General features: G+C 42.8%; 1 protein-coding gene and 1 non-coding gene across 2 annotated transcripts; both read left to right on the top strand.

The window, feature by feature from the left end:
• The first annotated feature begins 6,253 nt into the window (after positions 1 to 6,253).
• LOC147438635 (uncharacterized) lies at positions 6,254 to 29,034 on the top strand. The gene is made up of 9 exons (XM_086483909.1): positions 6,254 to 6,413; positions 8,298 to 8,311; positions 8,501 to 8,620; positions 8,929 to 8,996; positions 9,139 to 10,411; positions 10,917 to 11,203; positions 11,955 to 12,327; positions 28,543 to 28,615; positions 28,711 to 29,034. Exons 1-9 carry the CDS (start codon positions 6,254 to 6,256, stop codon positions 28,719 to 28,721), a joined length of 2,379 nt encoding a protein of 792 aa, XP_086340035.1. The 3' UTR covers positions 28,722 to 29,034.
• LOC147438636 (U6atac minor spliceosomal RNA) lies at positions 14,310 to 14,430 on the top strand. The gene has a single exon (XR_015184697.1). It is a non-coding gene; the product is annotated as a U6atac minor spliceosomal RNA (small nuclear RNA).
• Positions 29,035 to 72,089: the final 43,055 nt, after the last annotated feature.

A 72,089-nucleotide genomic window follows, 5' to 3' on the forward strand; every position in this document is an offset into this window, starting at 1 on the left:
AAGTGTCCATATCATCTTCCTCGTGCATAATCTTTGACTCTAGCTCTTTACGCAGCCATGCAATTTTAGCCTCATTGCGACTTGCATAAAGACCATCCAAAATATCCCAAGCCTGTTTTGCATATTTTGTTGAACGAATGCGCTTCACAGACAACGCAATCAATACATGAGCCTGCGCATCCTTTACATCCCAACGAGATTGTTCTGCCCCGTAGGCAAAACAACTCTAATAGAAGCAATTCTTGCAGCAAGACCTGCAACATCCTCAACATCGCCTGCATCCTTAGAACCAGGACGTACATCAATGCCCTGCACAATATTCTAGACGCCCTTTGACACAAGAACATGTTGCATCATGTAAGCCCACATAGGGTAATTGTCCCCATCCAATCTGTCCTCAGCAACAAACATCTTGAACACATCTATGTTGTTGTCAGCCATGATAAATGCTGCACCTGATGTGAAAACTGCTCGAAAAGAGAAGAAACAAAGCAGGAACAACACATGCTATATAGCACAAGCGGTAGTAGACTTTAAGGCACCCGTAATGCAAAAAAAGTTACTGACAAAAATTCGACACAAAATGATAAAATAGTCTATGCAGTACTGCATGTAGTGGAAACGGAGGCCGAAATGAGCCCGAATAAAAAATCTGAGCAGACTGAGCTCTACGAGTCTATCCGAAATTTTTGTCGACCTACGAATACTCGCCAAAGCTCACAAAAATTGGAGAAAGTGAGCAGGCGTGTGCTGGAGCTGCCGGCGACTAAGCCCGAGAGGACGCAACCTGCTCTGATACCAATTGTTGGAATTAGGGTTGCAGAGAAACGCACACAGCTTGGAGAAGACAAAGGAAGCTCAAGGCACACAACTGAGAGTGTGTTACTTAGTGTGCAATGGAAAGATTGATAGCCCTAGAGTGATGGCCGTATATACAATGCTTGGGGGTAAAAACCTCCTAAAGAGGAAAAAAAATGCCGTGACGGTCCTAGTGTGTTCACACAAATCACTACCACATGTATATGGTAACACAAATGTAGCCATTGTTGAGTCTTCTGTGAAAGGAGAATGTGATGCTTATGTTGATGCAGAATGGGCTTTTAGTGCAGAGTGCACTTATAATCCTGTTGTCCATGATGCATGCATGTCAGTTGTTGTAGATTCACATGTGTGGTATTTTGACAGTGGTGCTACAAATCACATTACCTCACATTGTGAATTGTTCACCTCTCTCGAGTCTATCCCTCATGGGAATTCAGTCACTTGTGCCAACAATGCCTCTTATCCGGTTCAGGGAGTTGGAAAGATTGTGCTTACTGCTGCAAATGGCAGTTCTTTCACACTTGTTGATGCACTTTATGTACCTGGGATCAAGAAGAATCTTTGTCTGTATCTGCACTTGCGAGACTTGGACTTGTAGTCAAATTTGTGGATGACAGATGTACAGTTCATGATCTTAGTTTTGGTGATGAGATTGTTGCATCTTGCCTTTTGTGCCATGGGCTGTATAAACTCACTTTGTATGACAAGTGTGGACAAAATTTTGCAAATGTAGGTGCAGATTAAGGGCTATTTCAGATGAAAAACTTTGGCATGCATGTTTTGATCATCTGAATTTTACCAGTTTGCTGCGTTTGCAAAAATCTGATATGGTTGCTTCTTTGCCACCTCTTGAAGCACCTGTCAAACATGTTTGTGAAGGCCGTATTTTGGGTAAAATGCAACGTTCTAAGTTTCCAAACGATGGTTCAATTAGGGCCACATGCAGGTTGTAGCTTGTGCATAGTGATGTTTGTGGGCCCATGCAAACTCTGTCCTTGGGCAATTACCTTTACTTCCTAACTTTCACTGACGATTACTCCAGGCATGCATGGGTATTTTTGCTTAAAGCGAAGTCCGAAGTTTTTATGTGCTTCAAACAATTTTTGGCTATGGCTGAAAATTTATCGAAATGTACTATGGACAACCTCCGTTTGGATAGAGGGGGTGTCTCATGAATTTAATGCATTTCTGGCTAGTCGTGGGATAAAACACCAATGTACAGTGCCTTATACACCTCAGCAAAATGGTGTTACTTGAGAGGAAAAACAAGCCACTTACGAAAATGGCACGATATATGGTCAAAAGTCAAGCTTTGCCGCATTCTTTTTGGCTTTAGGCCATCATGTATGCCACTTATGTACTGAACATGTGTCCTACGAAAGCTTTGCAGTCTATTACTCCATATGAAGCATGGTATGATAGAAAGCCTTCTATTGAGCACATGCGTGTTTTTGGCCATTTGGCATATGCTTTGGTGCCACAAACACGGTGCAGAAAATTGGATGATAAGGCTATCAAATGTATTTTTGTTGGTTATAGTGTTGAAAGCGAAGGTTACAGGTTGTATCATCCGCAAACAAACGTATTCTGGTTCCATGGGATGTAGTGTTTGTGGAATATTTTGTTCAGCCCTTGCTCTCATGTACTAGAGACAGTAATGTAAGCTCACAGGACATTTATGACACTTTGTTGCCTCTTTTCAGTGGTGTAAGTTCAACTGTAAATTCCAATGAGGCAAATGTACAATCTAGGGGGGTTTCTGAAAATGTTACAGATCAGCCTATTACTGATGCAGAGGTACATGATGTACTTGATGAGCAAAGGGCTGAAAATGAGCAGGCTAGAGGTATGCCAAAATGGCTGGTGCATACATTGCATGACAGTAAATTGGATGCACCTGTGTCTAGTCGTACTCGTTCAGGCTCTTGCCATGTATCTTATGCATCAGATTGTTATGCTTTGGCTGTGTCTAGCTTACATGATGTTGAGGAACCTTTGTCTTTTGGTGAAGCATAGAATTCAGACAATTGGATGGCTGCCATGCAATTAGAATATGATGCACTTATACAAAATGACACATGGACTTTATGTGATATGCCTCCTGGCAAAAAGGCCATTGGTACGAAGTGGGGATACAAGTTGAAACGCAAAACAGATGGTGAGATCGATTGTCATAAGGCTCGACTTGTTGCAAAGGGTTATGCACAACAAAAAGGCATAGATTATGAAGAGACTTTTGCTTCCACTTGTCGTATGACTACTGTGAATTTTCTATGTGCATTGGCATCTCATTTTGGTTGGGATGTACATCAATCAGACATTGTTACTGCTTCCTTGAATGGTGACATATTTGAGGAAGTTTATGTAACACAGTCTCGTGGTTTTGTCAGGAAAGGACAAGAGGACAAAGTGTGCAGATGTAAGAAGACTTTGTATGGGTTAAAGAAATCTCCTCGTGCTTGGTATGAGAAAGCTGACACTCATTTGGTCAAACAAGGCTTTCGTAACAGTCCAACAGAAAGCACATTGTATGTAAAGTGTGAGGGTGATGTACTTCTCATTGTGGTGCTTTACGTAGATGATTTGTTGATCACTGGACCAAATGAGAGACATATTGCTGAATTTAAGGTTGATTTGAACGCTACTTTCAAGATGAAAGATTTGGGGCTGTTGCATCATTACTCGGGTATATAGTTTAAGCAGTGTGATGGTGGTATTGCCTCGTGTCAGAAAAGTTACATAAAGACATTCCGATGTAAGTTTGGACTTGAGGATTGCAAACCTATTACCACTCCCATGGAGACAAGTTTGAAATTGAGTCTTCATGACGCTGGTGATCATGCTGATGTCACTCTTTACCAAACTGTTGTTGGATGCTTCATTTATGTATGCAACACGAGGCCGGATATTCAGTTTGCAGTCTCACAAATCAGTAGATTTATGCATAGCCCAGGGTCTAAGCATTGGCAGACTGTCAAGAGGATTTTCTGCTACCTTAGTGGCACTTTATATCTTGGCTTGTTTTCAAGGGGGGATCATTGCCGCCAAACTTACATGCTTTTTCAGACTCAGATTGGGCTAGTTGTTTTGACACGCAAGTGTTCACAAGTGGTTTCTGTTTCATGCTTGGCAGTTCATGTATATAATGGTCGAGCAAGAAGAAACCTACTGTGGTCACTTCGAGTTGTGAGGCTGAGTACAGAGCAGTCTTCATGCTCGCACAAAGCACATTGAGGTGCATTACCACTATGTCAAGGAGAGATCAACTTGGCTTATGTGCCAATAGCAGATCTTTACACAAAGGCATTGTCTCGTGAGAAGCTCGAAGCTTTCCGCAAAGCTTTGGGCTTACTCCCCTTTGTGGACTGATCATGTCCTGAGGGCATGGCACTTCCCTTTACTCATGTGCCAACTCTCGTTCACCGCATCACTCCAGGGGGGATTTGTTACCATATACATGTGGTAGTGATGTGTGTGAACACACTAGGACCGCAGGGGCATTTTTTCCCTCTTTAGGAGGTTTTTTCCCCCGTGCATTGTATATACACCCATCACTCTAGGGCTATCTATCGTTCCATTGCACACTAAGTAATATACTCTCAGTTCTGTGCCTTGAGCTTTCTTCATCTTCTCCAAGCTGTGTGTGTTTCTCTGCAACCCTAATTCCAATATGAATCTCTTTCGTGAGCAAAGCACTAGTAATATCACTAAAAACAAGCTTGCCCTTAGGGGCGGAGTTACTTATAGAAGTGTTAAATGTATCCTATGATGTAGGTAAAGAACATAGCAAGAAAATGGCTTTCATTTCCTCGTTGAAATTAAGCCCCTTAAATGTCAATTGAGTAAACACATTGTTAAACTCGTTCGGTGTAAATTGACACTGCTACCTTCTTTCATATTCAAACGCATAAGCTTCTTCATCAAAAACACTTTTTTTGATACACTCTTACTATCCCAAGCTGAGCATAATGACTCTTATAATTCCTTTTTGCATTAGTCTTGTCCATAATCGTAAAGAAAAATGACTCACTAAGGTGCAGGCGAATGGTCCCCATAGCACGAGCATCAAGCACCTCCCACTAATCATCAATGTCAACACCCTCTTTACACTCAATGGCATTGCATGTCCCTTATTGATCAAGACATCAAGCTTCCATATTGTAAAGTTTGTGCTATTAAACTTCTTGATATAATATTCTTCTCTCTGAAATTTCAGCCATGATTGACAATAGCAAATACAAGAGAGTGAGACTAGAAATTTATGGTAAAGTATGCTTTACACAGAGATACAAATCTCAACTAGAAATTTAACAAAAATCATTGCAATGTCGATGTAGAAGAGTGCTATAGGCAAACAAGAGGACTCACGAGAAAAATCCAACAGAGTCTCCTCTGTAGAGATCAAAATCTCAAGCAAAACTGAGCAAAAAACCATCATTTATGTTGATGTGCGCAACCTCAACCTATTCCCCTGAATTCCTTGGAGACATTTGTCTTCGTCTTGTGTAGTCCATGCAAAGGATGAGAGAGGGTAGAGAGAGAAGGGTAGAGGATGAGAGAAGGTAGAGAGAGAAGGGTAGAGTTTTGCCAATTCTACCAATTTTGATGTTCAATTTTGATAGGCAATGTTTACACTACTTAATGAAATTTTCCCATGCCAACAAAATGATGCAATACAATGTAAAACGTGCAAAAATATTACAAAGAAAATAAAGCTAACTTCATATGCTAGACAATTGTAAATTTGTTGCATGCTTTGTTTTCACCATTGCCAAGCAACGTGCAAAGATGCTACGGATGAGTACCTACTAAATGATATACTCTTGTTTATCGCCATTGAACGACTTCTTTTTCTCATTGTTGGATATTTTCTACCAAGGTAACTCTCCAAGATTAACCCATGGATCATGACCTTCAAGACTTATTGAAAACTAATCATAGGAACCAATTGCCAAATTGAAGGACTCAATGGGAATGATCATGAAGAGGAGGGGGTAGTAGGGGGCCTCCTCCTTTTTTCTAGTTTTAAACACGAGTGCGCGTGCGCACACACACACATACACAAAGTACATGCACCTTCATGTAAAGAGGGTGAAGAAGGGGCCAAGAAGGTTGGCTTCACATTGCCCAACCCATCGCACCTTTTTGCAATTCCAGCCAATCAAAGATGTCGCTGCTTGCCAAGCCATTCACATTGCACACAGAGCAAGTCACACTATGCCATTGTGGGAGGCTGACTCACGGCTAGCCTTGGAGTAGAACCTTTTGGCCTTCCCACCTCGTCCAAGCGTTGGACCATCCAGCTCCAACAAATCAGTGTTTTAAGGTGAGATTATCCCTCCATTCCAACTTTAGAACTGGACTCACTTGCTTTTATAAATTGACTTCTTGTCACCTTCACAAATGCCACTATAGCAGTTGGTTTTCGGGGATGTGTGTGAATCGCCAGGGCGAACTGCACTTGGACGCCTGCCCATGGTGGTGGAAGAGTGAGCTAGGGAAAGCTTGGGAGCTGGCGGCAGTCTGGACGCCCCGATATAGAGACAATAGTTTGGAATATGCTTGGAATGTTGCTTATGTGTCCTCTTGTGGTTTGCTAAAAAGTGTACTATTACTGGGCCTTGGGTGTTTCTAATCTCTCAAAAGCCTAGAAAATCGCATATTCCCAAATAGAGCACTCTGACGAAATTCAAAAAATATCAATCTTGGTATCATGTAGTTCGTCTTTTCACCACGGATGTGATCTAATCTTCACATTGCAAATTTGACTAGATTTGCAAAATCCCCTTCAAAATTACACATTTTGACTTAGGTGTCTCTATATTGGCCCCTTTACCCTACTCGTGTGGGATTGTTTTTGCAATGAACCTTTTCAGTGGACTAGAATGCTCTAGTTTACCAACTTGACTGCATAATTGAGATTGCCCCCTACCCCATGTGAGATAGTGACGAGGCCTTGTCGAACCCCTAGGGCCTACATTATGGCTGGGTTCAGGCGAGGCAGCAAAGGCAACCTTCCTCTCCTACCTCCGGTCTCCAATTCACAAGAGTTGGTGGTAATGCTCATTGCTATTGAAGACTAGGGAAATAGGCCAACGAATGGTGTCGAGCTCTCTCTTCTTGTGCACCTTTAAATCCTTTGAAAAAGATGGCTACGACGAGCAATTTTCAAGGAGGGGTCACTCAACTTATGGTGAGTCCGTGCGTATTTTTTTTCACCCAATGGCTGCAGTCCACAGAGAATGCACACTGTCCTTCCCCATCCCACCTCCGTCCCTGTTTGAACTTAGCCTATAATATCAGTGACTAAGGCCGGGTTCAGATGAATCAGGCCACAACTGCTATCTTTTTATTTGTCTCCGTTCTGCTTGGCCACAAGGGGCCGAGGCAGTATCTTACATAAAGATGATGCTTCACGAAGCAACGAATTAGTGAAAAGTTACAATTACAACTATTGGTTGCCATGCAACAAGCTGCAACGTTCGTGTTTCACACTGCAAAATGCACGACACACCTTCATTTTGGAAAGAGGGAGTGTCGCCCAAGAATTTGTGGGTCTCGAAGTGACGCTCTTTCTCTTCAACCAACCAACCAACGCCATCGTGGACGTTTGCTCTTTGTCGACGAGTCATCTACGCTTGCTCTATGTGGCCACGTAGTCTTAACCAGCCTAAAAGTGCCATTTGGTGGGATTCTTCAGTCTTTATAACATTGATTACAGAATGATCGGTCATCGAATGATGGTGAGGGCAATGAGAACCTTTTGGGCTTTTGCCTTGAAAAGCAAGAGCACAAAAGCCTGGCCGTTGCCCTCCCGCTGCATTTGCCAGACGCTGATGACAGAGAGAGAGAGGGAGATGATCAAAGAATGGAAGAGAGAGAAAATATGAAATTTTGATAAGGGTCGAGGAGATCGTGGAGGAAGGAGGGAGGGAGATAGCATCATGTAGAGAGAGAATTTTGAAATGGGTAGGAGCGCCTCAAGCAGAGTCAGCACTAAGCTGGACAGAAGTGAGTGGAAGCTTGAGGAGGGTCTTGACTCTTGATGCAGAGCGACGCAGAGAGAGTCCACAGCCTCATGCAGTGCGACGCACAGAGAGAGAGAGAGAGAGAGAGAGAGAGAGAGAGAGAGAGAGGTGGCCTGCCATGAGTGCAGGAGAGCACATGGAACGGAAAGCCCATATAATTTTTTAGTAAACATGCGACATGTCTTATGATCTATTTATAAAATAGTCCCCCATTTCAAACTCCATTTTTTACACACATAGTCAATTAGCCCATGTCCAGATTCACCCACAGTCTCTCTCTCCTCTCTCTCTCTCTCTCTTCTTTCTCTCCACATCCACATCCCCACCTGTTTGAAAGCTTCAAGGCAAAAACTAGAGCGGCAATGGCCAGCTTCATTGCTTGACTGGAAAGCCCCAAACAATTCAAGTCAAATTTCCTGCTATAAGCGTGACTCCTCATCTTTGAAGGACGGCAAGGCCGGGTAAGCACTCACAGTCTGAGAGAGAGAAGAGAGAAAGAGTTCGTGTCTGCACGTGTAATCAGCTCGAGAAGCAAGCAAATGGTGCCATCATGGCGCTCTTTTGCATAATTTCTGTGTGAAGGGGTGATGAGTCTGTTTGTGTGTGCAAGAGTGGAATCATAGTTGTCTCTTTCTTTGCGCTTTCTGCAGGAAGCCATATCGTGTCTAGGGTCCTGCATTTCCTTGCTTTTCCTAGACCTGAGCAACGGAGTCTGTTCAGCTTTTAGTGTTCTCCTCAAGGCAAAGGCTCGTCTCTCACAGCACAACCAGGCATTTTCGTCTTTCTCTCTGCTTTACGAACTCTCTAGGGGTTTTGAAGTACTCCATCGTTCTGCAGCAGCTTCTCTCTCTCTCTCTCTCTCTCTCTCTGTGCTTGCATGTTTGTATTTGTGATTGATTGATTGAGTAAGTGAATGTATGTGTGAGTACGTGTGTGTGTGTGTGTGTGTGTGTGTGTGTGAAATTTGAATCTTCTTAGGTTGCTTTTGTGATGCTCAAAACTTCTAGAAGGTGCTCGCCTTCCCTGTCTCTGAGTTTCTCTCTGCCCCTTTCCTTTGCTTTTGTTTCTGGATATCCAGGGCAAACATCTGAATGGTGAAACTTGCTCAACACATAGAGTGGTCTTCACCGATTCCTCTGAGGACAGGTGAAGTACTAACCCCTGCTGAGAGGAGGAAGGGGGACCGTGTCGTTGGAGAGCGCGCAACCTCCATTGAGAGGAGGAAAGGGGACCGAGTCTCAGCGAATGGCAAGCCAAGGAAGACACTTGCTGAGTTGTTTGAATCAAGGGCTGCTTCATCATCATCATCGTCAGCATCACTGCTATCATCAGCACCATCATCATCATCGGCAACAGCAACAACATCAACTACTCCAATATCAGTAAGAACGGGATCTTCATTATCAACATCTTCATCTGCGTCATCAACGACAGTTTCGTCAGCAGCAGCTATAACACCACCACCACCACCACCACCACCAAAGACACCATCATCATCATCTTCTTCTTCAACGACGCCGCGGCCTTCAGCACAAACTCCATCATCGTCATCAACCCATGCCCATGTCACTTTCGTTGAGAACCGTTCCGAGAAGTGTCACAAGCATGCACACACCTCTGCAGCCCATCAAAGCTCAGAGCTGACTGAAGGCATCAGAAGGAGCTCCTCTGCCCGAAAAATTGCTGATTCAAGCAGACATGAGGGCGCTCTTTTACGTTCTAATGGCACTGCTAAAAGATTAAGCAAATCAGGGCCACTTGGCCGAACAGAGCCCTTACCGAGGAGCCCATTAGCAAATGCTAGCAATGCAGAACCCAGCCATGGGATTTCACCAGCAAAGCCCATCAATCGGCACAATGGAAGGCCCAGTGAAAACCTACCAACAAAGAGGCCGATTTTTGGGCAGGAAAAGGTATCTCCATCATCAGCTGCAACGAATGTTAGCAATGTAGAGCACAGAAATAGAAGTCCTTTTCCCAAATTTCTCATCCAGGAGCACAACCAAAACAATTTCTTACTGAAGTCCATTGATACAGTGGAAAGTCTGCAAAATTTAAGCAGATTTAGGCAGAAAGAAACTGACCCATTTTTTGACAGGAGGTTAAATGTGGAGCCTGGGGTCCACGGCACCCCAAGAAAAGAAAAGAAGGTGAGGAAAGGGTTGTTTGGGTTATTGGCAGATTCAGGCACAGCAAAGGATTCGGGTGGGGAGGCAAAGGGGGCAGATGCCTCAACGTGGAAGTTTTCAGGAAACCTGGGGAAGGTTGCAAACACACAGCATGCAGGTGGTAGGGTGAGGGATTCAAAGAGTCCGCCAGTAGGGCCTCCGGTTAAAGTCATGAGTAAGATAAAGCACATGGATGTTGAAATGCAAAATAACCAACATGTGGGAAGCAAGGTGTCTGGACTTTTGGGCACATCAAAAGAATGTACAGAATCCACCACCTTAACAGTCGAGATTCCAGACAAGATGGTGGGTTTAGCGTGGGTTGGTGCAGAGCCACGCTTTTTGATGCCAGGGGCCCACGCCTTCCCTTCTGACAAATTCGTACTGGAACAGGTATTTTGAAAGAGATGATGACTTCATTCAGGTGCTTCTATGAACTGCTTGTTGCTTCACAAATTTTGCTAGAGGACACATTACATATATCAGAAATATCTGCACAGACCAGACCAATATAGTTGTTGAAACCAATCTAGAAAATGCCCTGTGTATCTTGATTTCTTAAAATAAAAACAGACTTGAAAGCTTCATGCTGCTTATTAAACTGCCAAGAATGTGACAGAACTAGCTCTTGGGTGCCCTTAACCTTCCATAGCGCTTATAATTTCACACATTCCTACAATCAAGCTGTTCAGGTTCTCTAATCAACCTTGATGCGCTTAGTGCCTCCTGCTGCATTGCTATTTAGTTAAGCCTATTATCAGTGTGTAGAACATCTTGAACCCAGGAGTTGGTTTTCTTAGGACCATAGATGCGGCCTTTTTTAAACTATATATAGCTGTTGCAGAGCACACTTGGTTAGTAATGGTTTATTCCTTATAATTCATTTTTCTCCATGTAGGTGGTGAGTGACAGAACTAGCTATGTGAAGCATGGCATTTTACATAGGGTGCACATAGCTGAAGGTCACTTGGGTGTGGCATGGGTAGATGGAAAAGCAGTACTATTGGAGGCAGGGGTATCAGTCCACATGTGCCCATCTAATAAATTTTCCTACATTACTACCGATGAGAAAATGCTGGCCGAGAAGGAATTTGTTTTGGGGCCATTTCGTGTTGTTACTGTTGATGAGTCCGAGGTGGGCATCAAATTCTGCAACCGCCAGCCACAAATTCTTCACTCGGGCAGGTTAATATGAACGAACTCTATGGTCTATTCCCAGATTATTTACTATCTCAATGGTCAATTTATTCTTTCATTTATGCTTATCTGCAACAGAGCATGGTCAGATGAGCTGATTGTTGTTGCAATTTATTGTGCATTACTGTATTTCACTTCCTTCTGTGTTGTCATGTATGCTATACAAAGTAAAGAACTGAACGTGCGAGACTTTCCATGAGAGGGAAGAGGAAGAGGTAGGAGAGGGAATAAATGGCCAACGTGTTTCAACCTCTAAGGGTCTCATCAGGGCAAGTATGTGCAAAATCTTTACAACCTGACAGACAAGTTTTACATCATCAAGACCGAGATTATTTACAATCATTTGACATTATTTCATCAGATGCTGGATGCATAAAGTTCTTAATTGCTAATAACGATTGTTGTGTTTTGAATATCAATGTGTACCTTGCCTGTACAGCTTTTTTAATGGCTGAAGAATATCTGGGGGCCATATTGAAGGATGTCATGTATAAGGCCCTTTGCTTGCCTATCTGTTGCTATGCATCAATTCCTTTTATCTTCACTGTATCAAGGACAGTAATGTAGCTCAATGTACAGGTCCATGATGAAGATTGTGGGTCAATGAAAAGTAATTGTTGTCTTGCAAGGATTATGTTCAACATTCTTGGTCAAAAACATTTAAGCTCCTTTTCTGCAAGGATTATGTTCAACATCCTTGGTCAAAAACATTTAAGCTCCTTTTTCTGCTTCATTTCAGACATTGCCTGAGCATCTCCAAAGTTGAAGTATTTGCGGGGTTTGAATCACTTCTGCGAAGGCAGAGTTATGTGAGTGAAGCAAGTGCAGTGTCAAGTGACAATATGAGAGTGAGTGCTGATGTTTGGGTAGAGTGGCAGATCAAGTCGGAAGATGCTGCTGCAGCGCGCCTTGCGAATGTTACAGATGTTGAAGGAGCTCTTTCCAGCAACGTGCGGCGGGCTTTTAACTTGGTTATCTGGGAAGTAAATGCACTTGACATGAAGATGCAACTGACAACAGGCATGGGGAGCATCACCAACTCAGATTCTCAGCCTCTGCTCAAGTCCCTTTCCTTGAATGTCTGCAGGGAATGCCAAGACTTGTTTGAAGAGGTAAGCAACCATATGCTGCACAGTGCATGTAGATATATAAAACATGTTGAAGTTTGCATCCATTTACTGGTCCCAGTGTTATGATTGTGTAATCAAATTGAGCCCCTCCCATCAAGCCAATGTGATTGGTAATAAAGAAAATCAGTCAGCTATTTCCTTTCTAAAGTAGTTGCCAGTGTTACTGCAACGTTCACCTCTTTGGCAAGTCATCAATTTCAATGTTATTTATGGGCCACAATCTGTCACAAGGTGAGTGAGTTTAAACTTCCTTTGTTATCATGCCTTTCTCACGTCCAAGGCTCCATTTTTGACGAGTGAAATTGGACTCTTGGAGAGTGTTTGACCAATCTGGCTGTTTGTTTATTGCTGAAGGGTAACTCGGTTATTCTCCAAAAAATGTTGAGTATTTGAAGAATTGAATGTCAAGTACTTAAAGCATTGCTTTATAGCTGGGTCAATCTTGGATCAAACAAATGTCAACTTCAGTATTTAGGTGTGTCGTGGGTGAAAATGTAGATAGGGCACTCTATTGCAAGGGAGGAACTGTCAAGGTTGTTTCCATTTTAGATAGGGGTTCCACCTAGGTGACCTGACCATCTTTTGGTTGGTGTACAAAGTTGATCACTGGAAGGGAATGCTTCTGTGATTGACAAAGGTTGTCTATCACTCTCTCTGTGGGAAAGCTGGTCATAATCCCTCTTGAACTGGCATTTGCATGTCACTGGTAGTCGAGGATAGGCATGTCAAAAATGTTGTGTGTTTGTAACATGGGCACAATGAAACGCTGTTCATTGGCCCTGAAATGCGAAAAACCTGTAACATCAAATACGTTGCACCTAGCCTGCGAAACACGGTTGTTGAAACACTTGAAACAGAAACAGGTCTTCATATTTAGCCTGAGCAAGCAGGATCCTAACCTTGGCTTTAATACAAACTACTACAAGAAAACAAGAAATGTAGGCATGGTTAGTAATTGATGCCAACACAATCAAGGACGACATGCCTTGCAGGCAACGAAAATCGTTGTAAGTGTAAAGACTAATCTAATTAATTCAATTGTAAACTCAAATGCAGGTTTCCTACGCAACCTTCTCTTGCTGCAATGGTCACTTCGCTTTGATATGTGACCCCTTTCCTGCCTCTCTGGTTCTCCTATAGGACCATTGTCCCAACACAGTCTGCGAAGGCAACCTTAAATGTCTGATGAGGGAGGGGGCTTTTTGTTCATGTCTCCTCCATTCCAAGCTTCAAACTTCACATTCTTGTTACCAGCTATACAGGTCTGCCTCTTTTCATAGCTCTTCTTTCTATTCGAGCGGGTTTAATCTCCCTCCGGACAGATCATTCACTCATTCAGCAGCAGCAGACCTAAAATCAAATCACACTTGAGTACTTAAAGTTTTCTAAGGGGTGAAGTTCCCCTTTGGAGAGTGCTTGTCCCAAAATAGGCACCCTTAGCAGTCTTTCTTTATTTTTATAAAAGAGAGAGTTTCCAACTGCTCAGTGCGACCGCACACACAATCCATTCTTACAAGTGAGCCCCCAACCCTTAATTTACAGGCTTTGGGCTTAAAAACCAACTAAAAAGTCGTATTCTATTTTACAACAGTGCATAGAAGCACTTAAGAACAACTAGTGCCTGGAAAGCAACCCCAATGAAAAACTAGCCATGGGAGCACTTGTTCATACACTTACTGCCACATCATCAATCTGAACATGCTCAGATTTTCTGCCGCAACTTTTGACACGATTTGCATTGGACTTGAGTTAGGTATTTTGTCTGCCATTGCCCCATGCTTTTACAGCTTTTCTCCCGTCATCATGTTGTTACATACCCCTCTTAGAGAAGAGCAATTGTCCTCGATTACACCTTCACAAATAGAACTCAATCAACATTGTGCAAATTTATTGCTTGTGCAAACATGTAAACAAAGTCAATCTTTAGACACGTAGCTTTTGACGTAGAAAGAATGTTGCAATCGGTGTTCGATTGAAGGAGAGCAGGTTAGCATCTCCCCTGAAAAGGACGAGAGAAGCCTCTGGCCTTAGTTAAACACATGTTAAGGGATTCCTCCCTTGGGAGGATCTCAACCAACGAATGTTGCAATCGTTCATCTTTGTAGATAGATTCTCAGATAGACACGAGATATATTGAGCACATGACTGTGTAGTATGTCCAAGACACATACCCCTATCGCTTAGTATGCCCAACCTGTGCATCTTTCATGTCTCATGCCTTACAGTTAGATTTACACCACTCTGCTTCTTCACAGGTCTACGGCATACTTGTACGGCTAGTATGTCTCCAAGTTGGCCACCCATAATCTAGGTTGCTCTTGGTCCGGCCGCCCGAGTTTGGGGCCGGTCATCCACTTATGTCTGGGCGCCCACATATATTTCCATATATCATTTTACTGTTGGGTCGTGGGGATTTTTATCAGGCCTTGCCCTACCTCCCCTTGGGCACCTATTTATGGGGCCAGGGAGTACCCACTTCCACATCTCTCATCACACAGAGATCATCTGATGTATTGAAATTTGACAGGGTCTTTTGCTCATGGTTGTCATGGGGGGACTGAACGCCCCCCCTTCACCATCTCTGGCATTTGTGTTCTACTCTCTCTCTCTCTCTCTCTCTCTCTCTCTCACGCTTCTGCACACGCGCACTCACATGGTATCAACAGCTTCAGGCTCTCCATGGGACCAGCGTTTTTATCACCTCGCAGTTGCGTTTTTGGGTGGACAGCAGCCACATGGTTTGTGTTTTTCACAGAGGATGAAGTTACCTCTTGCCAAGACACCGTCCGGTGGTGGTCCATGCGGTCTCTCAGTGACTGCTGCAGTACACGGTATCTTCGACATCGGCTTGATCATCTACGGGCGTGCGATCCTTGGGAGATCCATTCGTTCCAGCCATCATTCGGCGGTTGCGCACTCCAGAGGGGGTGGTGACTTGTGGTTTGCTATGGACACACCTATGCACTCATCAACGGAGTTCACACAAGATATGGCCATGCTCATGGCATATGGGATTCCGACATTCCCAGAGAAGACACCACCATCTTGGGCGGACGAACACTTACCACTTGACCTTGACACGTCAGATCACTTGCTTACACAAAAGCATCTACATGGCCTTAGGGAGAGGATCTTGGATCTCTTCTTGGCCATTGCTTGGATCTACAGACTGGAGTGGGACTTCAGTGCTTTGGACTCTCTTGGAGAGTTTACCCGCGACTACATCCGGAGTCACCCGGAGATTGGCTTGGATGGTAGTGCAGTTGCTCTTCTACTCTCCTGATCATTTGGATTGCTACCTTCAGAGTTTCTTACACTCACCCTCCGTAACGTTATAGCAGACTTATCCCCGACCTGGGCAGTAGGCCACTCCCAACTCATTCACATTGAGAGCCACACCGAGTTGTGGTTTGGTGGCGTTGGCGCGGATTATGTTTAGGTTGACACCGGAGGATTGGAGGCAGGAGATACAGGCAAGACGACGCACACTTCTTAGCCTGGCCTTTCCTCTTCTCAGAGGATCTTCATAGCGCAGACTGCTCAGTCTGGCTTCCCTACTTCTATAGGATGATTACGGTGCAGACGGCTTGGTCTGACCACACCTCTTCTCAGAGGCCCTTCACAATGTAGACTGTTGAGTCTGGCTTTCCCCTCATCTTGGAGTACCCTACCTACTGACAGGAGTCACGACACTATCCGGTGGTGGTCCGTGCGGTCTCTCGGTGACTGCTGCAGCTTATGGTAGCTTCTACAGTGCAGACTGCTTAGTCTGGCTTTCCTTGATTCGGAGGACGTTTATGGCCCAAATTACTACATCTGGCCTTCTGGAGTTCTACACAGCTTAGCCACCTGGCCACCTTGGGTTGCAGGTTCATGCATTGACAGGCTTCCGGTCATTCTCATGACGGTTCCTGGGCCTCCCCATTTTCTCCAGACGATTTGACTACAAACACCACAGATCCTATTAGGCAGGACACTTGCAGGTCTATTGACACTTCTTTTACGACAAGGAGTTGTTTTCACACTCAGTTCGGAACCTTCAGGCAGTATCTTCACACTGTATTGGCGGAGTACAACAGTTTACTACAGTGCTCGTGACGGCACTTTACCACGGAGATTGGTGGTCGTGAGTCGTGACACCCCAGACTGTTGCTACACGCGGATTTCACCGGAGTATTGTCCTTCAGTGGACATCGTAGCAGACATCTTCATCACTTGCCTCACATCTTCGGCTTCATACGGTTTGTTCAGCATCAGGTGCTGAGAGGGGGTGTTAGATTTACACCACTCTGTTGCTTCACAGGTCTACGACATACTTGTACGGCTAGCATGTCTTCGGGCTGGCCACCCATAGTCTAGGCTCAATGGTGAGCATTTGTAATCCACTGCACTTTGTAAACCAAAACATGATTTCAGGTCTTCAGTCTATTGTATCCAGAGTCTTGTACCAGGTTATCTAAATATGAATCTAAATCTGAACCGTACGTATTCTGGGTTGCTCTTATTTAGTGTCTTCTGATTTGAACTTCATTCATTTCAGTCCAATTGTCAGTTTAAAGTCTAATTATGTGATGTTTGTTGGTCATCTTGTCATCTGGTTATGTGAAGTATGTGCATTTGAATGTGTAACTCAGTCTGTTTGTTCAGTTACTCTGAATTTAACTTTGGAATAGCTGTCAAGCCCCCAGCTCATTCCATAGACGTTGAGAAGAAATCACTTGTCACGGTAAAGTGCACCCCAAAATATCATAGACTTTGAAAGTTCTCACCTTCAAAATATGGGGCATACTATCTAGAGGTAATAGCCATTGAAGTTCGCATATCAAATCCACCTAATAATATGAGTTGTGGAATTCTTGTGATCAAGAGGATTTTGAGAAGTTCTATTGGGTTCTTCTACCGAACTCGTATTAGGGTAAACCTCCATTGTCGGTGATTGTTCTCTTGTGGGAACAAAAGTGGGAACAAGAGAAAGCTGAACTTATCATTGTAATGTATTAGACAGATGATGTGCTTAATCACAAAAGTGCAAGAGAAGCTGTAATGCAACTGAAATGAAATAACACTTGAGTGCTTGAAGTAGAGACCGAAGAGGCGGAGTTTTCCTTTGGAGTGGTAGCCCCAAAATAGGCGCCCCTGGCCCTATTTCTTTATTAAGAGATTGTTTACAACTGCTCTCTGTGACCACATGCACCATCCATTCTTTCAAGTGAGCGCCAACCTTGGATTCATAGGCTTTTGGCTTCAAGTTCTGAAATTATAATAGCGCATAAAAGCACTTAAACCCATGTTGTCAGTCCGTACATGCCAAAATACCTCGTCGCAATCTCTTGCTTGATTTGTGCTGGGATGGACTTAGACTAGGGTTTTGTATTTTTTTTGCTACTGCCCCATGCTTTAATGCTCTTTGGCTATGGCCACATCAGCATGTTATTAGAGCAGGACTTGTGAATTTGTCACATATAGTGGAGAAGAGAGACGGTTCTTGATGATTCTTGAGAAGAGAGAGCATCCCATTAGAGCTTGTGGGCTCTTCTCCCTTTCGAGTCTATTTCTCCTCAGGCTGAAGTTGAGCCTTTTTAGTGCTCTTTGAGGTGGCCTTTGAGCCTCATGATGTGGATTTTGTTTGAGATTTTCAAGTTGCTCGGACCTCTGATAGAGACAAAAGTGTTTGCATGTCTACAACTTGGTCTTTAAGAGATTGGATCTCGTGTTGCAATCTGCTCTTGATTTGCCATATTTTGTGCTTGTTTTTCTTATGGTACGATGATGGGCTGCCCTTGGCAAAAGCACGTTGATGTGGAAGAAATTGAGCGAGAGCACTTCGCAAGGTTTTCATACCAGCCAATGTGCATTTCTATAAATGCCCAGCTTTGTGATGCTTGAGCTAGATAGGCTCCTTGCTGGCCTCGATATCTGAGCTTTAGAGATTGATTTTGGAGATTGAGTCTCTTAGCCCTGCCAAATTGCTGTTTCACTTCATTGATGGGTTCGATTCCAAGATTTGTGATGATGTTTGTAAGGCCACCATCCTTGGTGGCTTCAATTTCCTACTTGGAGCACTTTGTGGGGAGTTTTGGAGGTCTTATCGTGCTTGCGAATTTGGTGATCGTTCTTAAGGTGGTAATTCGCACCTCTCAATAAAATCGTCCAGCACTTGCAGCTATCATAGCCTCCCTGTGATTGTGCCGCTGCCTGATCATCAACATTAATGTGCTGTTGCAAGTTCCCCATATGAACGTACAAGGTGATAGGTCCAATTTCGATTAATTGTTGCCATTGTGGCTAGATGACAGTTCGGCAAGGTTATTTACATTTGGTCACTCACCAAACCTTATCATCTGCTATTTGTGTGCTTAATTGGCTCAAACTCATAGTTATGACTTTATTATATACAAGATAAATCAACACAGCCAGAGTAGCCTATTGAGTGGAAGCAGTGTCTTGAGTTAGTTGCAACTTGTGACTTTGTGAGGTTGCTTAAGAGTTGGTTCGTTGCTTTGAGTATTGGGGAATTGCTATGGACAAGGCTACATAAGGGGGGGAGTGCTCGGATCCTATAAATAGGACTCTAGGTTTAATTTGATCATTCCTCTGAGGTCACTATGCTTAGAATACAGACCCTTGGTTGTTGATGCATGGACATCGAAGCTGGTGTATGGATTGATGGAATGGGGTGCCAATCCTTTAGGTGTGGCGCTAGGTCGGTGTAGTTGTACTATGTTGTAAGGTGCAGCGGAAGTGAATGTTGAACTTTGCTCAAGATGAGTGCTCCGAACTGTGCTCAAGGTTCCTTTTACTTAGGGAAGGGAGAGCCTTCCGTTCTTTAATGAGAAAGTGCAAATGATCACAAACAAAGCGAATGACACTGTGAATGAAGGTGCCGAGACTGAGAGATAGAGAGAGAAGAATACGACAACAGAATGTTGTCAAACCCTCCTCCGAAGGCCCCACTCTCTATGGCGAGAGCGGTCTACTTATGATTGCACAAATCTCTGCAATACTTGGACTTGCCGACGATGTCGACGACGATGAGGAGGATGATGAGACGGGCTGAGATCTGTAAATGCTATGGGCTGAAATCTGCAAATCTTTATCTGCTGAATTTTGACTCTATGTCGGTGACGGTGTCGATGGCGACGATGCCACGGCGACGTGCTGAAAACGCAGATGCTGAAATCTGCGTTTTCCGGGCTGAAACTGCAAACTACATTGGATCTGATCGTGCGGCGAGGATCTGCTCTGCAGGAAGGTGAGATCTGCGAGGTTTGGGACTTCTATGGTGATGTCTGACTGCTGAAAACTGAAAACGCTGATGCTTCTTGGGGTTCCGTCGCGGTGAATCTGCATAACGCTAGGGTTGCTGCATGATCCAAAAACGCTAAGGCTGAATCTGTCTTCTGTTGCAAAAACGCTAGGGGTTCTACTGTCTTGCTGCTGTCAGGGCTGATCTGCTGTGCAAAAACGCTGGCTGATCTTGGTCCAAAAACGCCAGCTTCTCTGCTGTGGTGCAGAAACGCTAGAGCATCTTGGGGGTCGTGCTGAGAAGTTGCCTGTTGAGCAAGTGCTCATGCTGCCTCTTCTGCCAGAATTGCTAGCGCTAGCTTTACTTATATACTTGCTTGCTAAAATTGCCCTACCCAGTTTCCAACAAAAGTCACTAAAAAATAATAAGTGAAAAATATCAAAAATAGGAAAAATAGGTTTATGCACTGTAAAAATACTTTTGATGGGTTTAATGGAACTCTGATGATCATGTTGTGTGCAACTTGAGGATATGCATCTAATCTAAGTGTTTGGACATGCACGGTCTGCGAACAGACTCACAAAAGTGCCAGATCACTTCCTAATCTAGGCTGACTGAACCCTTGTCATAAAGTAGCTTGTCCACGTACACATAGGGTTAGATGTGCACGTGACATATGTAGGCTCCTAGGCTCAAGGTGTGCTAGCGAGGCTCTATTGGCTCGAAAGCGAGTCAAATGTTTATTCCTTGCGTTATGTAAGTCTGAGTTTTGGCTTGTGCTATGTCATTGTGCACGATGGATCACAAGGTAGCCTTAACAGCAAGGTACTTGATTGGCCCTTGAGTCTTACGGAAGCTGCGCGTGAGGATTAGTGGTGCTAATTCTATAATTAAGACTTAAAACTTCATACTTAAGATCAAACTGAGACTCAAGAGACTGAATGTGTGTTTGATTGATTGAATGAATACTTGAAAACTGAGTACAATAGGCTCCTTATTTAGGAGAGGAAGAGACACAAATGAAAAGACTAGTCTCATGGTGAAGAGATGCGACTTTAAACGCAAAGACACATCCTTTCGGCAAAGAGCTGCAACCATTGGACGAAGAGTCGTAACCATAGAGCAAAGGGATGTGACTAGTCGTCGGCAAAGCTGCATGTCTCTTGAGCGAAAGGTCGTGACCATCCAAGCGTAGGGTCCTCCTTGGCTTGACACTTTGTGTATCTACAACTAGGAGTAAATGTTATATTGGAACATAGTCACAATCGTGACATTCCCTCCCATTTAAAATGAGAGCCCGTGTCAAAGAAATGACTTTTGACGTTGATAGAACTCTGGAAAAGCATTGAATCTTTGAAGATCTTCAATCTTTGAGTTATGTTTTGAACCTTTGCTTCTTGCTAAACCTTTTTGCTTTGATTGCTAAATCCCATGTCATATTATTATTCAAAGACTTTTTAGAGGAATCTGACATAATCAGGTTGACTACAATAAGAGATTGATCTTCAAAATCCTTCATGTGATGTAAGTTTTCTGGTTTAAGATCTTCCAATAGCTGCAAAATATTTGGTTAAGAGGAAATCTTCTCTTCATATGGTGTAACTTTGCTAATCACTAGAAAGGTTTTTGAATGAAGACTGCAATCATCTTCCAATAATGAATCCCAAAATTCTTCAAAATCGTCTTCAGAAACTGTCACTTCATGACTTGCAATTGGCATATCATCTTCCAGCAAAGAATCAAAGAAAGCATAATCATCTCTTGACTTAGAATATGCAACTATGTCGTTATCTTTGTCTGGTAATGAAGGATCACTTGAAAAAACTTCTTGCTAGAAATCATCTGTCTTCAACAATTGATTCAGGAGAAGTTAATGAATTGAAAAATTCATCAATTAGAATTTCTGCATTGGCATTGAAGATCATATTTGCTTCATAATCCTCTGTATCATGTCTTGACTAGTACACGTGAGGCTTGAATCACTCGTTCCGCATGATAAAACCCGTGTAAAATAAGTTCACGTCCATCTTTGAAGAAGTTGATAGTATGTCCTCGAAAGCTAATAGCAGGATCATATTGGAATAACCAATGCTGACCAAGAATCATGTCGTAGTAAGATAAAGGTATGACTTCGAAATCCAGTTGATCTGTATAAGTTTGAATCTCGAATTGCAATTGTCAGACTGTCTCATCACAAGTTAAAAGTGATCCATCTGCTAACTCCACATCATATAAGTGAGATGTCTCGTGAGTTGGTAAGCCAAGCTGTTGAACCATCTGAGTGCTGACGAAATTATTATAGCTTCCGCTGTTCATCAAAATGTTGATGGAACGACCGTTGAGAGTTCCAAAAAGGCTCAAAACTTGCTTTGAGAGAGGCTCCAAAATTGAAGAATTAAGAATTGCACAAAGCATGCTTCATAAGAATAGTTGTATCCTCTAAGACATGAATTGTATTGACCACTGATTTTCCTTTATCTTTAGCAGAAGCTGGTTGTTCAGAATTCAATGTTGTTTCCGCGTTGAATTTATTTTCAAATTAGACGGATTTGGTTTCCTTGGACATTGATACCATCTATGGTCACCATTGCAAATTGTACATAAAGCATACTTCTTTGAAGTTGAAAATGCATTTGCGGGAGAGCCTTGTTGAGAATTGGAATGTCGATCTTGAGAAAAATCACGTCCTTTACCACGATCAAGTGGAGCATTTGAAGAAGATCTGCTTTGAGATTGTCGATCTTGAGAATAGAACCTTGAAGTTGAATAAGGCTCCGTTGCTTGTTGTTTGAACTGAGATTAGTGATGCTGACTTTGGCTATAGCGTTCTCTACGATCGCACTGTGAAAAGCGAGTGCTATTCGAAGATCTGTCACCAGGGAGAAAATTCCGTGCAGGGCGCAATTATCGTCCAGACGTTCCACATAGGCAATTGCAACATCTAAGGTGGGAGAATAGAACCTTGAAGTTGAATAAGGCTTCGTTGCTTGTTGAAAATCTGTCACCAGGGAGAAAATTCCGTGCAGGGCGCAATTATCGTCCAGATGTTCCACATAGGCAATTGCAGCATCTAAGGTGGTAGGGTTGTATTTGTGCACATCGTCCTTTAGGGTTGGTTTAAGCCCGTCAATGAAACTTTGTAGTTTACTAGAGGGGTTGAGATTCTCTTTATCTAGAGTTGCCTTTGGAACTCTGTGATGTACGCGGTCAAGGAACCTGTCTGGCTCAGGCGACAAAGAGAGGACTGGGCATGAAAATCAGCATTGGTAGGTTCGAACGCCTTGCGAACTGCATGCCCGAATTTATCCCAAGAAGGTGTGTGTTTACCCTCAGCAACCCGTCGTTGCCACCAAAGAAATGCTGCGTCCTTGAGCAGAGAACTAGCAAGTGAAACCTTTTTACTCTCTACTAAGTCCGTGTTGGACAAGTAGACCTCCATTTTGAATAGCCATTGGTCCAGTACGCGCTTGTCTTGACGACCATTATAGGGCTCAGGCAGTTTAACATCTAGTATCTTCTTCTGTGCAACATTAAAATTTTTATAATGTAATTGAAGTTCACAATTGTTTACCTCATTAGTTGGATCAGGTTCTTTTTGTTCGTCCACTGAGGCTTCGGAAGAAGATGGTGGAGAAGCAACATTAATTATCCGAGAAGTGTAGGACGACTCCGAGAAGTGTTTTACGTTTGCATTTGATCCAAACGAGTGTGAAGTGATGCGAGACTTGTGGAAAGTGTGGCCATTTGCTCCTTGATAAGAGTAAGGGCATGGTTAGATTGACCACCTCCGTCGTGAGAATTCGTCATGGTTACGCCTCAAAGGGAACTCTGGAATAGGTGCAGGAGTAGGTTCTGGGACCGGTACTTCGGAGCGGAAAGTCCCTCTGGAATAAGTTTGCGTCTGGAATCGGGGAATCGGGAATAATTATCACGTCCTGCTCTACGTAGGAGAATCCGGAATCACAATCACTACATGTGAAGTGGAATTTTTGGGCAAGACTTTGTCGGGGTTTTTTTTGGGATAGGTTATCCAACTGCTCTCGTCGGCGAAGGATAATGCATGCAGAGTCACGAGTGTGCACACCAAGTCAGTACTGGGAGGAGAAGCTGGAGGAGAACCTTCAAATAAAATGGCACATCGCTGGCTTTTGTGGCACTTTTTTTATGTAAGTTTAATTGAAGGGTTCAAGTGAGAAGGGGCTTTCACATGGTCTTTAGAAAATATAGGACTGGCTGGCCAAGGGAACTAATAAATTAAAGTTTGATTATAGCTAAAAAAAACTATGCGTTGCTGGCTGAATGCGTTAAAAAAAAGATCAGCAAAAGGGCAGCCAGCGTGAAACGTCAGCATGGCAACCCAGTGATTCAGCCAGCGTTGAATGCAGCCAGCACTTTAGCAATTGTGAAAGGGGTGCCTCCGGAGTGAAACTGAGCAACGCAAGGGGTAGCTTCACGTAGAAGCATAGAAAAGGGAATAGATAGGAGCACCATGTGCGAAGAAGAGCCACTGGGTTGACACCAAAGGGCACGGGAGCATGCAAGAGGGAATCTGCGGCCACCACTCCATCTTAGCCCGTGTAAGGTATAACCGGCCTATACAACGTAGAGGGCGGTACTATTTCAATTACCTGTTAACTTTACACAGAGCATTGAGAAGGGAAGAGAACACAGTTGTGTCCAGCGACTAGAATGTCACTGCACACACGAGACCGACACCCTGTAGGCCCCAAAGACTGCCCCTTTCGGTATTTCTTTAATTTAGAGAGAGGGAATTACAAAAAGAGTCCCTGGAAGATAACACCTGCATCCAGCTAGTACGCTCCAGATTCGGCAGAATTTCGACAGCATAATGGTACCGAAATTAATCCGAATCAGTTTCCAAGCTCAAGACTCTATCCCACTGGCGTTATCCCTCAGTCGGGAGCACAAAACAGTAAATTCCAGGTCGCTGTAATTTCTGGTTCAGTCCTGTTTTTGACTTGATTTGGGCACACGACGGTCCCTACACTGTTCCCTGCACCTTGGGCTTGGTGCCCCTTGATTCTGGAAGCATCCCCGGCACAAAATAGTCTCAAAACAGAGTAAAAAACAGCAAGAAAACAGTGCTGAATTTACTGCGCAATCGAGAGGTTATCACCCTCTCGTGGACCTGCTTTGGTGCAGCAGCTAGCTACACCGGTTCCTGTGCAAAGAGGCTCTTACCTCGGCATGAAAGCATATTTCCCCACAGTTGTACATAGGTCAAATGAGAAGCTCACTAGTGGGGCATAACATACTGTACGTAGGGAAGAAAGAGAGCAGTATGTAGCGTGCGGGGCATCACTCCCGTCACCATACTGTGCATAGAGGGCAAGGTAAGCATTCCATAGCTTCTGTACTTGCTACAATCCACCTGAGGCTGAAAATGGCGCCCCCTTTGTTGATATGCAGCTCGTTTTTGCCTCCCAGAGTGGCAGAATCGCTCACAGGCTGACACGTCGCCCAGTTTCCGAGTTTGGGCTTTCCTTGCTAAAAATATCTCAATTGGTGCGTCAGTTGACTTGGCAGCAGAGCAATAAAATGTTCCCCTTGTCATTCCAGAGCTAATGACGCGAACACATTTTCCGGTCAAAAATAGCAGTTTCCTAAATTTTAGGAGATGCTTCCATGGCGTCCCTATCGGTCTCTTGACCATCATTGAAGACTACCATTTGACCAACATCTACAATGTGGGTTAATTTACTGGCCCCTTTCAACTTATAAAGTTGCAGTGACTTGACGAGTGGCCCAAATTCCAGTTTGGCGCACACGAGCTTCCATACTCATCAGAATTCAGTGCTAACTGGCCCGGGCAGTCCCTGTCTGACCGACCTAGATCCCCGATGTGAGAAACCCATTTGGCTGCAGCCGTTTCACTCTGGCCATGCAATGTCCACTTGCACCTTTTCAAGGGTTCCGGGACAAACAAGTAAAAATAAAATAAATATATTTAATACTTATTTACGGAAGGCAACAGGAAAAATACACCTCCTGGTGACATAAGGAATTGCTCTCAAATCAGCCACTAGAGGTTGCGTGCGTGTCTGGTAGAGGATGCGGGAGAGGGCTACATCAAGGGGTTAAACACCGGCATCACAATCTGCAATCCATCTTTCTTTTGCTTCCATACAACTCCGGGAAGGGGATAGGAGTGTAGTGGCGAGGGTGAGAAGCTGACAACCTTCGGGTCCCTGGAAAAAAAATTGCTCTGATACCACTGTGAGGATTAGTGGTGCTAATCCTATAATTAAGACTTAAAACTTCATACTTAAGATCAAACTAAGACTCAATAGACTGAATGTGTGTTTGATTGATTGAATAAATACTTGAAAACTGAGTACAATAGGCTCCTTATATAGGAGACGAAGAGACACAAATGAAAAGACACGTCCCATGGTGAAGAAATGTGACTTTAGACGCACAGACACATCCTTTCGGCGAAGAGTTGCAACCATTGGACAAAGAGTCGCAACCGTAGAGGGAAGGGGTGTGACCACTCGTCGAAGGAGTGTGGCTTTTGGCGAAGAGACATGTCTCTTGAGCTAAAGGTTGTGACCACCAAGCATAGGGTCCTCCTTGGCATGACACTTTGCGTATCTACAACTAGGAGTAGATGTAATATTGTAACATAGTCACAATCGTGACATAGTGGCCTTTTTCCATCTTTGACCTTTTTGAAAACCTGAATCGCATGCTTGTTTCAGACAGAAATTGAGTCTAGAGAGAAAATTTAAATCAGTGGAGACAGAGACTTGTTTTACAGAGAACAACACTCTAGAGAAATTAAGAATTCAACAGGGAGATAACCAAAGCACAACCAGGTAGGACTCTTGCTCTAGTTCAGAATGACAATCCTTAATAGGGGCAAGGTTGCCTGATAAGGTTGGAGAGATGTTGCAGTCACCCGACTCCGTTACCCTATATGGAATCCATGACTCTATAACTTGTCATGCTTCTCATGATAGTTTGTATACCTTTGAGTGTGCAATGAAAGCAGCTTGTCACAAAGTGATGACGTGGCATGACCAACTGGAAGAGAAATGGCCGAGTGCTAAGGGAACTTATGAGGCATCGACCGAGGGCTCGAAACCCTAAAAGATAGCAGCTTGATGTTTGAAGAGATTTCCATGAATTGTGCTGACATGGTGACGTGGCAGATCTTACGGATGCTAGCGTGGTAGGCCTGTACGGATTTCCGCCTTTTGAGCTGCTGGTGCCACGTGGTAGGTTGTACAGATTTTCGCAGATTGTGCTGGTTGCTTTTGGGAGTCACTAGCGCTAGCTTTTCTGAGCATATGCTTTTGGGGTTTAGTGCTTTTGAGCTGATTGCTTTTGGGCATCCCTTGTAAGTTGTTAAGAGCTCGTGGGGCCTCACTTTGTAGAGTATATGGACGCAAAGGTCCCTCGGGAGTTGTACTTTGCAATGATCGATGATAAAGAAGCACCGAAAGGGGTGCCAATCTTTGGGGCCAATTCTTTTGGGCGCGGAACTCCTTACCGTGTCGTCTCTCTCTCTCTCTCTCTCTCTCTCTCTCTCTCTCTCTCTCTCTCTCTCTCTCTCTCTGTGTGGCTCGACATGCACGACGCCCCGTCAGACTACTCACCATGGAGGAGATTGATGAGATACGCCAGCGACCGATGATGGATCTCGTGTGATTTAGCTCTTTTTGAGGATACACCCACATTGTGTTGTATTAGCCCCCTTTCACTACTTTATTACCCTTTTTTTCAGACCTTTTTATTTATTTTTGGTACTCAGACTTTGTATCAGATCCACCACATTGTAACTTTTTGGTCTCATAGGTCACTTTGGTCTTTTGAAGACGTTAATATAACATCTCATTTCATTTCATTTCATTTCTCTCTCTCTCTCTCTCTCTCTCTCTCTCTATATATATATATATATATATATATATATATATATGAAGTTTCTGTTCGTGTGTTATTGATTTCTCACTTGGAGTGTCCAAGCCTGTTACAATGCTCCTGGCTTAGATGTAGGCTAGTTAGCATGTTATGCCAACCATATACCCGAGATTATGTAAGTCTTTCTCACCATACTTGGATTTCTTTGTTTGTGCTTAGGACTTCCCACTGGAGGAAGGTGTCTGTTTTTCTCTTTTTCAAGGTGTGGCAGTGGAAGCTATGTCCAGTTGCTTAGCTTGAACTGCTCGGGTGTTGACATGCAGTCAAAGTGACTTGGATCATTGAACAAGCAAGACAAGAGAAGTAAATATAATGAGGAATGCTATTCAGATGGGAAGCATCAGAATAAGTACATATATCTGTGTACCTTGTTTGTGAAGATTACTCCAGTATCACTGCAGAGTTTTTTAGAGGGGGGTTATATGGGAACAGATGAGTCGGTATACATATATCTGTGTCCCTTGTTGGTGAAGAGTACTCCAGTATAACTGCAGAGATTTTTAGACGGGGGTTATATGGGAACAGATGAGTCGGTAGTGAATATCTATGTTCATCTGGCATTACATTTAGGAGTCCTTGCTATTGGCTTTGCGCCTTAAATGTTACACAGGTTCTTTGACTATTAAGTAGGTTCGAGTTCCATCGTACTTTTAAGTGAGTCTCTTATAACTTCCGAGTCCCATTGTACTTTTAAGTGAGTCTATTATAACTTCCACTGTGGCTTTTGCTTGATTCTTCTAGGTGCGTATAAGGCTCATCTTGTTCCGATATATGGAGTTGTTTAAGTTAAAAATTTGACTATTGGACTGGTCTCTGTTCCTGATAAGTAATGGTCAGAATTATTTCTGAAACCACGGTGTTGAGTGTCATGTATGAGATGTCTTGCAGCTTAAGTGAAATGATGCAGTATGAATTTTGCACAGGCCAACCTTAGTAAAGTTATGAGCTCTTGCATCTGCCTAATCTCTGATGAGATTTTGACTCTTCTCATTTGATATTCGCTGCAGGGGTGGACTGTGACCATATGGGATCTTCAACTCAAGCATATTGTCATACAAGCTGAGGTCCAAAATGCAGAAGGTAGCTTGTGATTGGGCCAATTTTTTAATGTATCATAATGTATTTGAAATGCAAGTCTTGAGGACCTTAGCTAAACTTCTGTTTTTATCTTCCAGGGAACGATTGACTTGCAATAGGGATGTGTGTTGAATGTATTTGTATAGGGGTTCATTAACGTGCCTAACTAATTAGGGTACCCGTCTGTCGGTACGTGCAATGATCCCCCCCTGTATAATAGTGTGGAAACTTCTATCATCCATCTGGTAGTATCCCCTTAGGCATTGAATTGATTGTTCCCTCTCTCAGCAAAATGCACATACAGAGCTTGCTTAGCTTATAAATTTTACAATATAGAATCGAGGCCCAAAGCAATAACCTCCAATTTGTAAGGTTTGGTCTGCTTACATGATTTGAGTAATTTATACTCGTCCGATTGTCCAGCTACATGTTGAAAGATACAGAAAGATGGAGGCCTTTGATGCAAGGAGCCATATAATGATACTCTTGAAAATGGCTAGGTTTATTTGGGTTTGCATAGCACCAATTCTGATTAAGGGATGCTGGTTTTAACGTATTGACTCCACTTTTCTGCCTCAACAAGCAGAAGCCTCTCTCTCTCTCTCTCTCTCTCTCTCTCTCTCTCTCTCTCTCTCTCTCTCTCTCTCGCTCTCTCTCTCTCTCTCTCTCTCTCTCTCTCTCTCTCTCCCCCTCTTCGTCCATCGCTACTTCGTCCGTCTGCGCGCACGAGCTTTGTAGACGTTTGTCTGGATCTGCGCGTCTCCCCCCTCTGCTTGATACCTCGCAGGAGCAACATCAGCACAGATGATGGATCCCGAGATGATTAGACTCGCGCAGGAACAGATTAGCCGGATTCCTCCCGATCACTTCATGAAAATGCATCAACAAGTACAGCGAAATTGGCAGAATTTGCATAAAGCGGGCTTTTGGTGTAATTTGCTGAAATTGCAAGAAATATACGCCATGTATGCTTAATGTGGGAGAAAATGTGTGCATAATGCGGAAGCACTTGTGCGTTTAGGTCTCCTCCTGCCGTAAACTTTCCTCCCGTTTTTGGCAACGACCAAATGTGAGGAAGCAGAATGATAAGCCCGACTCCTTAGTAGATGCAGTTCAAAAGTGCAAAGAGGAAATGATCGAAACCATTAATAAAATCAGGGAGGAGCTGCAGCCATTGATACATATAGCCCGTAGGGATGAGCAAGCTAGGTACATGTGGGTGAGATTGAGAGTAGAGACTGGTAGATATCTTTACATTGCTATTTGCTACTTTCCCCCGAGTACGTCAGTATGTGCACTACCCAAAGCACAATCCCCCTTCTCTATTTTGGATGATGACATATGGGAATTCTCTAGAGATGGTGACATTATCATTCTAGGAGACTTCGATGCTAGGATTGCCCATCACTAGACAATATTTTATGATACTTCAGAGGAGATACCTGAGTGCTAGATGATGCAGAGACAGGCCTATCCAAACTATCACAGGATGGGGAGCATACTGAGTATGGACGGCACTTGATAGAAATGGGGATTGCACATGGGTTGGCCATCTCGAACGGCCTACATTTCACACAGACATGGAGCCACCACAGTGGAGTATGTCATGGCACATCCGAGCATTATCTCTAGTATCCAGGACCTCATAGTTGGACCCAGACCTGTTGGGGTGGCAGTGGATCATGGTCTCGTGTCGTTGACTATCTCTTTCCAGTTCAGTGTAGCACAATCCACGTGTAGCAGTGCCTACTCGCTACACCTTCACGCGGGAGAGGGATTCTGTATACGTAGACGGGATCTACAGATGCCTATGCACTGAGAAGCCAGGGCGACCTCTGGAGGAGCTTACTACTATACTGACAGAGACATTACAGGATGCAGCAGCGGAGGCATATCCACACACCTAGCTTGGGCAGAGGCGTCGTTTTGGGAGCATGCCTCAGACAACTGGTATGATGAGGAATGCCGCCAGACTAGAGCTAGACTTCAGAGGAAGGTGCTTTTGGGGGACATCTCTCAAAGACAGTCACAGATTGACTTCCGACGCCTAGTACGACGGTAGAAGAGGGCATTTTTGGCTCGACTAGAGCAGGATCTATACCAGCGTCATCACTCACGTGAGGCATGGCGGCTCTTTCCTGAGCAGCCCCCCCCCCCCCCCCCCCCCCCCGCCATTACCTCTAGAGAGACTTGGGGTCAATACGCATCATCTTTGTATACAGTTTCTGGACAGCCGCCCCTCCCCGACCCCCTGATCCATGCCCACACACATGTGCTTTTTTCACGGCTGAGATGGTGAAGAAGGCCATTGACAGGATGAGGACTGGGAGAGCATATGATCATGATGGCTTAGTGGCTGAGCATTTCATACATGCTAGAGATCTACTAGCAGAGCTTCTAGCAGTTATGTTTAATCGTGCCACGTGTGAGGGCTTGCCTGATACTTGGAACCTATCTATAATTGTACTTATCTTCAAGTCAGGAGACCCTATGGAGCTTGGGAATTATCGCACTATCATGATTGGACACACATTGGCACGAATGTACGCATCCTATCTTGAGCAGCAGCTGAGTAGATGGGCAAAGAGCGAGGGAATGCGTGCAGTTGGGCAGACAGGGTTCATGAGAGTTTTTTCTACTCTTGACCATATCTTGACACTCAGGACCATCATTGAGGAGGGCAAATCCCATGGGAGACGGATGTGTTGTAGCTTTGTAGACTTCCGCAAAGCGTTTGACACAGTACCCAGAGCTAGATTGATGTGCAGGTTACAGGAGATGGGAGTACCCACAGAGCTGATTTGGGGGATCATGGCATTGTACATGTCACGAGGACGTGGCAGTTATTAACCATGTCACAGAGATGTGGCAACTGCTAACCTTGGTTGTTGGTTTCTTTCCAATGGGGTTTATTTTATTTGTTTAAGACCCTCTTTTTGAAGTAGCAAACGGTCGGACATTGTATGGCCAATGTGAACGGTAGATTCACCCGCAGACGGGAAGTGGTCGGCACTGGAATTCGTATGGTAAGAGGATGTCTAGGCTCAGAGCAAGATCATATAGGTCCCCCCGTCGCACTTAGCAAGTTGGTGGATGCTAGGAAGTGAACTCAATTAAGGCGTAAAGTCAAGGTGGGACTTCCAACAAAAAGTATGCGACAGTTGGGCCACATTGCATTTTTGGATGCGGTCCCAATGAGGATAGATGGTCAGAAGACCAGTGGGAGCCCAACGGAAGCATCTCCTAAAATTTAGGGAACTGCTATTTTGGGCCGTGAAATGTGTTCGCGTCATTACCTTCGGTATGACTAGGGGAACACTTTATAACTCTGCCGCGAAGTCAACTAACGCGTCGGTTGGGATATTTTTAAGCGGCGAACCCGAAACGGGAAAATGCTTGTAAATGCGCCAAGTGTCACATTTTCAGGGACTTGCCTCTTCCAGAAAAATGGGCGCTGATTTTTAAGCTGGGAGAAGCCTCATTTGCAACCTGTCACAGGTTAAGAGCTATGGAGTGCTTTCTTTCCCTCTATGCACAGTATGGTGACGGGAGTGATGCCCCGCACGCTACATACTGCTCTCTCTCTCCCCTACGTGCAGTTATGTGATGCCCCACAAGAGGGCTACTCATTTGACTGATGTACAGTTGTGTGGGTTCATGCTTTTGTGCTGAGGCAAGAGCCTCCTTGAGCAGGAACAGGGGTAGCTAACTGCTGCTCCAAAGCAGGCATTGGTGAGGGTCATAACCTCACCGTACAGGTGCAAAATCAGCGCTGTGTATGCGCTGTAAATTCACTGTTTTTCAGCCGTACGGACGCCAGGATCATTGGGAATCGTGCCCCACTGGCAAAGGACAGTTAGGGGACTGTTTGGGGCTGAAAACAGGGCAAAAACCAGTAAATACAGCGTGCTGAATTTACTGTTTTTGGACAGGAATCAGAGGGTATACGACAGTGCAAGCGAGTTCCAGCAGGGGAATTGGTTTCGCGCAAGTTTTGGGGTTGTTATGTTGCCGAAATTTGGCCAAATCAAATGGTATCTAGGTGGATACATGTGAAGGATTCCCAGGACCTTACCTTGTAATTTACCCTCCTAAAGAATAAAGAAATACCGAAAGGGGCGCCAATTTTGGGGCCTACAAGTTGTCGGCGTCTGCTCGGAGCATTCTAGCTTCCGAGCCGTGTGTGAGTTGAAGTGTTAATTCCCATTACAGGTTCTCTTTGCAAAGTGCTCTGTGTGTGTGTATAAAGTAAAGAATTTCGGGTGAAAGCCAACGCCTACCGCCCTACTGGCCGGTTACATGGTTCCATTGCCGGGATTTGAACCCGGGTCGTCTGGGTGAAAGCCAGATATCCTCTTACTGTACGAATTCCAGTGCCGACCAACTTCCCGTCTGCGGGTGAAACTACCGTTCACATTGGCCATACAATGTCCGACCATTTGCAACTTCAAAAAGAGGGTCTCAAAAATAAAACAAAAATCATTGGAAAGAAACCAACAACTAAGGTTAGCAATTACCAGGAACTTGATGAGATCCTGGTACCTGAGCAAGTTTTGGCACATAAAGGACAGAAAAGTTAAAGGACAAGTTGCAAGACGCTATTTGGTGAAGTTCAAGAACTATCCGCCTATGGATGCAAAGTGGATGGAAGAGCATGAACTGTCAGAGTCACCAAATGTATTGCAGCTTTACCTTGAAGCCTTTGGGTTACAGCCTACTTATGCCCCAACCCAACGTGTGCAAAGGAGGGGTAATGATAGAGCTAGTACATCAAATGTACATATGAATTCAGTGCCATAGATGGAAATGGCAAAAGTATGAAGGCCTCATTAAGTCATTTGTATCTATGTATGTTACGACCTTTCTTGCGGATACATGCGATGATAAAAGAGTGTTAATAGCACAAGATCATCAGTGGCGTGTATTTATGGTATGCAATCGAGGACGTTTGCGATTTCAAGAGGGGGGTATGTCACGAGGACGTGGCAGTTATTAACCATGTCACAGAGATGTGGCAACTGCTAACCTTGGTTGTTGGTTTCTTTCCAATGGGGTTTATTTTATTTGTTTAAGACCCTCTTTTTGAAGTAGCAAACGGTCGGACATTGTATGGCCAATGTGAACGGTAGATTCACCCGCAGACGGGAAGTGGTCGGCACTGGAATTCGTATGGTAAGAGGATGTCTAGGCTCAGAGCAAGATCATATAGGTCCCCCCGTCGCACTTAGCAAGTTGGTGGATGCTAGGAAGTGAACTCAATTAAGGCGTAAAGTCAAGGTGGGACTTCCAACAAAAAGTATGCGACAGTTGGGCCACATTGCATTTTTGGATGCGGTCCCAATGAGGATAGATGGTCAGAAGACCAGTGGGAGCCCAACGGAAGCATCTCCTAAAATTTAGGGAACTGCTATTTTGGGCCGTGAAATGTGTTCGCGTCATTACCTTCGGTATGACTAGGGGAACACTTTATAACTCTGCCGCGAAGTCAACTGACGCGTCGGTTGGGATATTTTTAAGCGGCGAACCCGAAACGGGAAAATGCTTGTAAATGCGCCAAGTGTCACATTTTCAGGGACTTGCCTCTTCCAGAAAAATGGGCGCTGATTTTTAAGCTGGGAGAAGCCTCATTTGCAACCTGTCACAGGTTAAGAGCTATGGAGTGCTTTCTTTTCCTCTATGCACAGTATGGTGACGGGAGTGATGCCCCGCACGCTACATACTGCTCTCTCTCTCTCCCCTACGTGCAGTTATGTGATGCCCCACAAGAGGGCTACTCATTTGACTGATGTACAGTTGTGTGGGTTCATGCTTTTGTGCTGAGGCAAGAGCCTCCTTGAGCAGGAACAGGGGTAGCTAACTGCTGCTCCAAAGCAGGCACTGGTGAGGGTCATAACCTCACCGTACAGGTGCAAAATCAGCGCTGTGTATGCGCTGTAAATTCACTGTTTTTCAGCCGTACGGACGCCAGGATCATTGGGAATCGTGCCCCACTGGCAAAGGACAGTTAGGGGACTGTTTGGGGCTGAAAACAGGGCAAAAACCAGTAAATACAGCGTGCTGAATTTACTGTTTTTGGACAGGAATCAGAGGGTATACGACAGTGCAAGCGAGTTCCAGCAGGGGAATTGGTTTCGCGCAAGTTTTGGGGTTGTTATGTTGCCGAAATTTGGCCAAATCAAATGGTATCTAGGTGGATACACGTGAAGGATTCCCAGGACCTTACCTTGTAATTTACCCTCCTAAAGAATAAAGAAATACCGAAAGGGGCGCCAATTTTGGGGCCTACAAGTTGTCGGCGTCTGCTCGGAGCATTCTAGCTTCCGAGCCGTGTGTGAGTTGAAGTGTTAATTCCCATTACAGGTTCTCTTTGCAAAGTGCTCTGTGTGTGTGTATAAAGTAAAGAATTTCGGGTGAAAGCCAACGCCTACCGCCCTACGGGCCGGTTACAGTACATATCAGTAGTAGGACATGTACGCACCTCAGAGGGTCTATCTACACCGGTTCACTCCACTATTGGGGTGAAGCAGGGTTGCCCGCTCTCTTCTACCCTGTTTGGTATGTATGTGGATGAGGTTTCTGACTACATTGAGAGAGATGGTGATAGAGGTGCACCGTTGGCAGGGACATGGATTCCGCTATTGTTATATGTTGATGATATTGTGTTGATCTCCAACTCTCCGGAGGGGATGCAACATCACTTGGATGCTTTGCATAGGTTTGCCCACGGAAGTGGTTTGTCTGTTAATCTTGGTAAAATCAAGGTCATGGTATTTAATACCACCCCACGATGGATCAGGAGGTCAGCGCCCGCATTCACATACGGCTAGGAGATAGTGGAGTATACAAATGCTTACACATACCTTGGAGTGGTTTTTAGTGGACCAGGCTTTTCATTGAGGAGAGCTACAGGGACTAGATTGACCAAAGTTCATTCGGCACTGGGCAGATTGGAGAGGATGTGTTAACAGGTTCAGTTTCAGGAGCCTCGAGCGAAGCTCTGGCTCTTTGACACATGGGTGGCTTCTGTATTGTTCTATGGAGCTGAGATATGGGGGCCTTCATTGGATCATCACGGGAGGACAAATCGCACTGATGGGTGGGGGGACATGGAGAAGCCTTTGATCTCTATGATCTCGCGGCTCATTAGAGCCAAGGCTTCAGTACCACGTGCCATTATCCGAGCAGAGCTAGCTGCCCCCCCACTAGTGGTTGAGGTGCTCACCAGATCTGTCTCCTTCATACACCGCATGTGGGAACTTCCCAGAGACAGATACTTCCTCCTTGGCCTTGCACTTGAGTCCTCTCGACAGTTAGCCATTCAGGGAGATACAACATGTTGGTATGGGGAGATGACATCATGGTTTCAAGCGCATGTGTTCAGCATAGACAGATTACCCCCCTGCCAGTACTCACTGGATGCACCGTCTCTGACTCTTACACAGTCCGAGAGCACCAGGCTCATTTGCCAGGACCTGACTCAGCTAGACACCAAGAGGACATGGACACAGCTAGCACAGGAGCTGGGCACGAAGATGGCTTTCTACAAAGAGCATCTTCTCCAGCTTATGAAGGACGGTTTTGTGATGAGGCCCAAATACATGGACTCCCACTTGTCTCATGGGATACGTTGTGCTATTGGCCAGATACGCACATCCTCACACCAACTGCGGATCGAGACTGGGAGATACAATGGAGTGCCATCAAAGGCCCTGCCCCTATGTGACATGGAGCTTGAGACATAGTTGCACTACACATGCCACTGCCCCATCTATTACGAGATACGAGGCCGCTTCCACTGCTTGTTCAGAGAAGGCTTTGGACCACTCTCCAAAGTCATGAGGTGCGAGGATCAGAGATGCCTGGGTTTGTTTCTATTGAGCTGTGCAGACACAGAGAGAGCCTAATGAGAGGAGAGGCCAGCTAGTCCCAGAGACACATCACAGACTTCTTTAGAGCAGACACTGGACACCCGGCGGAGCTACTACCACAGTAGAGCTTGTCGCCTCACACCCGAGGCACACTAAGCGACCGAGCGACTGAGCTGGGGAGATCCAGGCGTCCACGATTGCGGAGGACTACATACTACATAGCATTGGCGGAGGTTACATCAGAGGATTCGGATCACCTTGGCCCGATATGCACGACGCCCGGTCAGACTGCTGACCATCAAGGAGATTGATGAGATCCGCCAGCGACTGATGTTGGATCTCTTGTGACTTGTGATTTAGCTATCCCAGATAGCTGCTTAGTTTGCTTAGCTCACACCTACCAGTTTAGGATTCCATAGTATTTTATTTTATTTTGTCATTTTGTTACTCTGACTTTGTATCAGATCCACCACATTTTATTGCTCTGGTCTCATAGGTCATTCTGGCCTTTTGAAGATGTTAATATAACATGCCATTTCATATCTCTCTCTCTCTCTCTCTCTCTCCCTCTCTCTGCACACTTGCAGGGCACGGGTGCCTGCTTCCAATGCAAAAGTGCACAAAGTCCACCACAGGCCCACCACAAGTGGAGAGCTGTTTTGGTGGAGGGAAGAGGCTGTACTGGCTGTGTGACATGGGACAATGCGACAGATGGTGTGACCTTGGTCTCAAAGACGTGCAGCATATGTGCAGACTTCCGGTAAGTGTTCACCCTCAATTGGCTAACCATCGGCACAGACAGATGTGCCAACAGTCTCTCTCTCTCTCTCTCTCTCTCTCTCTCTCTCTCACCCAAGTGTGGTAGATTGGTTATGCCATTCCCTCTGATCTGTCTGTGCCAACTCTCTCTCTCTCTCTCTCTCTCTCTCCCAAGTGTGGTAGATTGGTTATGCCATTCCCTTTTGAATAATAGGTCTTGAGTTCAACTCTCCTTGTCGGATAGATCTTTAAGGTCTCTTGGAATAGTTTCCTACGACGTTAAAATTCTCTTCTTCTTCTTCTTCTCTCTCTCTCTCTCTCTCTCTCTCTCTCTCTCTCTCTCTCTCTCTCAACAGCGAGGCTTGTACAACTTGTACTGGCTGACATGTTTGTTTTCTGTAGACGCTGCTTGCTGTTGATGGTGCAGTCCTATTTGGCCTAAAAATAGTTCAGAAATGTATATCAAGAAAGAACATCTTTTTCTCCATTCCTTGATTTTCCGGACATACGTGTTTTTATCTTGCAAGTGTACATCACTTGAAAAATACTCAGAGTAAGCGTCAATCGCTGCCATGAATAAGAGGGAAGCCATTGGGCCACCCTGTCCAATTCACATGTGGAGGGAAAAGGGAACAAGAATAGCCCATTGATTGCAATAATGAACTTGACATAATAGTCCCATGGGTTTCCTTGCTTGAGAAATGGCCTCTTCATTGCTTTCAAAGCTTTTTCTGTAACGTGGTGTGACTTCAAGCTCAATCTTATAGCATTGCTCCAACTTTTCCAACATGGATGCTTTGAAAGCCTCCCAACTCCAAAGATAGCTCATTTCTTGGAGATTAACAATGAGTAGAGGTTTGAGAGCTTCTAGCTCTTTATCTTTCTCTACCTGACTAGAGAAATAACCTCCTGTTACATTGAAGACCTTGTTACGTTCATGAGGTTTTTTGATCTTTGTTGTGGTTGGGTTGATGTTTTCCTCTTCCTTGAGTGGTGATGATTGGGGACCTTACCTCACACCATAGTGTGCTTGCAGTTGTCCCATTGTGAACAAGAGTGTGTATTGGGATTACCATGACATGACTAAGATATCAACAGGGGACTTTGAGTCAGCTACCACTTCACCACCAAGCAAGAAGAACAAGCTCTATGGAGAGCACAATTTCTTGCTCTTTGATGTTGGAGAGAGCAATCTTCGGCGATGAATATAACATAAATGGAAGCTAACTTCACAATAGGCGAGGAGTATGTCTACAAAGAATTCCTAGAAAACAATTCAGACAACCAAGAATGGATATGCACATTCTAGCTATTATTGATACTTGTGCCTTAAAATTTCAAAATAAAAATTTGTATGGGGTAGGGAATGGTCCTTTAATGACCATTCCTCATAACATTGACGACCACATGGCGACCGACGGAGCTGGGAGCCATGGTGGGAGTCAACATTATGGGAATGGTCGTTAAATGACCATTCACAACCAGGGTCGAGCGAAGGGGGCCCAAAGAGCACTGCAACACTGCAGGGCTACAATATAGTTTCATCATTCTAGGCGCGAACCTTCTTCGTGCTGAGGTGATTGCAGTCGTAGTATTTTGTGCATTGACTTGGAGTGGCATGATTGGCTTGCAAGCTACAGGCGATGGATGGCCACCACGTTAGCACGCGTAATCATTGTAGGGTTCACTCAAGATGAGCATTGCATAACCAACATGGATAACCAAATATTTTAAGGTCAAACAATAATAAGACAGAAGAAATAGAAACATACACTCCAAGTGAGTAATAAAAAGACCAAGGAATCTTGCAAAGAGAAGAATATTTTTGATCCATGTAGAAGCTTAATCAGCAATAGTTCAGTAGAAACGAGGGGTTGGGTGCAAACATCAGATTTATCCTAGAAGTATGTCCCCTCAATCCCCAAGCCAAAGCAAAGAAGAAAACCCATAGGGTAAAGGAGCCAGTTTAGAGACGGTTTGTAAGCAAGCTAATCATTTACAATATTCTTGGGGAGGGGGGATCTTTCAAAATCTTATTATTTTGAATATTTGGACATTGCATTAAAATCCTCATGAAAAGGCATCTGTGATGATATGAAGATTGATATTTTTTAGATTTGTTTTCAATGCTCGATTTGAGAAAATTCAATTTTGAGGTTTTTTGATGCATTAGAAACACTCAAGGCCCAGTTTTCGTGCACTTCTCAGCAAATCACAACAAGACACATAAGCAAGATTCTAGTATGTCAATTTTCTTGCCTCTAATTTGGCGTGGGTCCGTTCTTGACTTGGGGCTCAAATTGTTTTGTCTCTAAATTGGCTCGTTTATCCTAGATGACTCCTTCGGTTGCAATCAGTTTTGCGTAGCACCAAAAACCAATGCAAGACAATTTTCCATAGAATGGGGCATACTTGCACATCGTGTGATACCTTTGGGCTCACATACTTGCTCCCACTATTCTCCAATGCCTAATGTGCCATATGCTCTCAAAAAGTATCCGTTGGATTTCTCAAGAGTATTCATGGATGACTTTTGCGTGCACTCAGATGAAAGAAAGGCCCATAACAATAAATTTAACACTCATTTTCATTTAGTGCCGTACATATAAGATCGCTCTAAACTGCAAAAAATGTATCTTTAAAATGTGCCATGATAGAATCTTGGGTTACATGGGATAAAATCTTTGTAATTATTGATCGGCCCAAGCCCATGAGTCCGTGTGATGTGCAAGTCTTCATGGGGCCATTGGGGATACTATAGTCTATCTTTTTATATGCCAAATTAGCAAGACTCTTGTATCTGCTATTAGTATCATTTTTTGAGTGAAATTGAAGTGCAGGTTAGCTTTTGGAAAACGTGAAGCTGCCCTCATTAGCACATCTTTCATGTCTATACACATGCACGTGCGTATGCAATCGACTGAATTACCGTGGAGAGTGTCCAGCAGTGATAATTTTTTCAGGAAGTCTAGATACTATTTGCTTGCAAATAAGTATGGTATTTTTTGTGGACCATCAAGCTCTCCTCTACCTATGATCTTGAAGTTGCAGTAAAGGAGGGTATTAAGCATCAATGAGTAGAATATCAAGTTCCTAATTTACCTCCAGAGAGGAACCAACAATGACCTCCTTGATGCCTCTCTATTCACAATAGAGTGGGTTCCTTCATAGAGTGAGAATGTGGTGACTCTTCCAATGAAAACATTTGTCCCTAAGAACTTTTAGGAATTTGTCTAGGATTTGTAAGAGGTGGTTATAGCTTTTCCATGGTAGTAGGTTATCTTGTGTTGGCCTATGAACTCCAAACCTTATGTAGCTAGATGATTTTCAAAGGGGCTTAGTGCCTATTGCTTGTAATCAATACTCAAGATTACTTTGGTCCTTGGCATTGCTTCAAACCAATTGGTCAAGTAATCCATTGCTAGTCACATTTTGTCTTTTAGACTGGGTGTAGTGCGTTTTTTGAAATAATTTGTGAATTATGCATAGCCTCCAAAATGTATACACATACTAATTGCAAGGAGAGAAGCCTTGACCTTGCATTCATTTTTGAAAATCGCCTAATGCTTCCTAGCTCTGCACATGTTGAATATACACCAAAATTCTATCAAATGAAAGTACCCTAGAGCTTCTTTGCATTGTCCATGTTAAATACACCATGCTTGGCATGTAAAGAATTTCCCAAGCACATCTCCTCATTTCAATAGTCCTTGACTAACGGTGTCAACATATGTTTGTCTACGTTAATGCCTTATGTGATGCTACATCTCTACAATGCAAACATAGCTTTCCTCATCTTGGGCAAGACTCCATTGAAAAAAGAGGTATGAGATCCGAGCCATCCTAGAATTTAAGTGGGGGCTACTAATTTGTCACGTGGCACAAAAGGCACTCATAAAATAAAGAGGAAATCGTAAAATTACAAGTAGCACATGCAAGCACTTACACACCCCACAGTGCAGGGCTAGAAAAATACATTTTTCCTTAATCGATCAAAATAAGGGGAAACTTGAATTCTTCCGGTTTTTAGGTCAAAATTTGAAGCTTTTGCTGGTAATTACACTAAAACTTGTGTAAATTTTTTGGTTTTCTTAAGGGCAAGCTCAAAATCTAACCGGGATTTTATAATTTCAGCTGATTAAAATACACTAGACCCTGGTTTTTTTCTAACAGTGCCCCACACATAGGCATACACTCACAACACACACACCCTAGGCACAGATTCATAAGTGCTCGTGACTAACAATTTTGTCATGCACTTTACTCAAGTTAAGTCTTGGCATAATGCCACATACCTTGAACATGCAAGCATAGGTGATTGCTTGTTGAGAGAGACACTCACATTGCATTGGCTAAAAATGGCCAATATTTCTTGGTTAGTCTTTTGGTGTTGGGTACATACTACAACTGATGCACTTAAAGAGACAATATCTAGGTTATGAAGCTTGTTGAGCATTGAGGAATAGAGTGTACTTGGCATCTATACTGACCAAATCAATACCAAATGTGGAATAATGTCATAGTGTGCTACTAGCAGGGCTTATAAGTCGTTATTATTTTACGTGATTGGGCTTACAGATTGATAGTGTTTTTGGTTATAATGCTTTACCTGGACCATACCGACTGGGTTATCTATAAAAGGATTGTTGGCATTTAAGGGATTTTCTTAACTCTGTTAGTACTGTGGTTGGGGCACTGATGTTATTTGGCTTGATGATCTGTGTCGTGATTCTTAATACTGAGTTTTCATTCATAAATCTTATTGAAGGCTCTTGATGGCTTGGAAATTGTTTTAAAGATTGTCTTTACCAAGGGGACTTCAAAAATCATTTCAAAAGGAATCCAACTTTTTTCAGCTTTATATAATTTTTTAAAAAAGAGAGAGATACGGCGTTTAAGACCAGGCACAGAACATTATCTTCTCTTCTCTACTCATATGCCCCTGATTCTCATAGGGTGCCCCCCCTTCCCCCCTTCCCCCCCCCCCCCCCCCCCCCCCCCCCCCCCCCACACACACACACACACACAGAGGTCACTTATATCTGTGGTATACTAGCTGAAAATTCCCCTTATAATCAATCTATCCTATACTTAGATACTCTTGTCTCAAGCCTTTAATACCAGTATCAATTGGACTTGACCATATCCATTGGAGTGCTATCTACTTGATGCTTATTAAAGCCCTAAATCTTTCACCTCTCGTGGGCCAAACCCCTTCCTGTACTGTCTTGGCATAAATAGATTGCTAAGGTAAATATGTTTTATATATTGTTCAAAAACCCTTGAGGTGCTAGTTTTCCTTGGTGAGACCTCACCCCTAAACTCAATAACCCCATTACCTATTATCTGAACTGGGTATGCATTTGGTCTCTCTTCTCGAGCGTGAAGATATTTTTGCGCATGTCTTTATAGGCACCATTTCCAGCCTAGTCCATAGTGGCATTACCTCTGGTTTCCCCTTTCTATCTCCTCCCTGTGCCATAGCAAAGGACTCCTACTATCCTAACCTTGTAGCTGCGTCGCCAGCAAGCTTGGACCGCGGGCTGATTTTGTAAGTAGATTTCATGGGACTCACTGATCGATTATTGCTTGATGGTCTTCTACTTGTGACTATTTAACACAAGGTGAGGGATAATCTTTTCCCTCACTTAGCTTTGCTCTGCATTTTGTGTGTTCTAGAAAGTGAGTTGAGTGTGGTGTCGGTCATTTACACTGGTTAGTTACTGTGTGGGTGTTTCTGAGTTTGCTTTCCTATGCAATACACTATGGATCTTTTTGAGCAAAACACTACCTCTAAGGTTGGTGCCAAATCGAATATGATAAAAAAAAAAACCCATAACTTGTTTCTACTCTGGCTTCTTGTATGCCATGACTTGTTGTTACTAAGGTGTGTCACTAAATGGTTTAATAACTACTACGTTGAGGAAATTCTTCTTTCTTTAGCATGTAAAATAAACTAATTTGATCGGTCTCCAAACTTTGCTTAATGTTGTCCGGATATTATTGTTTCACCTACTGGTTGTTTATCTCAGTTCTTGAACTGTGAGTTTGTTGTATAATTGATTGTTGGTGGGCTGTAATGAACGTGGTGGATTATGCTTGTGTTTATACTTGGTAGATGTAACCTTGGGATTGATTGAGCAATTGGGCTCCTTTTCAAAGGTCCTTGTCGCTGAAATTTCAAGGTTCTATATTTTTTTGAGTTGTAATCAACTTCTTTTGGCAACATTAATGATTACTGTACTCTCTTGGTTAAAAAAGTGGGGGGAAGATGTGGAAACCTTCCTTTATGGTTAATATACTGGTACTTTTTAAGCATATGTAATAACAAAAGCTTGATGATTTTTGTATACTTGCCCTATGAAATGTGAATGACTTATCAAAATTATACCATTACTAGCTTTTCTTAAACTCTATGGTTGCGACCCTAATAATAGTCGACTTAGTTTTTATTAACCTTACCCATGGAGTTGATTTGCTGACCTTGACCTAAAACTGTTGTCCTACAAAACTAGTAGCTTGATTTGTTGTGGTTCAGTACACTCAAAACTATTTAAAAAAAAAAGATTATAAAAGACATGCACTTGCCCTTTAAAACCATACATATTCTGCCATTTTATTATCCTCTGCCTTGAGATTATTTAAGTTCTAGTCTTTTTTGGTGATTTTGGAGACCATGGCTAGTGCTTGGTTTGTCTCTAACCTTAGTTACGTTGGTGTAGATACCAGATCAAATGGGTTCCATGAATCTCTAAGTTTATAGTTTGGTAGCACTTTTTAGCTCAATAATCCTTTGAATTATACGGAAATTTTGCCTGCATATAGCTGGGGTCTTATTGCTTTACCTATCATAGTATTTTGTTAATTTTTTTCAAAACAACTTGTATACTAGTGTGATACAATTATGTATGACTTAGGAAGCAATTGATTGACTGAGGTGATGGCTGGCTGATGAACTGGCTCGAGATGCATGAGTAAATTCTTGGATTTAATTTTTAAAAATTTAAAACACTTGCTTCAAAAGGTTGAAAGTTGTATAAAAAAAAACCCTTGAAGTGGTTTGGCAAGAGGCTTCATGTCTTGACTACTTCACACTTCAAAAAAATAGGACAACACATGGATTAGAAGTGGTGATGGCCTTCTCATCACAATAAAAACTATATATATATATATATCTGTGTGTGTGTGTGTGTGTGTGTGTGTGTGTGTGTGTGTATATATATATGTAACATTTAATGGCCTAAAATCTTATGTGTAGCGGAAATTAGCATGAACATAGTGGGCATTTCATTAGAATAGATTCCTAATGAGAATTACAAGAGTGCTTGGGTGGAGAGAGCAACAAAAAGCATAACACCTAGTTAGATAGCATCGACAATACTTTCAAAAGAGAGAGCAATTAAGCTATTGACAACAGTTGAGGACCGGATTTGCATGGAGCCGGTCCCCCCTCCAAAAGGTTTTGTATTATGGTTTCTCCCATCAAGAGAGACATTGTACAATACAATTCTTTGTGTTCCTTCAAGACTAGCTAGTGCAATGAAGATGGAAGCTTCATACACCAAGCAAAACACTTAATCAAACACAACTTGAATTATCCCCGTTCTCAGACCCAAGACCTCACACACCTTCGAAGATGGTGAGAGCTAGCAGGGTATGAGAGTAGATTGAGAGGAAAAAGAAGTATCTTACGAGAAAGAAGTACATCTCCTCACATAATCACTCATATTAGCATAGCTTTGCTTAGTAATTAGCTTGGTAGAGAAGATGAGCATGCATTGAAGCTTGGCTCTTGGTTGGATTTGCATCCACATGCCAAGAGAGTGTTGATGTAGGCTTCTATCTCACAAGCTTGGAGTAGGTGATGAGCTCTCCATTAAAGCTTGGGAGGAGATAGAGTATTTTCCCTTCACACATGGTCAAGTGTGAGAGTGTGTGTGTCAATGCCAAGCAAAAATCAGCCCCCCCCTCTCTTGGGCGAGCCCTAGCTGCTAAATAAGTCTGGCCTTTGCCTCATTGGACCTCCCCAGGTCAAGCCAATAGGAATTAAGCAGCATAAGTGATAGCCTTTAGACATGTGTCCCCCTTTCCCCTTTTGTGAGAGCTTTAGGTAATTAAATAATTAAACTAAACTCTCATTGGACCCCTTTGCCTCCTGGCCAATAGGAATCAGGCAAGCCATGGGGCTCCTGAATGCTCATTGGACCCCTTGGGAGACTGCCCAATAGTCTTCTAGGAGACTTAATTCTCATTGGTTTCTTTTATTAAATGTTTTTAAATTAATTAAACTAGATTTACTCTAGCCTAATTCTCATTGGTCCACTTCAAGGGTCTTCCAATAGGAATTGGGCACACCTTGTGGGCATCTGGCCTAGGGAGCTGACATGTGTCCCTCATTCCCTTTGTGTAAAGGGAGCCTGTGTGTGTGTGTGTGTGGCTTTCTCTCTCATCCCCTAGCTTTGGGGCTCGCCCCCTCCCATGTAGGGATGTAGAAAGACTTTTTGGGCACACACTAAGCATCCAATTTTCCCTAGGGTTGACCTTTGGACACAACCTTTGAATTTTGGAACCTTAGCATTTTGGAAGTCTTAATGGGCTGAACCTTAGGGTCTTTTTGGCCCATTGTTTCACATGGCTCTTTTGCAGATGGCCCCCCCTTTGGATCCCTATTTTCCCTCCTTTGGATCCCTACTGTGGCCGGTCTGCTAACTTAACCAATATTCTAGCCTTTTCTCCCTTGGCACTTCCCCACATTAAATGATCAGTTTAATATGAGAAAATCATTTAGGAGAATTAGATATTGATTATTATGACATTACCTCTCTCTTGAAATCATAGTCGTCCTCGACTATGGTGTAGAGAAGATAAAGCATATGCATGAGTCCTTTTCTTAGCGGGTAGAGGATCCCTATGTTACCCTACGACATCATTCCATAATGGATGACTAGTCCATTTGGCGCTTGAGAGCCTGTGGCTGCCGCAAGCATGTCTGCACATTAGTCCTATCAGTCTTCCATAGTAGAGTGACAAGCTCTACTTTGGTGTTTGGGAGACGTCGTCTCCACAAACTTGATCTAAGCATGCATACTACTTCATTTTTGTGCACAAATAAAGAAAAAGAGAGTCTTATAAGACAAAAATTTTTATTCATTTTTAACATTTTGTACATTTGCTTACTCTTGGGAAGCATTGTAAGCATTGACAAGGTTTAAGTTATCCTTTAATTGTATGCCTTGCATCCATCTAGCATCTTCAAAAGGATAATTCTTAAACTTAATAAGATATCGTCGGATAGTCTTACCGCCTCTTAATACCTTGTCTTCATGTCGGAGAATGGACTCGGGCTGCAGCACCTCCTCGTGGTCCTCGATCTCCGGTGGGTCTTCAATAGTTGGTTCTTGAGGTGGCTCTCCTTTGTAAGGCTTTAAGAGGCTCACATGAAAAGCATTGTGTATGAGCCAATGATTGGGCAACTTAAGTTGATAGGCCATCTCATTGATTGGCCTAAGAATCTGGAAGGGACCATAGTACCTTTTTGCTAGTTTAGCATAGTACTTTTGGTGGCCCGTAGGATTCTTGCCCGTCGTGTGCCTTAATCGAGCCTTGGGAAACTTTAACAAGACCCAATCGTTTTCTTTAAAGGCTTGGGCTCTTCTGTGCTTGTCAGCAGCAGCCTTTTGCCTTTGCTGTGAGATAGAGATAGCATCCTTAATCTTTTGGAAAGATTCTTGTAGGTCTCGGCTATACTCATCTGCAGCGAAGATCTTCCCATGTACCTTAAGTAGCAAGGGACTTTTTGATCTTCCCTCAATTACCTCGAAAGGTGCTTTTCCTATGGAAGTATGTACAGTGTTATTGTAAGCATACTCTACTAAGGGTAAGTACTTCTCCCATTGGGATCTTTGATCTACTTCCGTTACATAGGCTTTTAGTAGATCGAGAATGGTTAGGTTAGCTATTTCACTTTGGCCATCAGTTTGTGGATGATAGGCCGAAGAGAAGTTTAGCCTTGTTCCTAAATTCTCAAAGAGACCCTTCCAGAAATTACTGGTCATTCTAGGATCTCTATCCGACACTATGGACATTGGCAAGCCATGGTACTTGAAAATTTGTGAAATGAAGAGGGTTGCCATTTGATGGGCTTTGATAGTCTTTTTGACAGGTATAAAATGAGCTTGTTTACTGAACCTGTCTACTATCGTCCATATTCCCGTATTCCCATGGATAGACTTAGGCAATCCAAAGATAAAATCCATGGATATGCTCTCCCACGGTGAATTAGGGATTGGCAAGGGTTGAAGCAATCCAAGTTGCTTCCCTCTATCAAATTTTGTCTTTTGACATACCACACATTTGGAAACATACTCGTGTATGTTCACTTTCATGGTAGGCCAATAGAAATATGTTTCAATTCCCTTTAGGGTAGACTGAATCCCTCTATGCCCCGCATATGGGGGAGCATGAGATTCATACATTACTTTCTCACGTAGTGAGTTAGTAACGCATAGTCTATTGCCATAGAGAAGATAACCATCTTGTAAAGTAAATGGTTCTTCTTTCTTCCCTAATGCAAGGGCTGAAATCACATCTCTAAAATCGGGATCAATAGCATACTCATCTATCATTGAAGATAGATCATTGTGAGTTGCTATGGAAACCGCATTCACTCTCGGTCGTCTTGAGAGTGCATCGGCTACTTGATTATGCTTGCCAGCAATGTGAGCAATATGAAAATGAAATTGCGAAAGGAAATTTGCCCACCTCATTTGTTTGTCGGAAAGCTTGGTCTGCGTCATGAAGTACTTAAGACTTTGGTGATCCGTTCGCAGAATGAAAGGAGTCCCCAATAAATAGTGCTTCCATGAGTCTAAGGCATGTAGAACTGCAAGGAGTTCTTTTTCGTATATGCCTAGAGCTTGCTCAACAGGATCGAGCCTTCGACTCTCATAGCCTATGGCGTGCCCTTCTTGGAGTAGAACAGCCCCAAGGCAATCACCACAAGCATCACATTGGACCTCAAATGGTTTTGAGAGATCCGGTAGTGTAAGCACAGGTTGAGAGATAAGCTTTTCTTTAAGCTTTTCGAAAGCATTGTTCTCCTTAGCAGACCACGTATACCTAACATTTTTCTTTGTTAGGTCATGTAATGGTCCCGCAATTTGTGAGAACTTTTCTATGAAGCGTCTATAGTATGCACACATACCTATAAAGCTTCTTAGTTCATGAAGATTCCTTGGTTTAGGCCATCCTTTTATTACCTCTAACTTAGATGGATCCATTTCGATTCCATCTTGAGAGATAATGTGACCTAAATATTGAATCTCTTGCAAGAAAAATTCACTTTTTTTTCGATTAACATAAAGTTTATTCTCTCTTAAAACTTGAAATATTACCTGGAGGTGTTGCTTGTGTTCCTCCAATGAATTAGAGTAGATGATAATATCATCAAAGAACACTCCAGTGAAGGTTCGATGAGGCCTGAACAGCTTCTCCATCAAGCGGTTGAATGTGGCTGGTGCATTAGTCAAGCCAAAAGGCATGACAATGTATTCGTAAAGACCAAATGTAGTACGAAATGCGGTCTTTACAATGTCTTGATCAACTATCCTTATTTGATGATAGCCACTTTTTAGGTCAATCCTACTGAAGTAGGTCGATCCTTGTAGCTTATCAAATAGGTCTTCTACCCGTGGAACGGGAAACCTATTCTTGATAGTGATCCTATTTAGTGCTCTATAGTCGACACACATACGATATGTGCCGTCTTTCTTTTGCACTAATAGCACAGGTGAGCAAAATGGAGATGAGCTAGGCCTAACCATGCCCTTCTCAACTAACTCATGCACTTGCCGCATAATCTCCTCTTGTTGAGCTTGAGAAACTCTATAAGGAGGTTTGTTAGGCGGTGAACTTCCTGGAAGAAGTTCAATTGCATGGTCGTCATGACCTCGTTTAGGAGGTAGCTCACAAGGGATGTCGTCAATAAAGACATCTTGAAACCCCTTGAGAAAATTGAATAACTCTAATTCCTTTTGGTTGCTTTTATTTTCTTTTGCTAAAGCATTAGGTTCATTTTGAGAATCTTTAACAAAAATCATGTACACGGAAATAGAGCTCTTTATTGACTTGTTGAAAGCTGGTATATGTACAATGGGGATGGTGTTACCCATCTCCTTAGCATCTATATACATGTCCTTTTCCCTGAACTTAAAGGAGATTCTCCTTTCAGGAAATTTAACATCGGCAGCCAGGCGGTCAAACCATGGTGCCCCTAGGATTACATCCTCATGCTTGAGAGGAGAGATAAAGAAGTCCTCTTTGTCCACATAGCCTTGGACATGAAGCCTCAATTTCCCGATTAAGGGAGTGACTGAAGCTTCTTGCCCCTTGAAGGCACTGTCTGCGGGTAGGATATCTCCCATCTCGTAGGATTGTATGCCTAGCTTGGTGGCTAACTCCATAGATATTAAATTGTGAGTAGAACCAGGGTCAAAGAGAATAAAAGCATCATGTTCTCTTACCTTTCCCCAAGCATGGCATAGAGGAGATCCTTTGTGGTGATTTTGATGAATCTCCTCCTCTTGGATTTCAACCAAAGAAGCTCTAGGAGGATCTTGGCGGTTGTTCTTTTGGGGACAAGCGCGGTACGCATGCCCTTGTTCGCCGCACTTGAAACACCGGTTATCTTTACGATAACGCTCAAGCTCTTCAGGAGAGAGTTTATTCTTTCCTTTGTAAACTCCCTTCTCTTTAGCTTTGTTGGAATTGCCCTTAGGAGACTTTTGGACATTGTCCTTCCCCTTAGGCTCATTGGAACCCTTGTTTTCCAGGGGCTTATTATTTCTTTTACCCCCCGTTTGGAAATTGATTCGCGAGGCCACCATAGTATGGTGTATTACCGCCGATATGGTACGTGGCCTTTGGGAGTTGACATACTCCGCCATTTCTTCGGTTAAGCCCGCACAAAATTGTTGCTTTTGCTCTCCAAAATCCAACTTTTTGAAGACAGTGGCTTTGAGTTGTAGGTCCCAAAACTTGTCTACATATTTGTGGATGGATTCATTGGGAGAGAGCTTTAAGCTTCGCCATTCGGTGAGTACTTTGTCTTTGGCATCGGTGGCCAAAAACTGCTTCATAATGGAAGCTCTTAAAGCCTTCCATGTTCGTGGAGCTTCACCGTTGGCTCGTAGGCTAGACCACCATTGTCTGGCGGACTTTTGAAAGTGCATAGCTACATGGCGTAGCTTAGAGGACTCCGTGAAGCCCTCATCTCCAAACGCCGCATCGAATTGTTGGATAAAGGCCAAAACTTTGTCTGTAGCACCGAAGGTGCCATCATAGGTAAGGAAAGAGATGCTCTTCCCTCCCTCTTTGAATTTCTTCAGCTTGGACGACCTCTTCCATGCGGCATAGGATTTCCTATGGCCTCTTCTTTTTGATGGTTCAAAAGTTGCACCATCACTTTCTTCAGAAGATGAAGAATTTGAAGAAGGTGGAGAAGAGGGTGACCTCTTTCTCGCCTTTTTCTTGTCTTGATCTTTGTCGTCTTCACCATAGCTTTCATAAGAGGAAGAGGATGAAGAAGATGGAGAAGAGGGTGTCCTCTTTCTCGCCTTTTTCTTCTCTTGCTTTTTATCATCCCTCTTTGAATTATGGCGTGGAGAAGAGTGTGATGGTCTTCTCCGCTTTGGTGGTGATGGAGAGCGTTTAGCCCGCTGTCTTCGTGGAGCCATCTCCGCTGAGGTGGCGGGAGACTCGCTTCTTTCTCGTTCCTTCGGTGGAGGCTCTTGAGTTCTCCTTTGGGAAGGAGATGCATCATCAAGAAGTAAGTTCTTGAGCCCTTCATATGGATTCTCTTCTTCTTCCCGAATCAGAGAGAGACCTCTTTTGGTAGTCTCACAAGGAGGCTTCCTAGGTGTTCTCTCGTCATGGTGATGAGCTTGGAGAATCCCGTGAGCACGGAGCTGCCGTTGCACTTCACTTTGGAGAGATGGATTGCCCATGGCTTGTTGAAGCCTAGAAACAAGATAGTTAACAAGCATTGAAGCATCATTAGTAGCTTGCTCATGAGCAAAATCAAAGTTATCAACATTAATTTCACTCTCTTTACTATTGTCAGCCATTCTAACAACTTTTAGGTGTAAACTTTTTAGGTGTACTTTGGCACTTCAAGCCCTAGTTGCTACTCCTCTTTACCCCTTTAGAAAAAGCACTCAAGCTACTGTACCCGCGGCTCGAATACCATTAATTGCAAGGAATAGAAGAGAGGGTCTTTCGACACCAAAACAGCACCGGCTCCTGTCAAGCTTCTAATAGCTCAATAGTGGTTAAGCCGTAGGCAAGCCCCGTAGGACTCCACTATTAAGACCATAGCTCTCGACGGTGATGCCCCGTTAACTGCACAAAGGCAGGCGCACTGCAAGGCTGAAAAATCCCTATTCTACTTACTCACAGGCAATTAATAATACCAACCATTTGTAGCTAGCTTGAGGACCTCCCTTCTTGAGCAAGAAAAGAGAAACCTTGAGCTCTGATACCAATGTAACATTTAATGGCCTAAAATCTTATGTGTAGCGGAAATTAGCATGAACATAGTGGGCATTTCATTAGAATAGATTCCTAATGAGAATTACAAGAGTGCTTGGGTGGAGAGAGCAACAAAAAGCATAACACCTAGTTAGATAGCATCGACAATACTTTCAAAAGAGAGAGCAATTAAGCTATTGACAACAGTTGAGGACCGGATTTGCATGGAGCCGGTCCCCCCTCCAAAAGGCTTTGTATTATGGTTTCTCCCATCAAGAGAGACATTGTACAATACAATTCTTTGTGTTCCTTCAAGACTAGCTAGTGCAATGAAGATGGAAGCTTCATACACCAAGCAAAACACTTAATCAAACACAACTTGAATTATCCCCGTTCTCAGACCCAAGACCTCACACACCTTCGAAGATGGTGAGAGCTAGCAGGGTATGAGAGTAGATTGAGAGGAAAAAGAAGTATCTTACGAGAAAGAAGTACATCTCCTCACATAATCACTCATATTAGCATAGCTTAGCTTAGTAATTAGCTTGGTAGAGAAGATGAGCATGCATTGAAGCTTGGCTCTTGGTTGGATTTGCATCCACATGCCAAGAGAGTGTTGATGTAGGCTTCTATCTCACAAGCTTGGAGTAGGTGATGAGCTCTCCATTAAAGCTTGGGAGGAGATAGAGTATTTTCCCTTCACACATGGTCAAGTGTGAGAGTGTGTGTGTCAATGCCAAGCAAAAATCAGCCCCCCCCTCTCTTGGGCGAGCCCTAGCTGCTAAATAAGTCTGGCCTTTGCCTCATTGGACCTCCCCAGGTCAAGCCAATAGGAATTAAGCAGCATAAGTGATAGCCTTTAGACATGTGTCCCCCTTTCCCCTTTTGTGAGAGCTTTAGGTAATTAAATAATTAAACTAAACTCTCATTGGACCCCTTTGCCTCCTGGCCAATAGGAATCAGGCAAGCCATGGGGCTCCTGAATGCTCATTGGACCCCTTGGGAGACTGCCCAATAGTCTTCTAGGAGACTTAATTCTCATTGGTTTCTTTTATTAAATGTTTTTAAATTAATTAAACTAGATTTACTCTAGCCTAATTCTCATTGGTCCACTTCAAGGGTCTTCCAATAGGAATTGGGCACACCTTGTGGGCATCTGGCCTAGGGAGCTGACATGTGTCCCTCATTCCCTTGTGTAAAGGGAGCCTGTGTGTGTGTGTGTGTGGCTTTCTCTCTCATCCCCTAGCTTTGGGGCTCGCCCCCTCCCATGTAGGGATGTAGAAAGACTTTTTGGGCACACACTAAGCATCCAATTTTCCCTAGGGTTGACCTTTGGACACAACCTTTGAATTTTGGAACCTTAGCATTTTGGAAGTCTTAATGGGCTGAACCTTAGGGTCTTTTTGGCCCATTGTTTCACATGGCTCTTTTGCAGATGGCCCCCCCTTTGGATCCCTATTTTCCCTCCTTTGGATCCCTACTGTGGCCGGTCTGCTAACTTAACCAATATTCTAGCCTTTTCTCCCTTGGCACTTCCCCACATTAAATGATCAGTTTAATATGAGAAAATCATTTAGGAGAATTAGATATTGATTATTATGACATTACCTCTCTCTTGAAATCATAGTCGTCCTCGACTATGGTGTAGAGAAGATAAAGCATATGCATGAGTCCTTTTCTTAGCGGGTAGAGGATCCCTATGTTACCCTACGACATCATTCCATAATGGATGACTAGTCCATTTGGCGCTTGAGAGCCTGTGGCTGCCGCAAGCATGTCTGCACATTAGTCCTATCAGTCTTCCATAGTAGAGTGACAAGCTCTACTTTGGTGTTTGGGAGACGTCGTCTCCACAAACTTGATCTAAGCATGCATACTACTTCATTTTTGTGCACAAATAAAGAAAAAGAGAGTCTTATAAGACAAAAATTTTTATTCATTTTTAACATTTTGTACATTTGCTTACTCTTGGGAAGCATTGTAAGCATTGACAAGGTTTAAGTTATCCTTTAATTGTATGCCTTGCATCCATCTAGCATCTTCAAAAGGATAATTCTTAAACTTAATAAGATATCATCGGATAGTCTTACCGCCTCTTAATACCTTGTCTTCATGTCGGAGAATGGACTCGGGCTGCAGCACCTCCTCGTGGTCCTCGATCTCCGGTGGGTCTTCAATAGTTGGTTCTTGAGGTGGCTCTCCTTTGTAAGGCTTTAAGAGGCTCACATGAAAAGCATTGTGTATGAGCCAATGATTGGGCAACTTAAGTTGATAGGCCATCTCATTGATTGGCCTAAGAATCTGGAAGGGACCATAGTACCTTTTTGCTAGTTTAGCATAGTACTTTTGGTGGCCCGTAGGATTCTTGCCCGTCGTGTGCCTTAATCGAGCCTTGGGAAACTTTAACAAGACCCAATCGTTTTCTTTAAAGGCTTGGGCTCTTCTGTGCTTGTCAGCAGCAGCCTTTTGCCTTTGAAGACCATATTAGGTATTTTGGTAAAAATCTCACATTATGGGAATCTCCAAATCGACCGAATTCATGTAATTTGGGAATTTTCCACTTAAAGTGGGAAAAATTGAGGTGTGTGGCTAGTAAATAAAGTGAAAATCTCATAGGATTGTGGTGTTGATAAACACCAAAAGTCAAGAGGATGTACAACACATGGATTTGAATAATAACTATAAATTACATAAAACAAAGGAAGATACAAAAAAGATTTTGTTTACAAATTGACTAGTATAGTCACAATAGAAGCTCCACATAATTCTACTCCACATTTGATACCATATCTGAACTTTGATCCAAGTGTGGCTGATGTGCACGAGTGAGGCCTTCTTTGGCTTTTAGAGCATGTCTTTCTGGAATCTTTATTCTAGAAAATGGTCCTTCTTTGTTGGGTCTCCAGGACCAAACAATTGCATCTATAGTTTCCCACACTTGTGGGTCCTTATAGTTGACAGCCCAATAACCCTTCCAACAATTACTGTAAGCTTGAGTATCTGTCATCCCACTTTTTCTCGCGCAAGGTGCCCAATATTGAATCAAGAGTTTTCTGTAGTTTGGTGATGTAGGCTCATTATCAATGTCAGATAAAGCCATTGCAAGCCACACTGGATAGATTTCTGTGTCACTCGGAACAAGCATAAGAAAGTCACCTTGGTGCACATCAGACATAGGGTCAAACTCTTCCCTTGGCCTATCTCGTTGAGGCCCACAAAAATGATCGTTCAACTCTTCAAGGCCTAGGAATCTTTCTGCTCCTTGTTGCAAATTCATTGTAGTGCTTTGTAGATGAGAATATTCTTGAGTTTTTGGCCAAAATATTTCATACAAGACTCCCTCTGATATGATTGCTTTTCCAATCTCTTCAATTACCTTACTCCAATAATCTATCACGGGTCTATAATATCGCGGAATACTTGAACCATTCCCTAAATTTTTCCAAAATTTTATATAGTTCTTTAGCCCCAAAATGACTTCTTCGTGGGCCTTGACATACTCCGCCATTTGTACTAGAGGTGGATCTCCATGTGGTAACATTGGCTTGCCTTCTGTGTCCGTTTTCCAAAGGCGAATACTTCCACTCCAACTTGATACACCTACATGTGCCTTATATTGCATCATTGGTGTCTCATCCTGCATAAAGAACCTGAACTGAAGCGGTTTGGAATGTCCAACAAGTATGTCTTGTCCATCACAAAGATAGCCATCACAATATTGCTTGAAATCAGGGATCTTTGTGAGAAAAAATGGAGCTGGAGATGAAGATGAGCTGTTTCGTAATGTATCCATCAAATGTGGCAAAGTATAGGTTTGTGTAACTCTCAACTTCTCTGAAAACCTACTAAACATGGCGTCTATGTCCTCATGTGTATGCCCAACCATTAAAAATCCCAGCTGGATGGTTTTGAAAACACCCCTTGCAACAAGCATTGACAAATAGGCAAATAAGTATCGATTTTTGTTTTCCCCTGCACAATTATCCAATTGTAGCAACAAGTTCTCTGGCAATCTGCGAAATGTTGACCCCAATTCCTCTTCTGCAATTTCTGACGACTGCACAATGGGCTCTTTTCCATCACTCAAGTTATGGTAGTCCAAAGCATCCCTTGAGTTCAAAGCATGTAGTAGTGAAATATTGCTCCTTGGAAGTCCATTTGTTACTAGATCACCAAGAGGATGCTTATCTATCCTCTCGAGGTTATGTAAACAATTAGCAATTGAGCCAATTGTAAGATTTGGATCAGATGGCCACAAACCATTCAAGACAAAGTGTCCGTAATGACCTTCTCCATGTCCATGAGTGATCATGCCAATCAATGCCACCTGCAGATTATATCCTGAATCCACACCCTTGGGAACAATGCGTAATCTAGGAATGGCAGTCTTCTTTTGATCCATCTTATCATGGATTATGCATACATATTTTTGTGGTTGAGTTTCTGAATACGTGCGCCATGCATAATATAGGCTTCTGCAACTCTTTTGTTGTGCCATGTGAACTTCTCTCTCCCTCAAGAGAAGAGCTCTCTCTTCAAGAGAAGGTTTAGCTTCTAACCTTGCCTTGATTGAACTACAAATATTGCACTTAGAGAACTCACTCGTCTTTGTTAAAGTGACATGTGGGTACTCTTTGTTCCAAATTCTACCAAAAGAAGATTGGGATAGCTTCTTCTCATAGCCCATTTGGTCAAGTGTCGTGTTGATTTCACATAAAATATCCACTTGTTTGTATGTTGATGGAATCACCAATTGAGTCTCTCTTGAGCCATCTAGCAGTGTTCTACTTCTATGTGGCATTTTCTCAGAGTTATTTTCCACAAACTCGTTTAGTAGTGCTCTTGCTAAACTAGTATGTTGAAGTCCCCTTCTCAATGTACATGTGTTCCCATGTACATATTGGCGCACACCATTTTCAAAGTTCTCCTTGTATCGATAAAATGATGTCTTTGGTATTCCATGTAGCTCATACCATGCTCTACAACAAACAATAGAGCCATTTAGCCTGAATTGGTATCGTGACTTCTCATCTTTCTGATAACATATAGAAAGAACATCATAAACATAATTAGTGCGTGATTTTTGAGACTCTCCCCAAAATTGTTGTCGTAACCTTGTCACCATATCACGATCTGCAAATTGGCAGCATTTTTGTGCACAACAATCAATGCATGATACCCTTTGAATTGATTTGTTTGAAAGGTAAAAAGTCGAAGCTGGTGCTGCTTTTGATTTTTGAGTCCTGTTCATGAAAGTGTATCGTCTCTTCCTTGACAACTGGACAACATTACTCCCATCAAGTTTTTTTCCAACATTGCCATCGTTGGATACATCCTCATATGTAGCATGCATGCCATCAACAGGAACAAAGCGTTGTAATGGGCTCCCATTCAACATTGTTGTCTGCTTGATGGGCCACTTTAGCAAAGTGATGCTACCCACTTCAACCACATCATGAATGCTTGCATTTTCTCTTTCAATACCCACACCCACACAATCAGGACCAAGTTCCTGAAAGTTGACATAATCATGTGGAAATACATATAAGATGGTCCCTTCATTCATGGTTTGCATCATTGTGTCATCTTTTAAAAGGACCCTCTGATTTCTCCAAGACTCTCGAATCATTGCTTCAAATTCTGGGCTTGTCATAGGTATTGCATCTGTAACTAGAGGATCAGAATGATCATGTTCTTCATCACCATTGTAGCTTTCGTGTGGATCAATTAAGTTCCCATTTAATACAAAAGATTGCAAAAGAAGCTTTGACCATCGAACAGCACTCCATAATGAGCCTTGGAGAGATGAAGTATCCATTGTAGGAAAAGGTAGGACCACATCCTTCAAGCATTCCTCCACTAGTATGGAGACATTTCCCAGCCCTATCTTTGTACCACCACAAGTGGAATATGGATCTGTTCTACACACACAACCAATACCAACGATTTCATTGTCAAGTATCATATGTACTTTCTCCCCAGATTCGAAGTCCATCCTGTAAGTAAAAAGATCACATTGTTAAATCCATAGTTATAGAAAAATACTCTTCAAACCAAAAATCATGCTACAACATGAAAAAGGTTTGCATAGGTTGGACAAGTGGTGAACCTTGAGACCAAATCCTCCTTGCTATATTAATGGAAGCAAGGTTGGACAAGTGGTGGACCTTGAAACCAAAGCCTCTTTGCTATATGAGAGCATAGGTTGGACAAGTGGTGGACCTAGTTGTAATACCCACTGCCACCTATCAACTACTATAGGACTATGCTTTCCAATGTCCAAGTATCCCTTGAGTCTTTCAAGGTTGAACACGTGGTGGACCTTGAAACAAAAATCCCCTTTCTATATCAGAGCATAGCTTGGACAAGTGGTGGACCTAGTTATAATGCCCAATATCCAAGGTGAAATACCTTAGGACTTTGCTACCTTGCTTGCCAATGTTTACGTAGCCCCTCATTTCTTTAATGGAAGTAAGGTTGGACAAGTGGTGGACCTTGAAACCAAAGCCTCTTTGCTATATAAGAGCATAGGTTGGACCTAGTTTTAATACCCACTGCCACCTATCAACTACTATAAGACTATGCTTTCCAATGTCCAATGATCCCTTGAGTCTTTCAAGGTTGAACACGTGGTGGACCTTGAAACAAAAATCCCCTTTCTATATTAGAAAGGTTGAACACATGGTGGACCTTGAAACGAAAATCCCCTTTCTTTATCAGAGCATAGCTTGGACAAGTGGTGGACCTAGTTATAATGCCCAATATCCAAGGTGAAATACCTTAGGACTTTGCTACCTTGCTTGCCAATGTTTACGTAGCCCCTCATTTCTTTAATGGAAGTAAGGTTGGACAAGTGGTGGACCTTGAAACCAAAGCCTCTTTGCTATATAAGAGCATAGGTTGGACCTAGTTTTAATACCCACTGCCACCTATCAACTACTATAAGACTATGCTTTCCAATGTCCAAGTATCCCTTGAGTCTTTCAAGGTTGAACACGTGGTGGACCTTGAAACAAAAATCCCCTTTCTATATTAGAAAGGTTGAACACATGGTGGACCTTGAAACGAAAATCCCCTTTCTTTATCAGAGCATAGCTTGGACAAGTGGAGGACCTAGTTATAATGCCCAATATCCAAGGTGAAATACCTTAGGACTTTGCTACCTTGCTTGCCAATGTTTACGTAGCCCCTCATTTCTTTAATGGAAGTAAGGTTGGACAAGTGGTGGACCTTGAAACCAAAGCCTCTTTGCTATATAAGAGCATAGGTTGGACCTAGTTTTAATACCCACTGCCACCTATCAACTACTATAAGACTATGCTTTCCAATGTCCAAGTATCCCTTGAGTCTTTCAAGGTTGAACACGTGGTGGACCTTGAAACAAAAATCCCCTTTCTATATTAGAAAGGTTGAACACATGGTGGACCTTTAAACGAAAATCCCCTTTCTTTATCAGAGCATAGCTTGGACAAGTGGTGGACCTAGTTATAATGCCCAATATCCAAGGTGAAACACCTTAGAACCTTGCTACCTTGCTTGCCAATGTTTACGTAGCCCCTCATTTCTTTAATGGAAGCAAGGTTGGACAAGTGGTGGACCTTGAAAGCAAAGCCTCTTTGCGATATGAGAGCATAGGTTGGACCTAGTTGTAATACCCACTGCCACCTATCAACTACTATAGGACTATGCTTTCCAATGTCCAAGTATCCCTTGAGTCTTGCAAGGTTGAACACGTGGTGGACCTTGAAACCAAAATCCCCTTTCCATATCAGAGCATAGCTTGGACAAGTGGTGGACCTAGTTATAAAGCCCCTCCTTTCTTTAATGGAAGAAAGGTTGGAAAAGTGGTGAATCTTGAAACCCAAACCCTTTGGCTATATATAGAGGATATCTTGGACAAGTGGTGGGCTTAGTTGTAGTATCCAATGTCCAAGGTCCAAGGTGAACTATGTAAAGACCTTACTTCCAAAAACAGAGTCGTACAAGTGGTTCTCCTTGAAACCAAAACCTCCTTAGTGTATTAGAACATAGCTTGGAGAAGTGGTGGACTTAGTTGTAATGGTGAATGTCCAAAGCAAACTATTATAGGACCTTGCTTCCCAAATCAAGTTTGGACAAGTGGTGGATCTTGAAACCAAAACCCCCTTACTCTATTAGAGCATAGCTTAGATAAGTGGTGGACCTAGCTGCCATGGAAAATGTTCAATCTGAACTGCTGCAAGACCTTGCTATTAAATGTCTAAGTAGAGCTAGCTTCTTTAATGGAATCAAGGTTGGGAAAGTGGTGCATCTTGAAACCAAAAGCCCTTTATTGTATTAGAGCATAGCTTGGACAAGTGAGGGACCTAGTTTTAATGTGTGATGTCCAAAGAAAAGTATTACAAGACCTTGCTTTCCAATATTTGAATTGGTCAAGTGGTTAAAACTAAGTATAAAACTTTGACCATTTTCTTCTCGAATTGCCAAAAAGCTAGTTTTAGACACCCCTAAATGAAAATGGTTTAGGGTGGCCTTAAACAATGTTTTTTCAAAGACTTGAACAAAAGGGTTGTCGAAGAGTAATGACAATTTATTGTGGCTTGAAGTGCTTGAGTATGTGAAAACAAGCCTAGGTTTTCCACGAGGCAAAAGGTGACATAATAAGAACATTGGAAAGTTAGGATTGACCATGTGGCCTAAACTTTGGCAAGTGAAGTGGTGGCCAAGTTTTGTGGCACAGTGTGCACTTGGTCCTATATGTGTTGACCACTTGGCTAAATCTAGGACCATAAGGCCAAACCTTTGGCACCTTAAATATAGTATGGGACATAATCTAGAACTGCTATAGTAAATTAGTAGTATAGCTAATATGTTAATATTTGTATTATATTTAAGTATGTGCTAATATAATTTATGTTCAAAATTTCACTAATGAAGAATGTTCCCATTTAGCACTCCAGATGCGGGGTCTTAGGGCAATGCCACAATGGGGTGACAAGGCAGCGCTTCCACGTGAGGTTTGGGGATAGCGCTCTTGATGGGGATGTGGAATATAGCGCTCTCGATGGCGGGGCTTGGGAGGTTGATTTTGGGATATTGTTCTGGGCGGGGTCCTGGGGCAGCGCCCCGGGCGGGGTCAAGGGGCGGCAGCCCCTTGTCGCCTCCCGGCGCGACTGCCGGGCGGGGTCGAGGGGCAGCGCCCCCGCGGGGCTAGGGGCAGCGCCCAAAGATTTTTTTTTTTTTAAGTGAATTCCTAGTATAGAGTTATGCATGTTTTTCATATTTTCAACCATGATTTCTTTTATTTTGGCCGTGTGAATTGGTTAATTTTTTATATTGCTTTTGTTTTTTTTAATCCTATGATAAAACATGGACTTGTAGCATACGTGGCATTCTAATAAACCCTATCAAGATTAGGCACACAGAGAGCGCACGAGAAACGCACACAGAGAAAGCAGGCGAGTAGCAAAAACACAGAAAGCGCACACGGATCGCACACAGTTGGAGTATACGCGCGCGTAGAGGAGCAAGCTCGGCATCGTACACAACACACAGGTGGAGTGCACAGGATTGAAAGTTCGCGCACAAGACAAAGAAACAGCAGCGTACACAACGCTTTCCAGAAGGGCAGGATCGGGCAGTCTTCTCAGGAGACATTGCACACCTCACGAATAGAGAAAAAACAGGTATTTCTCTCTCTCTCACTCTCTGTCTTTCTCCATATAGAGAAGATGGTTCTCTGTAACTCTTCTTGCACACACACTCTCTCGTCAAAAAACAGAGATACATAGTTTAAACGTATCCCCGCACACATACACATATTCCCACACATCGTCTTCCTCTCTTCCACATACATAACCACAGTGAAATCTGTTATCTTGCTGTCTCTCTCTTGAAAATACATGCACATATTCCCACACATCGTCTTCCTCACTTCCACATACATAACCACAATGAAATCTGTTATCTTGTTGTCTCTCTCTTGAAAATACGTGCACATATTCCCATACATCGTCTTCCTCTCTTCCACATACATAAACACAGTGAAATCTGTTATCTTTCTCTCTCCTCTCTCTAAAAAACAGTTATTTATCTCTCCCTCTCTATCTATCTATCTATCTCTGTATTTGCTATCTCTCTCTTGAAAATACATGCTCATGTATGTGTGCGTCTGTGTTATCTATGTGTATGTATGTATATTTGTGTTATTTCATTGTAATACTCATACATAATGCAGATACACAATTACACTTAATTACGATATGCACACATAGTATATATACATACATAAATATCACAAATAACTAACACATTGTAATACTAGTAAAATCGAATGGAAGACTTACTTGCGTGATCTGTTAAAGTCGATTCTTGTAGCGAGTTCTGGATGTATGCTGAGCTGATTTTCCTCTAATCCATTTGTAGATATGATTGTAACTTCTGTTTCTCAAAAATAGTAGTGTTGTTTAGTGATACACCTAATGGACATAAATGGTTTAAACTAGGACATGTAGACCAAAAATACGTGTATTTCTTTGGATGAATATATACACTTTTTGGTGACCCTTACCACAAGTGGTGGACCTTAAGACCAATGGACTATAAGGACCTCCAAACAATACCTTGTACACTCAATCCTTCTTGGTATCTAGGTTGGACAAGTGGTGGACCTTGTTCAAATTCTCTAACCACTCTCTCTAACATGGTGACATAATTTAGGTGTGATAAATTCATATCTATGCAAACTAATATCAGTTTAGGCTTGTTAATTTGAATTTGTTTGAATTTATGTACAATATAATGATTTGAGGTTTGCATATTTGAATTTAGGTGGTATAATGATATCTTTTTGTGGTAAACTTGAATTTAAAATCAATTTTGCGTGGAATATTTTAAATTTAAGTAGTAAAATTTAAATTTTTATAAAAAAGTTTGAATTTTAAAATTTGGGCGGGATAGTTTAAAATTTAGGCGGGATATTTAAGATTTGGGAGGGATATTTTAAATTTAGGCGGGAAGGTTTTGAATTTATAGCGAGATCTCCCTTACATAAGAGAGTATAGGTTGGACAAGTGGTGGACCTTCAAGCTAGAGCATCCATGCTACTGGACATGATAGGTAGGGAATCTAGTTGAATATTGTATGTATAATATATATGTAATAGATCTAGCTTGGACAAGTGGTGGACCTTGGAATAAAACCCCATGTAAAACATATCATGCACATTCCAAGTGGTCAAAAAAAATATCATTTAGAATATAGCCTTATAGGTTGGACAAGTGGTGGACCTTAACACCCAGATATTCTTCATATAATGACATAGCGTGGAAAACTGGTGAATCTTGAGACCAAACCATGCTACTAGCGATAATAGCTTGGACAAGTGGTGGACCTTGAAAGTAAACCCCCCATCTACGAAATATCGTGGGTTTAAGGTATTTCGATGGAGCCTAGCATCTTGGAGACATCGTGCATCTTGCTTCTCTTCATGTTTCAATGGAGCCTATCTTGGACAAATGGTGGAGCATCCTTCTCTCCATGTTTCAATGGACCCTAGCTTGGACAAGTGGTGGACCTTTACTTCTCTCTATTATTCAATAGAGTTAGCTTGGACAAGTGGTGGACCTTGGAACCAAACCCCCATTTAAAACCTATCATGGTCACTCCAAGTGGTGAGAAAGAATAACCTTTAAGATATAGCCTTATAGGTTGGACAAGTGGTGGACCTTAACACCCTAATATTCTTAATATAATGACATAGAGTGAAAAAGTGGTGAATCTTGAGACAAAACCACTCGTGCTACTAGCACTAATAGCTTGGACAAGTGGTGGACCTTGAATGTAAACCCCCCATGTTTCAATAGAGTTAGCTTCGACAAATGGTGGAGCATCCTTCTCTCCATGTTTCAATGGACCCTAGCTTGGACAAGTGGTGGACCTTTGTTTCTCTCTATGTTTCAATAGAGTTAGCTTGGACAAGTGGTGGACCTTGGAACCAAACCCCCATGTAAAACCTATCATGGTCACTCTAAGTGGTAATAAAGAATAACCTTTAAGATGTAGCCTTATAGGTTGGACAAGTGGTGGACCTTAACACGCGCATATTCTTAATTTAATGACATAGAGTGGAAAAGTGGTGAATCTTGAGACCAAACCACTCAGGCTACTAGCAATAATAGCTTGGACAAGTGGTGGACCTTGAATGTAAACCCCTCATCTACGAAATATCGTGGGTTTAATGTATTTCGATGGAGCCTAGCATCTTGGAGACATGGTGCAGCTTGCTTCTCGTCATGTTTCAATGGATCCTATCTTGGACAAATGGTGGAGCATCCTTCTCTCCATGTTTCAATGGACCCTAGCTTGGACAAGTGGTGGACCTTTGTTTCTCTCTATGTTTCAATAGAGTTAGCTTGGACAAGTGGTGGACCTTGGAACCAAACCCCCATGTAAAACCTATCATGGTCACTCCAAGTGGTAATAGAGAATAACCTTTAAGATGTAGCCTTATAGGTTGGACAAGTGGTGGACCTTAACACGCGCATATTCTTAATATAATGACATAGAGTGGAAAAGTGGTGAATCTTGAGACCAAACCACTCAGGCTACTAGCAATAATAGCTTGGACAAGTGTGGACCTTGAATGTAAACCCCTCATCTACGACATATCGTGGGTTTAATGTTTTTCGATGGAGCCTAGCATCTTGGAGACATGGTGCACCTTGCTTCTCCTCATGTTTGAATGGAGCCTACCTTGGACAAATGGTGGAGCATCCTTCTCTCCATGTTTCAATGGACCCTAGCTTAGACAAGGGGTGGACCTTTGCTTCTCTCTATGTTTCAATAGAGTTAGCTTGGACAAGTGGTGGACCTTGGAACCAAACCCCCATGTAAAACCTATCATGGTCACTCCAAGTAGTAAGAAAGAATAACCTTTAAGATGTAGCCTTATAGGTTGGACAAGTGGTGGACCTTAACACCCACATATTCTTAATAAAAGTGGTGAATCTTGAGACCAAACCACTCACGCTACTAGCAATAATAGCTTGGACAAGTGGTGGACCTTGAATGTAAACCCCTCATCTACGAAATATCGTGGGTTTAATGTATTTCGATGGAGCCTAGCATCTTGGAGACATGGTGCAGCTTGCTTCTCGTCATGTTTCAATGGAGCCTATCTTGGACAAATGGTGGAGCATCCTTCTCTCCATGTTTCAATGGACCCTAGCTTGGACAAGTGGTGGACCTTTGTTTCTCTCTATGTTTCAATAGAGTTAGCTTGGACAAGTGGTGGACCTTGGAACCAAACCCCCATGTAAAACCTATCATGGTCACTCCAAGTGGTAATAAAGAATAACCTTTAAGATGTAGCCTTATAGGTTGGACAAGTGGTGGACCTTAACACGCGCATATTCTTAATATAATGACATAGAGTGGAAAAGTGGTGAATCTTGAGACCAAACCACTCAGGCTACTACCAATAATAGCTTGGACAAGTGTTGGACCTTGAATGTAAACCCCTCATCTACGACATATCATGGGTTTAATGTTTTTCGATGGAGCCTAGCATCTTGGAGTCATGGTGCACCTTGATTCTCCTCATGTTTCAATGGAGCCTACCTTGGACAAATGGTGGAGCATCCTTCTCTCCATGTTTCAATGGACCCTAGCTTAGACAAGGGGTGGACCTTTGCTTCTCTCTATGTTTCAATAGAGTTAGCTTGGACAAGTGGTGGACCTTGGAACCAAACCCCCATGTAAAACCTATCATGGTCACTCCAAGTAGTAAGAAAGAATAACCTTTAAGATGTAGCCTTATAGGTTGGACAAGTGGTGGACCTTAACACCCACATATTCTTAATAAAAGTGGTGAATCTTGAGACCAAACCACTCACGCTACTAGCAATAATAGCTAGGGATAACCATTAAGATATAGTCTTTCAAGAGGTGAGAAAGAATAACCATTAAGATATAGTCTTATAGGTTGGACAAGTGGTGGACCTTAACACCCAAATATTCTTAATATAATGATAGAGAGTGGAAAAGTGGTGAATCTTGAGACCAAACCACTCATGCTACTAGCGATAATAGGTTGGACAAATTGTTGATCTTGAATGTAAACTCCCCATGTACAAAATAACGTGGGTTTAAGGTATTTCGATGGAGTCTAGAATCTTGGAGATATGGTGCAGCTTGCTTCTCTTCATGTTTCAATGGAGTCTATCTTGGACAAATGGTGGAGCATCCTTCTCTCCATGTTTCAATAGACCCTAGCTTAGACAAGTGGTGGACCTTTGCTTCTCTCTATGTTTGAATAGAGTTAGCTTGGACAAGTGGTGGACCTTGGAACCAACCCCCCATGTAAAACCTTTCATGGTCACTCCAAGTGGTCAGAAAGAATAACCATTAAGATATAGTCTTATAGGTTGGACAAGTGGTGGACCTTAATACCCAAATATTCTTAATATAATAACACAGAGTGAAAAAGTGGTGAATCTTGAGACCAAACCCCTCATGCTACTAGCGTTAATAGGTTGGACAACTGGTGGACCTTGAATGTAAACCTTCCATGTTTCAATAGAGTTAGCTTCGACAAATGGTGGAGCATCCTTCTCTCCATGTTTCAATGGAGCCTAGCTTGGACAAGTGGTGGACCTTTTGCTTCTCTCTATGAGAAGAATAAAGTTAGCTTGGATAAGTGGTGGACCTTGGAACTAAACCCCTATGTAAAACATATCATGGACATTTCAAGTGGTGAGAAAGAATACCCTTTAAGATATACGCTTATAGGTTGGACAAGTGGTTGACCTTAACACCTAGATCTTCTTTATATAATGACATAGAGTGGAAAAGTGGTGAATCTTGAGACCAAACCACTCATGCTACTAGGGATAATAGCTTGGAAAAGTGACTGACCTTGACGTTAAACCCCACATGTAAACAATATCGTGGGTTTAAGGTATTTCAATGGATCCTAGAATCTTGGAGACATGGTGCAACTTGCTTCTTTTCATGTTTCAATGAAGCCTATCTTCCACCAATGGGGGATCATCCTTCTCTAAATGTCTCAGTGGAGCCTAGCTTGGACAAGTGGTGGACCTTTGCTTCTCTCTATGTTTCCATAGAGTTAGCTTGGACAAGTGGTGGACCTTGAAACCAAACCCCCATGTAAAACATATCATGGTCATTCCAAGTGGTGAGAAATAATACCCTTTAAGATCTAGCCTTATAGGTTGGACAAGTGGTCGACCTTAGAACCTAGATCTTCATAATATAACGACATAGAGTGAAAAAGTGGTAAATCTTGAGACCCAACCACTAGTGCTACTAGGGATAATAGCTTGGAAAAGTGACTGACCTTGACGTTAAACCCCACATGTAAACAATATCGTGGGTTTAAGGTATTTCAATGGATCCTAGAATCTTGGAGACATGGTGCAGATTGCTTCCCTTCATGTTTCAATGGAGCCTATCTTGGACAAATGGTGGAGCATCCTTCTCTCCATGTTTCAATGGACCCTAGCTTGGACAAGTGGTGGACCTTTACTTCTCTCTATTATTCAATAGAGTTAGCTTGGACAAGTGGTGGACCTTGGAACCAAACCCCCATTTAAAACCTATCATGGTCACTCCAAGTGGTGAGAAAGAATAACCTTTAAGATATAGCCTTATAGGTTGGACAAGTGGTGGACCTTAACACCCTAATATTCTTAATATAATGACATAGAGTGAAAAAGTGGTGAATCTTGAGACAAAACCACTCGTGCTACTAGCACTAATAGCTTGGACAAGTGGTGGACCTTGAATGTAAACCCCCCATGTTTCAATAGAGTTAGCTTCGACAAATGGTGGAGCATCCTTCTCTCCATGTTTCAATGGACCCTAGCTTGGACAAGTGGTGGACCTTTGTTTCTCTCTATGTTTCAATAGAGTTAGCTTGGACAAGTGGTGGACCTTGGAACCAAACCCCCATGTAAAACCTATCATGGTCACTCTAAGTGGTAATAAAGAATAACCTTTAAGATGTAGCCTTATAGGTTGGACAAGTGGTGGACCTTAACACGCGCATATTCTTAATTTAATGACATAGAGTGGAAAAGTGGTGAATCTTGAGACCAAACCACTCAAGCTACTAGCAATAATAGCTTGGACAAGTGGTGGACCTTGAATGTAAACCCCGCATCTACGAAATATCGTGGGTTTAATGTATTTCGATGGAGCCTAGCATCTTGGAGACATGGTGCAGCTTGCTTCTCGTCATGTTTCAATGGATCCTATCTTGGACAAATGGTGGAGCATCCTTCTCTCCATGTTTCAATGGACCCTAGCTTGGACAAGTGGTGGACCTTTGTTTCTCTCTATGTTTCAATAGAGTTAGCTTGGACAAGTGGTGGACCTTGGAACCAAACCCCCATGTAAAACCTATCATGGTCACTCCAAGTGGTAATAGAGAATAACCTTTAAGATGTAGCCTTATAGGTTGGACAAGTGGTGGACCTTAACACGCGCATATTCTTAATATAATGACATAGAGTGGAAAAGTGGTGAATCTTGAGACCAAACCACTCAGGCTACTAGCAATAATAGCTTGGACAAGTGTGGACCTTGAATGTAAACCCCTCATCTACGACATATCGTGGGTTTAATGTTTTTCGATGGAGCCTAGCATCTTGGAGACATGGTGCACCTTGCTTCTCCTCATGTTTGAATGGAGCCTACCTTGGACAAATGGTGGAGCATCCTTCTCTCCATGTTTCAATGGACCCTAGCTTAGACAAGGGGTGGACCTTTGCTTCTCTCTATGTTTCAATAGAGTTAGCTTGGACAAGTGGTGGACCTTGGAACCAAACCCCCATGTAAAACCTATCATGGTCACTCCAAGTAGTAAGAAAGAATAACCTTTAAGATGTAGCCTTATAGGTTGGACAAGTGGTGGACCTTAACACCCACATATTCTTAATAAAAGTGGTGAATCTTGAGACCAAACCACTCACGCTACTAGCAATAATAGCTTGGACAAGTGGTGGACCTTGAATGTAAACCCCTCATCTACGAAATATCGTGGGTTTAATGTATTTCGATGGAGCCTAGCATCTTGGAGACATGGTGCAGCTTGCTTCTCGTCATGTTTCAATGGAGCCTATCTTGGACAAATGGTGGAGCATCCTTCTCTCCATGTTTCAATGGACCCTAGCTTGGACAAGTGGTGGACCTTTGTTTCTCTCTATGTTTCAATAGAGTTAGCTTGGACAAGTGGTGGACCTTGGAACCAAACCCCATGTAAAACCTATCATGGTCACTCCAAGTGGTAATAAAGAATAACCTTTAAGATGTAGCCTTATAGGTTGGACAAGTGGTGGACCTTAACACGCGCATATTCTTAATATAATGACATAGAGTGGAAAAGTGGTGAATCTTGAGACCAAACCACTCAGGCTACTACCAATAATAGCTTGGACAAGTGTTGGACCTTGAATGTAAACCCCTCATCTACGACATATCATGGGTTTAATGTTTTTCGATGGAGCCTAGCATCTTGGAGTCATGGTGCACCTTGATTCTCCTCATGTTTCAATGGAGCCTACCTTGGACAAATGGTGGAGCATCCTTCTCTCCATGTTTCAATGGACCCTAGCTTAGACAAGGGGTGGACCTTTGCTTCTCTCTATGTTTCAATAGAGTTAGCTTGGACAAGTGGTGGACCTTGGAACCAAACCCCCATGTAAAACCTATCATGGTCACTCCAAGTAGTAAGAAAGAATAACCTTTAAGATGTAGCCTTATAGGTTGGACAAGTGGTGGACCTTAACACCCACATATTCTTAATAAAAGTGGTGAATCTTGAGACCAAACCACTCACGCTACTAGCAATAATAGCTAGGGATAACCATTAAGATATAGTCTTTCAAGAGGTGAGAAAGAATAACCATTAAGATATAGTCTTATAGGTTGGACAAGTGGTGGACCTTAACACCCAAATATTCTTAATATAATGATAGAGAGTGGAAAAGTGGTGAATCTTGAGACCAAACCACTCATGCTACTAGCGATAATAGGTTGGACAAATTGTTGATCTTGAATGTAAACTCCCCATGTACAAAATAACGTGGGTTTAAGGTATTTCGATGGAGTCTAAAATCTTGGAGATATGGTGCAGCTTGCTTCTCTTCATGTTTCAATGGAGTCTATCTTGGACAAATGGTGGAGCATCCTTCTCTCCATGTTTCAATAGACCCTAGCTTAGACAAGTGGTGGACCTTTGCTTCTCTCTATGTTTCAATAGAGTTAGCTTGGACAAGTGGTGGACCTTGGAACCAACCCCCCATGTAAAACCTTTCATGGTCACTCCAAGTGGTCAGAAAGAATAACCATTAAGATATAGTCTTATAGGTTGGACAAGTGGTGGACCTTAATACCCAAATATTCTTAATATAATAACACAGAGTGAAAAAGTGGTGAATCTTGAGACCAAACCCCTCATGCTACTAGCGTTAATAGGTTGGACAACTGGTGGACCTTGAATGTAAACCTTCCATGTTTCAATAGAGTTAGCTTCGACAAATGTGGAGCATCCTTCTCTCCATGTTTCAATGGAGCCTAGCTTGGACAAGTGGTGGACCTTTTGCTTCTCTCTATGAGAAGAATAAAGTTAGCTTGGGATAAGTGGTGGACCTTTGAACTAAACCCCTATGTAAAACATATCATGGACATTTCAAGTGGTGAGAAAGAATACCCTTTAAGATATACGCTTATAGGTTGGACAAGTGGTTGACCTTAACACCTAGATCTTCTTTATATAATGACATAGAGTGGAAAAGTGGTGAATCTTGAGACCAAACCACTCATGCTACTAGGGATAATAGCTTGAAAAGTGACTGACCTTGACGTTAAACCCCACATGTAAACAATATCGTGGGTTTAAGGTATTTCAATGGATCCTAGAATCTTGGAGACATGGTGCAACTTGCTTCTTTTCATGTTTCAATGAGCCTATCTTCACCAATGGGGATCATCCTTCTCTAAATGTCTCAGTGGAGCCTAGCTTGGACAAGTGGTGGACCTTTGCTTCTCTCTATGTTTCCATAGAGTTAGCTTGGACAAGTGGTGGACCTTGAAACCAAACCCCCATGTAAAACATATCATGGTCATTCCAAGTGGTGAGAAATAATACCCTTTAAGATCTAGCCTTATAGGTTGGACAAGTGGTCGACCTTAGAACCTAGATCTTCATAATATAACGACATAGAGTGAAAAAGTGGTAAATCTTGAGACCCAACCACTAGTGCTACTAGGGATAATAGCTTGGAAAAGTGACTGACCTTGACGTTAAACCCCACATGTAAACAATATCGTGGGTTTAAGGTATTTCAATGGATCCTAGAATCTTGGAGACATGGTGCAGATTGCTTCCCTTCATGTTTCAATGGAGCCTATCTTGGACAAATGGTGGAGCATCCTTCTCTCCATGTTTCAATGGACCCTAGCTTGGACAAGTGGTGGACCTTTACTTCTCTCTATTATTCAATAGAGTTAGCTTGGACAAGTGGTGGACCTTGGAACCAAACTCCCATGTAAAACCTATCTTGGTAACTCCAAGTGGTGAGAAAGAATAAAGTTTAAGATATGGCCTTATAGGTTGGACAAGTGGTGGACGTTAGCACCCATATATTCTTAATAGAATGACATAGAGTGGAAAAATGGTGAATCTTGAGACCAAACCACTCATGCTACTAGAGATAATAGGTTGGACAAGTGGTGGACCTTGAATGTAAACCCCCCATGTACAAAATATCATGGGTTTGAGGTATTTCAATGGAGCCTAGCATCTTGGAGACATGGTGTAGCTTGCTTCTCTTCATGTTTCAATGGAGTGTATCTTGGACAAATGGTGGAGCATCCTTCTCTCCATGTTTCAATGGACCCTAGCTTGGACAAGTGGTGGACCTTTGATTTCTCTATGTTTCAATAGAGTTAGCTTGGACAAGTGGTGGACCTTGAAACAAAACCCCATGTAAAACTATGCTGGTCACTCCAAGTGGTGAGAAAGAATAACCCTTAAGATATAGCCTTATAGGTTGGACAAGTGGTGGACCTTAACACCCAAATATTCTTAATATAATGACATAGAGTGAAAAAGTGGTGAATCTTGAGACCAAACCACTCATGCTACTAGCGTTAATAGGTTGGACAAGTGGTGGACCTTGAATGTAAACCCCCATGTTTCAATAGAGTTAGCTTCGACAAATGGTAGAGGATCCTTCTCTCCATGTTTCAATGGAGCCTAGCTTGGACAAGTGGTGGACCTTTGTTTCTCTCTATGTTTCAATAGAGTAGTTAGCTTGGAA

The sequence above is a fragment of the Adiantum capillus-veneris genome, chromosome 16 (assembly GCF_014529385.1).
Source record: "Adiantum capillus-veneris isolate H3 chromosome 16, ASM1452938v2, whole genome shotgun sequence".
Lineage (NCBI taxonomy): Eukaryota > Viridiplantae > Streptophyta > Polypodiopsida > Polypodiales > Pteridaceae > Adiantum > Adiantum capillus-veneris.

Coding starts and splice junctions, on each gene's coding strand:
- LOC147438635 (XM_086483909.1), top strand. CDS start 6,254: ATGTGTGTGAATCGCCAGGGCGAACTGCACTTGGACGCCTGCCCATGG. Junction 11,204..11,954: donor CAAATTCTTCACTCGGGCAG/GTTAATATGAAC, acceptor GCTTCATTTCAG/ACATTGCCTGAGCATCTCCA. Junction 12,328..28,542: donor GCCAAGACTTGTTTGAAGAG/GTAAGCAACCAT, acceptor TATTCGCTGCAG/GGGTGGACTGTGACCATATG.